The 72,089-nt window shown below is 45.5% G+C and overlaps 1 long non-coding RNA gene across 1 annotated transcript; it reads left to right on the forward strand.

The window, feature by feature from the left end:
- The first annotated feature begins 16,562 nt into the window (after positions 1-16,562).
- LOC311596471 lies at positions 16,563-38,919 on the forward strand. Its single transcript, XR_014778855.1, has 3 exons — positions 16,563-16,770; positions 21,182-21,347; positions 38,201-38,919. It is a non-coding gene; the product is annotated as an uncharacterized lncRNA (long non-coding RNA).
- The last annotated feature ends 33,170 nt before the right edge of the window (positions 38,920-72,089 follow it).

The raw sequence follows: 72,089 nt of genomic DNA on the forward strand, positions 1-72,089 counted from the left end.
GAGACAGAGACAGTCAGAGACAGAGACAGTCAGAGACAGAGACAGTCAGAGACAGAGACAGTCAGAGACAGAGACAGTCAGAGACAGAGACAGTCAGAGACAGAGACAGAGACAGAGACAGTCAGAGACAGAGACAGAGACAGAGACAGAGACAGAGACAGTCAGAGACAGAGACAGAGACAGAGACAGAGACAGAGACAAGGGACAGAGACAAGGGACAGAGACAGCAAGAAAAGAAAACTTAATTATCAGGGAGCCTCAGGTGGCAAGGGTAAAAACCTGACTGGGTCTCTGTTTACCTTAAACAGATTTGATTTGTAATCTGATTCAATTAGTTAGAAATCAAATCCATCTTGAGGCCAAAATACCATGAATGTAAATATTCTCTTTGAGGTAGAAAAGCGCTCAGTGAAAAGGCGCCTTCCGGGGTCCTCTTGCATAGCTGTATGTCAGGAATGCTCTGCTGTCTTTCCAGGCCACAGATAGCCTTGCTCTCGCAGTTCCAGGCCCACCTCCATTGTCACTTTAATCACAATTGAAAGGGGTCATTTCCTTAGTGACACAAGGTACTCACAGTTGGATACTTACAGATAATATGATAAATGAGGCCCTGGTCATATCTCGGCAGTTACTCCTGTAGGTTCACAGCTGTTATCTCGGCAGAGGTTAAAGAAAAAGTGAAGCAGGCCTATTTTCTTATAAGCCGTCCTGTCATCAAGGACCCTCTGCAAGCACGCTGGAACAGATCTTGCTGAAGACATCACCTCCTGTGAGGCAAAAACAAATGAAGCTGCAGTGGGGACGAGGCAGTCTCCTTCTCTGCCTGGGAAAACTACCTGGTTCCTTCACTGCCACCTGCAGCAAAGCAGCGAGGTAGAGGCTGGATCTGCATGAATTTTCAGTGGGAGAAATGGTCTGCACACAAAATCCAGGTCATTTTTTTCTTTCATTTTTGAGATTATAATATAATCACGTCATTTTCCCTTTCCCTTTTCCCCCCCTAAACCCTCTTGTACATCATTCTTTGCTTTATTTCAAATTCACGGCTTCTTTTTCATCAGTTATTACTGCATGCAAATAGGTATGTGTACACGTACATACATATTCCTAAATACAACCTGCTCGGTCTGTATGACGTCGCTCACATGTGTGTTCTCAGAGCCGGCCATATGGCACTGGATAACCAACTGCAGTGCTCTTCCCTGGGAAGGAATTCCTTCGTTGCCTGAAGGTCTTTATGTAGGCTTGAGGCCACAGGGCTTCTCTCCCATACATTTTAGCTTGTTTATTGCTGTCGTCTTTGTTGAGCATGCATTTAGGCAGTCTCACTGGTGAGACTTGGTGGGCACAGCTTATGATATTTCTAGAAGACACACAGGAGACCCCCTGATCCTCTGGCCCTCCCAGTCCTTGGACTCCTCTTCTGCAATGTTCCCTGAGCCTCAGATGGAGTAGGGTTTGTGTCCCTTTCGGACTGGGCTCCGTGACTCTGCATTTGGCTTGGCTGTTGTTTTCGACAATGGTCTCTCTCTGTTGTGAATAAAAGGCTCCTGGATGAGGGATGAGGTCTACGTTTATCTGTGTGTGTGAGGACAAATACTTAGAGTGTAGTTATGGATTGTGCCAGGTTGGTACAGTGCAGCTGTAGGGTTCTCTCTCCTCCAAGACCCACAACTAACCCTGCACTGAGTAGTGTGCATGGGGTTTGAGTCCAAGTACAGAGCTGTTGGTTACTTCCAAGGTGCACATGCTACTATTGCAGCCTTGTCACGCATGCTGGTCGTCGGTGCGTCTCACAGACATCACAGCTAGGGAGTGCTGTTTGCTCCCATTTTCCTTTGGGAGCATGCATGGCACCCTCTACTACATGAGAGCTCGAGGAAGGGGCTGTGAGGTCAGCTGTAGCTCACAGGTCTCTGGCCCGTGCATCTGGAGTGCACAGTGGTTTCAGCAGTAAGGACTTACCTTCCACCTCTTACACCAGGGGAAATAGCAGTAGGCTGTTCGTTGACCAACAACTCAGAAGAGACTTTCTCATTCTTGGTTTTTGTTAGGTGACCTTCGGCTCTTTGAGGGAGCATTGCCAACCCTGGTGAGAAATTTTAACTTAAATTATATAGTATATTTATACATACACACTGTGCTATAGACTTACAGGTGCTATAGGGTTTTGTTTTGTTTTATATTATTAGTTGATAGTGTGACTCCTTATGACTGGTTTTTTTGTTTTTGTTTTTTGTTTGTTTGTTTGTTTTGTTTTACTAATTGAGAGTATGATTCTTTACAACTCTTTCAGAGATCTTTACTGGTATTCTGCTGTCCTTCTTCTCCTGTATTGACCATCCTCCCCTCCCAAAGCAGCCCTCCCCCTTTTCGCGTTTCCATGATTAGATCACCACGTGTACCCGGTTACTCTCCTCCCTACTGCTCCCCACTCTCCTCTCATGTCTTCAAGTTGAATATTGGGAGCTCAGAGCCTCTGCTGAGGGAACACGTGGCATTTGTCTTTCTTGGTAGGGCTTACCTCAATGTTCCACCCATTTAACTGTAGAAGAACCCAAGTCCTTTGTTCAGAACTAGCGCATATCTTCCTGAGGGGCTATTCCACATGCTCCCCACACACAGCTGAACCGTGACACTGGCCCACCACTCATGACAAAGCTGCTTTGGTAGAGGAGAACTTGAGGGGGGCAGTGTAGAGTCCCCCTGGACCTGCTCACTTAGGGCCCCAGTATCTTACCTTCCAACATCTCTTCTTGGGTCTCTGAGCCTTTCATCTGGGTGAGGGGACAGGAAGCCACATTCAGAGCTGGTTTTTCCCTCCTTGGGTGCACACTGATGTGTGAGAGAATAGTTGCTGATTTTAAGTATAGACAGAGACTCTAAGACCGTGTTTCTTCTAGATGGCAGGCTGCTGGGCAGTGGGGCTCTGAGAGTTGGGGGAGTGTAGGAGAAGTTCTTAGCCTGTTCCGTGGTTCAGAAAGTTCTTGAACTTGTCACCCGCCTGCCTCAGCTTCTGAAGGAACTGGGATTATAGATATACATTGTCCAGCTGCCTACCTTTCTTTGTTTACAAGGGTTGAGGGGGATAATGTTTAAGTCTCTTGTTTGAGGTCTCTATTCAAAGACTGGACCTGCAGACCTGCTGTCTTCTAGAATGTTCTACAGGTTAGGTTTGTGGAACTGTCTCTTTTTGCTCTTCTGTCCTATGACTTTCCCTTAAGTAGAAATTAGATTTAAAGCTCGGCTACTTTCACAGGTTTTAGAGTGTTTGGTAGGAGGCTGTGTGTGCTTACAGTACATCATCATCCAAAGGCAAATACTACTTGGTGCTTATGCTGCCATTTAACCAGTTAGAACTGGATATAAAATGTGCTTGGTGGCTCATGTGTGGAAAGCTTGATCCCAAATGGCGGTACTAAACATAAGGTCTGAAATCTCTTATGGCTGACTAGCTCATCAGTGACTACACAGCTGAGTTAGCTGGCGAGAGGCTACTGGAGGAAATGGGTTCCTGGAGGGATGCCCTGAAAGGTGGACCTTGCCTCGTCATAATCCTCCCCATTTCTTTTCTCTCCTCCTGTCTCTCTCTCTCTCCCTTCTTCTAGTTGCCCAGAGGTGAACAGCTAGCTGTTCTTCATCACATGTTCTGCCATGATGGTTCAGTCTCACCTTCACCCTGGCACAGTGGCACCTACCAACCGTGGAACCATAAACTAAAGCAGATCTTCTGCCTTTCCAGTTGTTTTCTCACCCCACCCCGCCCCTGCCACTGTGTGTGTGTGTGTGTGTGTGTGTGTGTGTGTGTGTGTGTGTGCAAGCATAAAATTAATTCAGAACTAGAGTTCTGTGGTTTTCCTTATATACTGCATTATTTCTGTGACTCAAAGGTAATGGTTGTGATGGCCTTTGGGACATAAAAGAATGGAAGGTGGCTCTTGTCCTCCAGGCTAATACCACTTATGCAGGCAGTAGTTAATTATCATTGATAATTTGGGCTCTGAAACACCATTGTGCCCACTAGGACAATGCCTTCAACAATGCAAGATGATGAGGTCAGTGGGGCCTAACCCAAGTCCAGTGTTCAACTGCAAAATGAGAGGGTGTGTGTGGCCTGAGACGCTCCCTAAGCTGTACTCCTCACACCTGGTACACTGAAACTGTGCAGAAACACTGAAAGCTCAAAAATAAAATATGAGAAAACAATGACACCAAGTACAGCCCCTCTTTGAGCATGAGACATAGGATTAGATTTACTTGGCCCCCATGTTTACACTAAAAGTAAAGCTAATTGGTCTGACACTCCACAGTTGGCAGGTGTACATGCTGATATCAAGCCCAACAAAACATCCTACTTGTTTTCAACTCATCAGGCATTTTGGAATATACTAGCATGAGCCAAGGCTTTCCTTATTCTGTGGTCAGCAGGAAAGGCCACAACTGGGTTCTATTCAGCAAAGACCTGGGGCTTGCTTCCGAGCCAAAATTCAATACTAGCCTTCTCCTTTGTTCCCGGGTAGGTCCCGTTTCACAGCACCCTTTCAACACTCAAGAATCATATGGAATTCATGTCCTGACTGCTCAGCAAGCCTCGTTTGATTGGCTTGCTCCCTGGAGGCCCAATCAAGACTGATTTCAGAAACACATCCCTGTCTGTGATGCATGTTAGAAAAGAGAAACCAGTACAATTTATGGAATTACGTAAGCAAGCAAACAACGGCATTCTTGCAATGGTTTGTTCCTGCTGCCACCCACCTTTAAAACTCAGATCGCACCAGAATATGTCTGTGAAGAGCCACCCTTTGCCAGGAAGCCTCCGGGGACAGTCTGGCACCCTCCCTGAAGAAAGCGGAAGGATCAATACGAAGGCTCTCATCCGAGACAATGACCCAGATGCTGGCTTTGCTCCTGATGAAGTGGCGCTGATTGCTTTTTGCACAAATCTTTCATCATCATTAGCAAGCTCCAGGTTCCCTCTCCAGACAAGGGAGTAAAAAACACCGTGCTTAGCAAAGGAAGCTAAGGGAGCACAGCCCAGCTGACAATCAGAAGGTACCAAAAGGCAGCCAACACAGGACAACAAAGACAATAATGTCTGAGGACCAGCAATGAACTTAGTTGGTGTTGACCTCCATTGCACCTGTGTCCTCGTCATGCACTGGATGCAGTGGCAACACTTCATCTCATTATTCAATCTCTAGCTAAGGCTTTTTTTTTTTTTGGAGGTGGGGGGGAGAAGAATCTTCCAGCCTGTTTTGTATTTTCAGATGGTAAATAAATGAGTCTGATCTAGAAAACCAAGGCATACAGCAGCCCTACCAAGTGTTTATAGTAATAATAATAACAATAAATAATAATATTCATCTTTCTACTTTGGGTGAACATTCAAAATAAAAGTCCAAGTTATTTGACAGAATGCCACGCCTCAGATGATAAACGGACCCTGTGTCTGCAATAGTCCACAGGACACGTCCTTCAGTTACTTGGGAACTGGAGTTTGTGAGTTATTTGCCCGCCCTTTCCTCTCCCTCCTGGCAGAACATCTCACGACTCTCTGGAGCGAGAGGCCCCATGTACCGCAGTGTTCCTTCTCCCCACGGTCAACAGGAATGATTTTCCCCTGGCAAACAGTTTACTCTGCAAATGAGTTTAAATGATTCATAGAGCGCCAAAAAATAGCATCTTGAGATTTATTCTTAAACACGCTGCTTTATAAACTCGGTTCACACATATGGTGTTTCCCAGGCAAACAGTCAAAGGCGTGGAGATGCAGGCGTCTGTCTCAGAGATGGAACTGGTGAGTATAAGCATAGGAGCCATAACCTCTGCTAACTGTGGGAAGGAAGACCAACGCTGGCCTCACCTCACCAGGACAGAGCAACCAATGCTGGCCTCACCTCACCAGGACAGAGCGACCAACACTGGCCTCACCTCACCGGGACAGAGCGACCAACACTGGCCTCACCTCACCAGGACAGAGCGACCAACGCTGGCCTCACCTCACCAGGACAGAGCGACCAACGCTGGCCTCACCTCACCAGGACAGAGCGACCAACGCTGGCCTCACCTCACCAGGACAGAGCGACCAACGCTGGCCTCACCTCACCAGGACAGAGCGACCAACGCTGGCCTCACCTCACCAGGACAGAGCGACCAATGCTGGCCTCACCTCACTGGGACAGAGCAACCAATGGTGGCCTTACCAGAACAAGGTGACCAACACTAGCCTCATTTCTCTGGAACTGAGTGACCAATGCTGGCCTAGAGCGACCAACACTTGTCTCACTGGGACAGAGTGACCAACGCTGGCCTCACCTCTCTGGTACAAAGTGACCAATGCTGGCCTCATTTCTTTGGGACAGAGTGACCAACGCTGGTCTCTGGGACAAGCAGGCTGGGGCTCTCACAGGATCTGGAAATTGGAGTTGACAGAATCGGTGGCAAGGGAAGAAAAAAGTGAGAAAAGAGGGGAACTGAAGGAGCCCTTAAGGTCATCGTTCACTCCCCAAACAGAAGGAGCCATTTTCACAGCACTGGGCCAGGCGCAGGCCTTCCCTCGTGTACCAGGAAGGTGCTGTAAGACTGAGCTACATCTGCAGTCCCTGCTTTGGGTGTTGAACAACAACAACAACAACAAAAATACAAGTTGTTTTCTTTTGCAACCCATTTCTGATAAACTTATAGGGAGGGTAAGAGTCACAAATCACCTGGTGCAAACCCAGAAAATGGGGCTTATGGGGCTGAGCAGATGGCAGAGCTCTGGAAACTAAGACATTTAAGTAACTTCAAGCTGAGAGTCAGACATCCCCGGAAGGAAACGTGATGGGGGAAGAGTCACAGAGTGCAAAGGGACAAAGGGTTATCCAGAGGTGAAACAGGGAGAAATCTGGATGTAGGGCTGAGACTGCTGCACTCGTCTCAGGCCTCTTCCTCATGGGAGGCCAAGCAAGCTGAATTCAGGTCACCTAAGCCATACCCTGATGGTGCCTTAGGGACCCTCATCTGCTCTTGCTACGTTGACTGTCCAGCTCCGGTGAGGTGAACAAGGGTTCTCCATCCCATGTGTCAGCCATGATGCACTGGGCTGTCTTAAGAACCAGGATCAAGCAACTATGGCTGAAAATGAATCTTGCCCTTTATGGTAACATCTTCTGCACTTTGTGCAGTGACAGGAAATAGCCACACCTCCCCCGATCCGCCACGTCACTCTTCTCACAGCCAACAAGTTTCTACGGTCTTTTGAGTGACCCTGGGAGCATGCTAGGAAATGACTTGCTTCAGACTGTTCTGGACTGGCCTCCTACCCTCAGTCAGATCTCCGTTCCCTGAGGGCTCTCACAAGGATCCTCTTCGTTCCCTGAGGACCCTCGCAAGGTTCTTTACAATAAATCGTCTTGTCTATACCCAGTTTAGGATCCAAGAAATGAGTGGCAAGTTCAGAGACATCCCCAGGCTTTGGAGCTTTAAGAAACTGAATTATTACTCGAAGCCAGGGCAAAAGCGCACAACTTCTCTGTGTCCAGGCACAAGGACTGTTTCTAAACCTACAGTGAAGAGGACAGAGAGGAAAGGCAGATGTAGCAAGAGCCTGCCTGGCTCCTCTCCATGTAGGGGCCGAGATGGGTGAGGTACAGCTGTGAGCGGATCTCTGTCGGCTCTCTTGGCCCGATCCAGGAAACAGGGAACAAGAGCATATCGTTTGGAGCAATAAGATGAGATAGAAACACCCACTTCTGCATCTCATCACTGTGTGTTCCGCATGCACCATTTATTTAAAAATGCCTCATAACACCCATAAGATGCAGACATCCTTGTTAAGCCTCTGAAGAAATGGATGAAGAACGGATTTCTGTAAGGAAACTTACCCATGATGTCTGCGGCAAGCTAAGAGGTAGACCCAGCCCCTCTGTATCCTGGGCCTGAGGTTGTCTCTGGTGGTCTCTTTAACTGGGCAGGTGCCTCCCAGTGGGTGAGAGTGGGGTTTTTAGGGTGCTGTCTCCCTGAAGGACCAAATGTGATGGGCTGTCATCCCGTGAACTGGGTTCACAAAGGCAGGGACTCCGCTGCACCCACAGGGTCCCTCGTTCCCTAGATGTGCAATGATGCTCAGGTGCTCCCTAGAGCGCCATGGTGCTCAGGTCTGACCCATGGTGAGGAGAGACAGGGATTCTGGTGGAGAGTGAAGATCACAAAGAACTCCCTCATGAGGCTGGAGAGATGGCTCAGTGGTTAAGGGCACCATCTGCTCTTCCAGAGGTTCTGCGTTTAATTCCCAGCAACCACATGGTGGCTCAAAGCCATCTATAATGAGATCTGGTGCCCTCTTCTGGCCTGCAGGCCTAATGCAGGCAGAACATTGTATACATAATAAATAAATAAATCTTAAGAAAAAAGAAAAAAGCTCCCTCATCTACTTCTTGTAGGGACGGAAGAGTCGAAAGAAGCAGAAAGCTACAGGCCTGCCGCAGGCGACAGGGGAAACTGGCCTCAAGGAGGACAAAGCTGTAGTCATCCTGGAGGAAGAAGTTCTGGCCACTCTGAGCCTGGAGGATGACCACAGTTAATAATGCATTGTATATTCCAAAATACTTCTAAAGCACTTTGAATGTTCTTACCACAAAGACATGATGGATGTCTGTGGTGGATGCTAACGAGTGAGATCACTGCGCAGTGTATTGAAACATCATACTGAACTTGATAAATGTGAACAGTTATTATGTGTCAATTTTTTTTAAAGGAGGAGCAGGAAAGAAAAAAAGCAAGCAACTACAGAGAGCATTATCTCTGAGCTCCTCAGCCAGAGGGCAGTTTGTGCCCGCCAGTGTGTCTCTGCGCCATCACCCGTGCACTGGAAAAGCTTAAATCAAAACCAAGATCAGAAATGTGCTTTCTCGAAGAATTCTTCACATGGTGTGTGTTGGGGGGCGGGCGGAGGAGGGGGGTGCTATTAATATGGAAATGAAGAGAGAGCTTAATCATGTTTGACTGTTTGCTGGAAAGAAAGCAAACAGGTGGGTACGCTAAGTGTCATCAGATTTGTTAAATGGGGTCGGGATTACAGGCTGATGGATTTCTTGCTGCTCGTTATCCCTATTGAACGGTTGGAATAAATTCAATGCGGAGATAGGCCAGGGTGTGGCTGTCAGAGCCCAGGGACCTGGAGCAGTGATCCTGAGTGGCATCGGGCCTTGACAGCAACCTGAAGGCTGTCTCCCAGGCCTGCTGACTATAACCCAGGGGCCTGAGTCCAGCCTTATCTGACGCAGGTTGGAATACAAGGCTCAGGAAAGAAGGTTAAAAGCAAGATCAAGTGCTGACTTGCTTTCTCTCTGTGTCGCTGATTTCTGCTTACGCGGCCTCCCCTGCATGCACCGTGTCCATTTAGTCTTCCACAGCTCCAGGGCAAAAGGCAAGGAGCCTAGCATATGGGTGGAAAACAGGCACAGCGATGTGAGAGGATTCTCTTGGGGGCTAAACAGAACCAAAGACCCCTTGGCTGCACCTCAGGTCATGGGGTCCATTGAATTCTTGGCTCAGTTCCTCAGCCTCTATGTTACTTGTAGACTTCTGCCACTATAAAAGTTTAACCCAGTGTCCTTCCCTGGGAAAGCCATGGCCTCAAGGTGATTTCAGAAAACAAGTTCCTCTTATTATTAATTAACTGATCTTTTTGTGATGTATGCATTGTGTGGCTATCATGATGCTGCTGGGAAGGTCACAGTGAACAAGAGGAAAAGCTCTGACTTCGTAGAGTGTACAGTGAGAGCTGTGATGCATGTCTTAGAGGAAGTGGGTAGTGCTGCTTGCCTGAAACCTCACAAGTGACAGAGGCAGGTGAATCGTGAGTTCAAGATCAGCCTGGACTACACTGATGGCCAGGCCAGCTGAGTAACAACAATAAGAATTTGTCCCAAGTAAAATCTAAGTTAACAAACAGATAAAGTGCATCACATGGGACTAACCCAGAGACACTGGTTAAGGGGATTCTGATATAAAGGTCTGGGGTGATGCCATTGATGACACTGCATTGATGCTGGCAGCGCCAGTCATACTGCTGCCCCAGGGAGCACCTTTTGTGGGTGCTGAAGGTTCAGCCAAGGCAGAAAGAAACCAAGAGCTTTTCAGTGACACCAACCAACAGGTTAAGGCTGGTTGGGTGATCTGAAGACATGGGATAAGTAGGGATACTTATTTCAAAGGTGCCGGATAGGAAGTGGATATCTGAAAGAAAGGAAGGCTGTGTCTAAAGCTGGAATGGAAATTAGGCATGCCAAGTTAAATGTGGAAAGGACAGCTCAGGGCCTGCGGTCTACATGTGCCAGGTCCTATGAGCAAGAAGGAAGCTGAAAATCTTTCAGGATTATGCATTCACTGTAGCTCAGGAAGGATGCCAAGGTGGGGCAAAGTGGGGGAGGACTGAACAGGACCCGAGGGATGTGGCAAAGGAGTTAGGTTGACAGCTAGGGTATGGTGGAGGTATGGGGAAAACTTGAAGCAGGAAACCAATTGATAGCATGTGCATTTTTTTCATAGTTCACGTAGGCCATCACAAGAAGAATGGATTGAGCAAAGTCCGACTTCAATTGTAGAGAATTAGAAGGTTTTGTTCTGATAGCGATAGTGAGAAAGGTGGCTTGAACTTGGTGTGGTCACAGAACTAGTGGGAAATACTTAGATTTATTATAAATACCAGATGGTCCATGTGCAGGGACTGAGTGAAGACAAGGCAGTGCAGATGCAGGGACAGAGCAGAGGACAGACAGAGCAGGTGCAGGGACAGAGCAGAGGACAGACAGCGCAGGTGCAGGGACAGAGCAGAGGACAGACAGCGCAGGTGCAGGGACAGAGCAGAGGACAGACAGCGCAGATGCAGGGACAGAGCAGAGAACAGTGCAGGTGCAGGGACAGAGCAGAGGACAGACAGAGCAGGTGCAGGGACAAAGCAGAGGACAGACAGCGCAGGTGCAGGGACAGAGCAGAGGACAGACAGCGCAGATGCAGGGACAGAGCAGAGAACAGTGCAGGTGCAGGGACAGAGCAGAGGACAGACAGCGCAGATGCAGGGACAGAGCAGAGAACAGTGCAGGTGCAGGGACAGAGCAGAGGACAGACAGCGCAGGTGCAGGGACAAAGCAGAGGACAGACAGCGCAGGTGCAGGGACAGAGCAGAGGACAGACAGCGCAGATGCAGGGACAGAGCAGAGAACAGTGCAGGTGCAGGGACAGAGCAGAGGACAGACAGCGCAGGTGCAGGGACAGAGCAGAGGACAGACAGAGCAGGTGCAGGGACAGAGCAGAGGACAGACAGCGCAGGTGCAGGGACAGAGCAGAGGACAGACAGCGCAGGTGCAAGGACAGAGCAGAGGACAGACTATGCAGATGCAGGGACAGAGCAGAGGACAGACAGCGCAGGTGCAGGGACAGAGCAGAGGACAGACAGCGCAGGTGCAGGGACAGAGCAGAGGACAGACTATGCAGATGCAGGGACAAAGCAGAGGACAGACAGTGCAGGTGCAGGGACAGAGCAGAGGACAGACAGCGCAGGTGCAGGGACAAAGCAGAGGACAGACAGAGCAGGTGGAGAGACAGAGCAGAGGACAGACTATGCAGGTGCAGGGACAGAGCAGAGGACAGACAGCACAGGTGCAGGGACAGAGCAGAGGACAGACAGCGCAGGTGCAGGGACAGAGCAGAGGACAGGCAGCGCAGGTGCAGGGACAGAGCAGAGGACAGACAGCACAGGTGTAGGGACAGAGCAGAGGACAGACAGAGCAGGTGCAGGGACAGGGCAGAAAACAGTGCAGGTGCAGGGTCAGAGCAGAGGACAGACAGCTGAAATGCAGGGACAGAGCAGAGGACAGACAGTGCAGGTGCAGGGGCTGAATAATGGTAGAAAGGCATATGGTCAGAAACTTCATGAATTCTGTCATTTTAAAACCCCATGGTGGTAAATAGCATCAATCATTGTGAACCTGCATTTGTGCCAAAATTTGGAGCCATGGAAGTTTGCTCCAAATATCAGGGACATGAGACTTCTGGGATGTATCTAAAATGGTTCACTTGCATTCTACTTGAAACACAAACCAGTGATACCATGATTTCAAGCCCAGAAAAGGACACATTCTAGCAAAGATACCTGCTTATCTACTCCAAAGTATCTTCTGGGTATATTCCAAGGAGTGGGATAGCTGGGTCTTGAGGAAGCCCTATTCCCATTTTTCTGAGAAAACGCCAGATAGCTTTCCAAAGTGGTTGTACTAGTTTGCATAAAAATATGGAACGCTTCACAAATTTGCGTGTCATCCTTGCTCAGGGGCCATGCTAATCTTCTCTGTATCGTTCCAATTTTAGTATATGTGCTGCCGAAGCGAGCACCAAAGTATCTTCAATGACTGAGCGTTGGCTGATGAAACAGAATCCACGTTATCTCTTGCAAAACTTATATCCAAACGGTTCCAGCTCTGGAACAATGCACTCTTCATACCAGGCCACGTAGAAAGAGATGGCTTCGCCACACTTGGCATAGAAGATAAGAGACTGTGGGCTCAAAGCTCTCTAGCGCCTTGTTTGCAACATAGCACCTCTTTTTAGAGTCTTAACCCTTTGACCTTGGAAGCTGGAGGAGGAGGGCTATGCTGAGCAGAGAGTGCAATGCCAGGCTGCCGCAGCATCTGAGATTTCACACCGCAGCTTCTGCACGAAGGGGAGTGGGTTTTATTTTTCTGAAAGGCCACAAGGAGAGCCAGCGCCCATCACCTCTGCACCTCAGTAGGGGCTCTGAGGATTCTGCGGAGGCAAGGCTACAATGGGTATTTTTCTGCTCTAATGCCCACCTTCTCAGATTCACCGAACATAAGAATCCTATTGGAAACAACACAAATGTATTCAGAAATGTCGGACCCCATGTAGTTTGTTTCCCTTTCATTTCACAGTGTTTTCTCTTTTCACTTATGAGGTCATAATGTTATGGATCTAAGCAGAGCAGCAATTCCACTTGCAAATAGGAAACTGACACTTTATAGTTCAAACCCTTTTATTTTCCAGTTTGAACATAGAAATCCCTTTTTAGGAAACAATATGAAATGCCATGAGCCATTTGCTGCCTGGACGCTGAGACACTTTGTATAAGAGCTTGGAGAAGAGATTTAAAAAAAAAAAAAAAAGATTATCTCCAGCTGGGACCGCCAAAGGAGACCAGGAAATGCCAAAGTGGCGGCAGGTGACAGTTTGGGCAGGAGCAAGGAGATTTGACAACAGGCATTTGGCAGCAGATCTGTACAGGTTTACAGCTAATAGGCTGGCTCAGTCAAAGAGAAAGACCAGCAGACACAGAAGCCCTCACGAAGGCTGGTGATATAAGGAGGGCCGAATGAGCTTGGTGAAATGATTTTCATGTCAAGTGCACCGGGATTGTAGTCAAGAGGTCGAGGGGCATGAGGAAGACCACAGTATCAAGGAAGTCCAGGACAGAGGGCTGGGGTGCTGAGAAACAAGGGGGCAAACAGTCCCTTGGCTCAAAGAGAGGCTGTACTAAATCCCTCTCTCTGAGTGCCTGAGCTCTCCTTGTGGCCACGTGTGTTGGGTGCAGAGGCAGAGGGGAGGTGGCCTGGCACAGATAGGGCTCCTGGAACAGAACGGGGCAGGGCAGAGCTGGGGAGAATCATGGCAGATGCTTCTTTCAGCATGATGCAGAGAAGGGCTGGTGAAGCGGGCTCTAAAGAGACAGAACGGAAGGGCAGCATCACCGTCTCTGCTTGCTTTTGTTTTGTTTTGTTTTGTTTTTCACTACACAGTGGGGATAAAAGCATTTCGTGTACCGTGGAAGCTATACTCTGAAGTTTGAATGTAGATATCTCTTCTAAGCTAGTGATAACAAGGCGCAGCTTTCTCTGGGTGCCGGTTAGTGGCAGCAGCGGCGAGTCCCAGTTATGTGGATGGTAAAGAAGAAGAAAGCGTATTGTGGTGGTACTGGGCTGCTGGCCAAGATGGCCACCAGGTTAGGTGGGTTCAATGGATCAAGCTGACCTAACCAAAATTAGGAGTTTTCTTTCAGGTGTTCTGACTGGTAGAAGACACATAATCTCTGAAGACATGCTGCCGCCATCACAGATGACACGCCACACAAGATGTCTCATCTCTATCCCAATGCCAATCTCAAGGGGCAAAGCCTGGGGCAAAGCCTGCCACGACTGCTTTCACCTGGGACAAAGCCTCCAGTCCTTCTATACATCCTCCTTTTGTTTTTTAAAAAGTAATTAAGGGCTACATACACAAAGGGTCATGGGTTCGGGCCCCACGTTAAGCGCCACTTATTGTTTTTAAATTATCTGTATTATTATCAGTAGGCCCAGCTAGTGATCTGTTAAGACACTGACACTTGTTATATTTTAAAATGGCCTTAGTTAACCTGGGGCAGGGCAGACATTAATCCTCTAAACTGTTTTTCATAGTGAGGCAGGAATGGGATCCCTGCCCCAATCCCATGCCATCTGCTTCTAATAACTTCTATCAAGCTACCTCCCATCCATAATCCCAAATACTTGCTAATGTTCTTCATCTGGGCTGCCATGTGCTTTTCCTCCAGCTAACCCATGGCGGTCTCCTTCTCTTCTCGAGACCCTGCCCTGGGGTCTTTCTCCTTCCCTCGTGGTGATCTTTCTTCTTCTTCCCTCCCAGGATTCCTCTCTCTCCTCTTTCTGGAACCTTAGCCACACCTCTAGCTCCTCTGCCCTGCCCAGGTGGGATGGCTTTTTAGTAATTAGCATCAAAACACCTCACACCATCCCCCAACACCATCAGTGTGCGTATCTGAGATGAAGAGCCAAGAATTCTGGGTTCTGAAGGCCAAGGAGAATAGCAGAGTGCAGCCTACTCCAGGAGGAAGAGGCAGGGGCTGGGGAGGAGAGGGACGGGGAGGGGGAAGGGGAGGGAGGAGGAGGGGAGAGGGAAGAGCAGAGAGAGAGAGAGAGAGAGAGAGAGAGAGAGAGAGAGAGAGAGAGAATATTATTTCTTGGTTCTATCTGGGCCTCAGCCCATTGCACAGTACCACCCACTACTGCCAGTCTTCCCTAGACACACCCTCATGGGCACACCCAGAAGAAATATGTCTGCCATTCTTCTAGATGCCCCTCAGTGTGTCAGTGGATCATCCTTTGTTACGCATTCTGGAGAAGAAGTGTGCTCCATCTGGAAGGTGTCCTGGTGTAGCAGTGTCCATTTCTAGATACTGTGCCTGAGTGATTCCTGGAACACACAGCTGTGTGTGGAGTGTCATTTGTGATGGCGGCAGCATTTCTTCAGAGATTACGTCTGTTCTACCAGTCAGAACACCAGAAGGAAAATTCCTAATTTTGGTTAGGTCAACCTGATCCAAGAATTCTCGCAGGTAAGTATTTCTGGCCACAGGATAGGATCACAGTCAGAGGCTGAGAGGAGAGGAAGTGAGGAGAAGAGGGGGAGAGGGAGGGGGACGGGAGAAGGAGAGAGGCAGAGAGGAAGGGGGAGAGAGAGAGATTTTTATTTTTGATATAAAAGGTCATTATGTATCCCAAGCTATTCATGAACTTGAGATCTTCTGGCCACAGCATCTCATGAGCTGGGATTATAGTCAGGTGCTTCTGCTCCACCAGAAAATTCCTCTGTAAAGGACTGAAGGGGCCTAGAACTTGGGGCTTAAAATAGAAAGTAAAGGGTTACAGTACAGGTAAATGAAATGACGTTTTTGGGACCATTCATTACTTTCCGGAATTTGAGAGGACCCAAGTATAATATGCAAATATGATTTTTTTTTTCTTTATTTTAAAACAATTTAAGCCAGAGTTTATTTTTGGATAGCAACACAATTCATAAACTAAATGATTTTTAGACAGAACAAAAAGGAACCATTCAGGTTATAAAACCTCTTCCTCCAGTACATTTTTAAGTTTTTTTTTAAACATTTATTTATCTTATGTGTGCCAGTGTTTCTCTCCATGTATGTGTGCATCTCACCTGTGTCTGGGGCACCTGAACCCCTGGGACTGAGGCCACAGGTGGCTGTGAGCTGCCGTGTCGGTGCTGGGAATCAAAGCCAGGGCCCATGGAAGAGCATCCGGTGATCTTAGTCATGGACACTTCGCTCCAGCACCCACAGAACAAACATTTTCAGCTATTAACTATACATACAAACACACAACTATAGAGATGCATGAACACTCACACACATACACACACACACACACACACACACACACACACACACACGTATTAATGTTTTAATTAAAATAGAGCTGTTTGTTACTGGCTCCCTTCTTTTTCTCCCTCCAGGGCCTCTCAGCTACCATCCCTTGAATCCTTCCCATGCCTCCCACTTTCAGATTGACAGCCTCTTTTTCTTTGATTACTACTGTTACATACATGTACTTGTATGTATGCACATGTACAAATGCTACTAAACAGGAAGGGGCAACATAGCTACTGCTATAAACCTAGTCATCATCCCAGGGCCGGTGAGGTCATAGGCCCCTTTGAAAGAATCTACTACACCACTCTAGAACCTTCTGCGGGCTCCAGGACTGGCCTTCAGGCCTTAGGTTGGGTCTCCCACCCAGGACTATGAGTGACTCCCAGAAACTCCTCGGCTTCCTAATCAACATCTACTGTGTTGCTCATGCTAGATCCTGCATCCTGTGCAAGCGCGTCCCTTGGGGAAGACCTGCCATGCCTCCTGCCATGCCTATGCCTCTGGCCTTACCCTGAGACTCCTTGACTGGGCTGAGCTCCTGGGCTTTGGTACGTGCTAAAAACCTTAACTCACCATCTCTCATCCCTCTGCTCACCCTCTACCGATTATAACACAAAGCACAGGTCGGGTCCATCGCTGTAAGCTGAGCAGACTGATAGGGCCTAGTGTCCCCTAACAAGGCATCAAGGCTTGGACAATGTCTTGTTTATCTTCCGTTGTGTTTCTTCCTTCCTCCCTGCTCGGACTCACTGAACGTGGTTGAGGCCCTGGAGCTGGTTGGCTGCTGAAGGCACAATGCTCGTCTCTCCCTGTACAGAGACATCAGATATGGAGACACAGTGTACTCTCACCAGTGGTCACTGTTAGACTCTATGAAGGATCCACGCCTGTCTCTACTGTGTGACCTTTTCATGGGTGGAGTGAAGTATATCACCTTTATGGTCAGCTGGCCTCTGGTGAAATCCAAGATTACCAGTTTCCTGGTTACAAGGTTGAAAGGGTCACTTGATTTCTGTCCAAGGCTCAGTTTCCTCGTCTATCAGAGTATTAGCTGTCTTGTGTTCATAGATGTGTGTTTCCTTATATTCACACTGCCTGGGGTTGTGAGTCCATGAGTTAATGGCTGTTTGTTGTTGTTTTTTCTTTGTTTAGGGTTTTTGCTATTGTTTTTACCAAATTTAGGGAAATTTCATTCTGTACTTGAGCTGATGCATTAATATCTCCTTCTGGGATCTTGATGATGTAGATATTTAAGACCATTTTATTCTTGTCCACAAACTTTAAATACTGAGAGAAATAATAAATAAGTGGGTAAATATTAAATATGTATGTGATCCCACTGTGGGCTTCTCATGAGGACCACAGATGGGTGGGAGGAAGTTGGTGTGGAGCCAGTGACTTTCCCCATCACTGCCCAAAACTGACCACATGCTTCCCAGACAGACCTGGAGAAAGTGTGTGTGTGTATGTGCGTGTGTGTGTGTGTGTGTGTGTGTGTGTGTGTGTGTGTGTGTGTGTGTGTATGCTCATGCGCACATTCATGCATGTCTTCCCTCTGCAAGAGGACAAAGTACAGCACGAAGGAGAACCGGGTGTTCACTGTAGACTTTGTGTGCCTGTGTGTAATCATGTTCGCGTGTATGTTGGTGCACATGTGTGCCCAGGGAGGCTCTAGGCTGACATTGTGTATTTTCCTCCATCAGTCTCTTCCGTGTCCCCTTATTACTCAGGCAGAGTCTTTCAGTGAACCTGAGGTAGCTCTTCGGTCTCAACGGCAAGCCAGCCGACTCTGCTTGTGGACCACATTGGGAATGTAGGTGCCTGAGCTCCTGGGATCTGAGTTTGGGTCCTTTAGGATTGTGTGCCAAACACTTGTATGGACTAAGGCATCTCCCAGCCTTTCTGGGGATTTTTTTTTTTTAAAGATTCATTTGTTACGTATACAGTGTTCTGTTTGCATGTACACCTGCAGGCCAGAAGAGGGCACCAGATCTCATTGTAGATGGTGGTGAGCCACCATGTGGTTGCTGGGAATTGAACTCAGGACCTCTGGAAGAGCAGACGGTGCTCTTAACCACTGAGCCATCTCTCTAGCCCCTTTCTGGGGAATTTTAAAGTCAAATTAGAAATGTTTGAGGATTTCAACAGGCTATATGTTTTCTTTTGAGATGAGGTCTCATGTAGCCCAGGCCAGCTTGCATCTCACCAGTTAAGAAGGTGATCTTCAATTTCCAAACCTCCTGACATCACAGGTGTGTGCCACGCCCTGTTTGTAGAGTGAGATGCTAGGGGTAAAGGCTCAAGTCTTTGTACATTCCAGGCAGGCACTCTGCTGACTGAGCTGCAAGCTCAGCCCGTGAGCCTCACAATCCTTCCAGCAAAGGTAGTAATGCTATTCAGACAGGAGGGGCACCAGGCATCCCTCAAAGGAACCTTAACTAAAGCAAGAACAGACTATTTAACTGGGCAACAAACATCAATAAATAGTTAATATTTACCAATTCCAAATAAAAATAATTCAATGAAAAGTTAGTGCACCGTTTGACTTGATCCGTTATTTACTATTTGCCCTAATTTTTTAAAATATAAATCAGAAAAAAATAAAATGAGTCAGTCTAAACCTGTCTCCTGAGAGTGAAGTCTATAATTGTTTGCTCTGTTCTTCCAAATAATATCTGATCATATGACACCAAAAGTTGTTGAGGGATGATCATCTTCCTGTGGGTGTAAGAAAATCTGTTTTCTGTGTTGGTCTGTGTGAGGTCCTAACTATCTGGGTGGGAGGATTTTGCAGCAGTCTTATCTTCTGTGATCTAAGATGAATGAAATAAGGTGTGTACATCACTAGGACTCATGGCTGTGGCAGACCAGCTGGCCAGACAGCCTCCGGGACCGCCTGCCCCTGGCCTCCTAGTTGCGGGTTGTGACCACATGCTACCATGCTTAGCCTTCTACACCAGCACTGGGGATCACACTCACCTTGTGTGGCAAGCGTGTTACTGTCCTGCCTGTCTCCTTAGCGTGTCTACGGCTCTCTTGCTTTTTGTTCAGTTGGGTGTTGGTGCAGTGCCTGTAGGCTTCAGATCTGTGTGCTGTTGCGTGCTGTAGGTCTTGTGTTATCCCTTGCGCTCTTGCTTTTTTCATTTTTTCATTCTTAGAAAACCAAACACTGCAGAGCCACACACACTGCCACTTTTGCAAGAGAAGCAAAGAGATTTTGCTGTCCGCATGGGTTTGTAAAGTATGATGTATGCTGTCCCAGAGCCATTGAAATTGTTCACCCCTAGTGTACTGAGCCGAAATGTAAAACCATCATCCTTATCCTTACACATATAAACACATGTGTGGGGATTCTTAAAAGCAACAACTGGGTTAGTCAAAAAGGCCAGACGTGAGATCCCTGGAGCCTACTAAATCTCCCACAAGATGGCCCTGCCACCTATTACATCCTGACTTGCTGAAACAAAGAAAGGGATGTGATTACTGTTTTTCAGCTAGTAATTTAAAATCAGACAGTGACAAATCAATTCTCCAAGCACATATTTCCATTCAAGAAAGTGGAAAAAATAATTCAGAGAATCCTGTATTGCCAGCCTCAGAAGTTAAAACATGATAATAAATTTCTGAGGGTCAAGGACTTTTTTTCAACCTCTTTTCAAACACTTGTCACATGGAGACTGGTGACAGACTGGATGGCACTGCCAATAGGTACCATGAGACAAAGAAGATGGTGTGGCTGCAGTTTAGCAGAGTCTAAGAGTGTGATTGAAAGGGCTCCAGGATCACTGTGGGACTCAACACTTCTATGATGGAGGTCTCTAGAGTCTTGCTTTTAATTCTCTGGTCCCGAGAGCAGCATCTGCTTCTCTCAGTCTGATCTTGAGAGGGTGAGAAACCCAAAGGATGGGTGTGGCTTGGGAAAGCCTGTGGAGAGCTGCCCAAAGCTGAGGACCCACTCAAGGAGGAGGGGGGTTGGAGAGCTGCCCAGAGATGAGGGCCCTGTCTTGTCCACTCATGGTGGGAGGGGGGTCTGGGGAGAGCTTTTCAAAGCTGAGGACCCTGTCTCACCCACTCATGGGCGCTGGGGAGAGCTTTCCAAAGTTGAGGGCCCTATCTCTCCTATTCACAGGGGGCTGGGGAGAGCAGCCCAGAGCTGAGGACCCTGTCTTGCCCACTCAGGGGGCGCAGGGGAGAGCTGCCCAAAGGCGAGGACCCTGTCTCGCCACTCATGGGGCAGGCACTGAGTATAGTGGCTAAGCCTTCACGTTCAGAGCACACACCCACAACACACACTGCAGCTGTAGTTAGCAGCTGTCCCTCATTTCAATTTCCCTCTAGGATAAAATATGGTAACTGTGTGAAGCATTCTGTATACACTGAAGATATGCATTGTAGCACATGGAAAAGCAATCATTCTGTCTCCTTAGTGGTTTGTTGATATAAAATAAGATACTAACTTGATGTGAAATAATTCATTTTGAGTCATACGCGAGTGGCCAAGGCTTGGGTTCAAGTTACCATGAATGCTGCATTCTGGATGGAAGAAGCTAACTGGAATTTTACAGTTGAAGAGCAAGGAATGACACAGACAAATAGGCTTAACAGACATTTCAGGGGGGCACCAGGCAGTCAGGCCACAGGAGAGCGCCGACATCTTTTCTATGTGTCCCAGCTATCATCCTGCAGTATCCTTAGCTGTAGCGTTGGTAGATGCTGGATGTCTGCTAAGCTTAATGACGCGTGCTGGGGGGAGTTACCTAATACGCGCAAGAATACTAGATTGGATGAAAGGTTAAAAGTAAATGACTGAAGACAGACCATAATAGTGCTGACTAACCATACACTGCTCAGCCTGTGATCAGAATGCTCTGCTCGACCAGGCCAAATGATCAGCTAAACCTTGCACATGCAGCTTTTTTTTTTTTTTTAAGAATTTCAGCTTCATGTTTTCTTTTACAGTTCTACATGATTGACGTTGACGCATGTTGACTGGATGGACGATATATGAAGGCCCACCCAAGCACTGCTGGGACTAAGAACGTCACTGGAAGGCCCTGATTTACCCACATCTCCGTCTGAATCCCTGGCTCTGCACAGGCTGGGCTCTGGACCTGTGAAGACCATGGTGAGGAGCCTTCACGAATCCCAGAAACAAAAAGAGGAATGAAAGTTGTCCCGTAAAATATATCAGCATGCAGAGGCTCTCTACAGGAAATGACCACAGCTTTCTTTTCTAGAAATGGAACCAACGTTTTCACTAGCATATCTTATTCAGTAGTGGCAGACTTTTGCACCTAGGTGTGAGAGATCCATGTGTCTCAGCATAGCCAGAGAGATCATGGCCTCTTTGGCCCTGTCTCCTCCTATGCCCTCTTTAGAGAGATCAAATAGGCAGAGCTTAACCAGTTCAGCAGAGTCGTGTTGAGCTTTGGGGAGAACAGACTTGCATATTGGTGCAGGGGTTTTCAGTGTTGTGTGGACACACGGCACTAGCGGAGCAGTCCTGGTGTGGATCAGAAGCCGTTCCAGGATCTGTGTATCTGGGATACACTGCCTTCTCACAGGTTCATCGATGCAGAAGGCATTGATCGAACCCTCCTGTGTTTCAGACACTGGAGCTAAAAAGGCAGATGAAACAGGTTCTATAAGGAAGGGCCTAGGATAATTCTGGAAACAGATAAACAAAGCCAAATATATTATGCACACACAACTCAGAGAGGGTGATTCTGCATAAGGGATTAGAACTCATCTCTGCGGCCAGGCTGCTCTGAACTGAACTCTGCAAAGGTGAGCAGTCTCTGGGCAGTGAGTGGTGAAAAGGAACAGTCAGACATACGGAAGTACGGTTGCGTGCTGTAATTTGGCCACCAACATGCTCTACAGTGGACAGTGGTCTTATAATGGACCTGAGGCACTCCTGTCTTTTACCATGTAGCTACTCATTTCTATAACACATGCCTGAGGTAACTTTCAACTTTTAGAAAGAGAGGGTTTGTGTTAGCTCAGAGACTTAGAGGCTTCAGTGCAGGGTTGGCTTGTCCTGTTGCCCTTGAGCTGAGCACATCATGGTGGAAGTACTTGGTGGGGCAAAGACCCTCACCCTGTGAGATTTAGAAAGTGGCAGAATGGAGACTGTGGCTCTAATAGACCTGTCAGGGCTGGCTTGCCAGCAGACAGACAGCCTCCCCACAGGCCACACCTCCTCAATACCCCCCCCACCCCCGCCCAGTGCCTAGGACCAGTCCCTGGGGATTTAAGATCAAAACTGTGTTCCCTAGAGATGTAGTGTTGCCTCTTCCTCACAGGCCAGTGGTGATGCTGGCTTCATGCCTGGTGCATGAAAGCATCGCCCGTACAGTTATGGACAATAAGTGACACTTCATGATGATGACAAGCAATGATGGCATTACTGCCTTTTCTATTTTTACCATTATTTCAGACTGTGCCTCTCATGACAAAAACAAAGCGTATGGTAAGAGAACATGTTGCGTTTTCTCTGACTGGAATGGCGCGCCCCTTCCACCTCCCACTGCGAGACTCTTCTGTGTACGTTCTTGTCCTCTTTTGCTGAGTGTTCTCGGACGCAGGAATAAGTCTCTCATTTGACCGATACCACTAGATTCCTCCTCTTCTCTGTTCTTTCAGAAAATGTATCCATTGGCTGCCTTGCTATCCAGGGAAATAAATGCCCTTTGTATAGATATAATATTTGTAAACCGTCATGTGTTTCCTTGAAAAATTATATCATGGGCTGATTAAGTTCCCTGAGGTGCTGACCCAGGAAGGAGGATCTGATCTCCTCACTTGAGACCTAAGTGTATTTATCTCAGTGTCATCCAAACTCCCCTGCCTTGGGCACTCTGATTCTGTGACAGTAGAAAAGAAAACCTATTATGAAGAAACAGCAACAACAACAACAACCACCTCTGCTCCTTTGACCAACTAAAATGCAGCTTTTTCTGTGATACAAAAGCCTTCAGTGGGACTAGCAAGCAGGAAGCTAATTTGTGGAGAGGAGTCTGCCCAGCAGTCAATACAGTTTTGACAGAGCATCTTTGAGTTTTGCTGGATGTTGTAAGCATCATGTTGATGTTTTGTATGTATCTATTACTTCTCTCTGCTATTTGCACTTATTCAAAACCAAAAGTGTGTCTATAGTATGTCTTTCTCTGGACCATATATAACTCACAAAGATATTTTTATTGTTTTCTGTTTTCTATTGTTTTGTGTTTCCATGCTTTTCCTGGAAACTTATAAGGCCTAATAGCCTAACAGTGTGTATGCAGGAAATATTAATCTATTATATTATACACATGTATAGTTTTGATTCAGCTATCTTTCAGTGAAATGATAAATTTTTTTCAATGTTGCTATGTCTCATGGCATTAAGAAAGCTAATAAATTAAATGGAATAAGTAAGTATAAAAAGAAATTGTAGAAAAATCCAAAGTTCCGGGTGGTATAGCAGCATCATAAACTAAAATATTTTACAGATGAGTTATGATTTCTTAGCCATAAGTTGAAAATAAAAATCTAAGGTGGCTTAAAAGATATGAAAGAGGGTCATTCTTAACTGTAGTCAAATTAGAGATGACCAAGTTTATGTCATCACTGTCCTTAGCCTCAAGAATGTGTTCCCCAGATGTTGATTGTTCTAATTAGGCCATACCCTCTGGTACATCTTAGGGACCCCTTCTTGGGGGTCACCAGTGGATATGAGGTCATAGTTACAGAGCTACACAGCATGTTTAGATAAACTTGCCCACAGAGTATGTACTCTGGCAATTTTTATTAATTTCAAATTTTCACATATACATTTATATTATTACACATATATACAATAGATTACCTATAGCAAGAAGAACCATGACACAATCAGGAATTATATAAATGTTTCATTCTTAGTGTTTTTGGCTATTTGTATTTGATAGCCTTGAGGAAAATATCTTTCCTATCTTGGTGCATCTAAATTTCTGAATATAAATCAATCTCCATCACATCTTGTCATTATCAACTTAGAACATCTATCTAGACCTAAAAACATCTTAGCCCCTAAACAACTAAACTTCATTGTAAAACTAAGCTACCTGGTCTTCAACCCCATCAGAGACTTAAGAAGGAATAAACTTGATTGCCTGAGTATTCTGGGAGTGCAGGTTAGTAGCTTCCCAAATGAGACGATGACAGAGACAGTTTGCTACCTGAATAGTCACCTGAAACTCTCTATAATGTTGGAGCATCTTCTTCAGCCTTCTGGCCCAATGTATCTGTCAGATACATTGGCAAAATCTGGCAATTTTTACTACTGAGCTGTTGTTGAGTGGCGCTGTAGTGTGAGCGCCCAAATAGGATCAAGTTCATGCAATCCATGCAACACACACAACCTATGCAACCCATGCAACCCATGCAACCCATGCGACCCATGCAACCCATGCAGCCCATGCAGCCCATGCAACCCATGCGACCCATGCGACTCATGCAGCCCACGCGACCCATGCGACCCACATGACCCATGCAACCCACGTGACCCATGCAACCCATGCAATCCATGCGACTCATACAGCCCACGCGACCCACGTGACCCATGCAACCCACGCAACCCATGCAACCCATGCGATTTATGCGACCCATGTGACCCATGCGACCCATGCGACCCATGCATGGCCTCCACCTTCCCAAACTGTGAGCTAAATAAACCTATCTCTTAAAATCCTGGGCTTTTGTTATTGTGATGAAAACCTGGCTGATATAAGGAGGCTGTGTGTGTCAGATAAAGGGCCTCAGTGTCCATGGTGCTTGTCTCATTGAGTTAGGAGCAGGGCAGGCAGCTCTGTCTGTAGCTCTCACATGAGAAATAAGGAAGAGGATGGATAAAGGTGAGACCCAGGAGATGTTTATCCCAAACTGTAAGGCTTTTAGAAACCTTGGGAAGGACACATCAGGGGGTGGAAAGTAACTTCTGAGGGGTCAAGAATACCTCATAAGTCTTCTCTAGAGTTAGTTATAAGAACAGTAAAGCAGATGTGTTAGATGAAGTAACTTCATTCCACAGTATTTCTGGCACTGCTCTAAGGAAATTACACCATTAAAACCAAAAGTTGCAGCCAATCACAGGCAAGAAAGACAGAATTTACAACTTGTGTTCCCAGATACCCACACACAGCCAAAGCCTCCAATGAACTTCCTACCATAAATTGCTTCTGAGCAATTCACTTGCGGTAATTCTTAAGTGTAGTCAGCGGGGCAAGAGAAACTAGGAACTAGGAAAACAAGTAGTTGCCAATCAGAGGAGAAGCCTCAAATCTAGGGCCCAACCATTATTTTTTCTGCAGAGGACAGAAGGACCATGGGAGCCAGTTTGGGTCAGACAGTGAGTCTGGATCAGCCCGGCCACTCAGATGGGCACTTTCCTAGTCTGCTTCTCTCAGGGACAGCAGAAAGCGCTACAGCTCCAGCAGTCACTAGGCTGTGCTCAGAATCAGCAGCACAAGCCATAAACCTGTTACTGAGCCTGAAATTAACCAGGAAAGCAATGAGCAAGCCATGGTTTTGACCAAATAAACCGCTGGGTTTGTGCATCGCAATTCAATCTCCAACAATTTCCGTGCTGTCATCGTCAGGCAGGGCAAACTCTAATAGTCTAAACGAGATGAATCTGTGGGTTATGACTGTCCATAATTCTTGTGGAAAAAAAATTAGATATGGACTGACTGAGTTAATATGAATCTGAGACACAAATGAGCATTTTTTATAAAGACAAAAGCAAGTGGAGGTTGCTAATCAGTTATCAGTTAAATAAAATCCCAAATCTATAAAAGCGACTCTGTAGATTACGTGGCAGGAAATTTCTTTCCATAACATTAGGCTATAAAAGACGTCGTCCATCCTAACTGTGTGCTCTACTCTGCACCTCCTGTATCCTGGCCAGGGCAACTCCAACTGTCAAATCTTCATTTTTAAAATTTTACTTTTAATTTGTATATTCACTTTACTTCCCGATCATAGTCTTCTCCTTCCTCTCCTCCCGGTCCCTCTCTCTTCCCCTCTTCCCCCGCTCCCCCTACCTTTGCCCTCAGAAAAGGGGATCACCCCTTTCTACCAAACACCCCCAGAACATCCAGTCACATGAGGCCTCATCCACTGAGTCCAGGCAAGGCAGCCCGGTTAGGGCAAAGTGTTCAAAGCAAACAACAGAGTCCATGTCGCCGGAACTGTAGGCTGCTCACAGATTCACTTCACCCCTTTCTTACAAGTGTGATCTCCAAGACTGTAACTGAGGAATGCAGACAAGTGCTCCCCCCACCCCCAGTGCTGTGGTTTCTTCCTCAATGAGGTAAAAATGCCAGTCTGGTTCACCAAAGCCTGGCTGGCTGAGAGGGTGACTTTGGTCATATTGATGCCTGAAGGACCAAGTCTTCCAGAATCCCCACCACTATAAAGATAGACCAGAAAACCCACTGGGCACCAGTTCCCAGTATTGGGGCATCATCATGAACCCCCCCCCCAACTTCCTATTTATGCTGTCTCTATTTGAGTTAAGTGTGGCTCCATCGTCCCTTGCACTATAAAAGAGAGGAAGCCAATTCCAAGTGCAGGAAACAGAAGGATGGCAGCTTTGTCTCTGTTTGCGCTATCCCGGCATAGGAAACATGGCTCAGTTCACCTAGCTCATGAGGACGTCTGTCTGTTCTCATTGACAGGGAAGCGGAAATGAATATGATCTGACGGTGACTGCGATTTGGTGTCCATTTCCAAAAGTGCATGAAGTCCAGTGGGGCATCATCTGGTAGGATGTGGATGTTAGCCTTCATTAAAGCTACTAGGTCAGTTGATAGCAACGCATGAGACAGTTGCTGTGCCAAGGGGCCCTTGCCTCAGCACTGACAACATTTCTGTATGAGTCCATATTTAGACTGAGTAAGAAAGATGGTGCTGACGCCCATCAATCCCAGGAGCTATTTATCCACTCTTAAATAATAATTAACTTCCTGCTCCAAAGTCCTGTGCCAGCGTATCACGGACCTGTTGCTTTGTTCCAGTGTGCAGGTTTCTGAGCTATCGCTCTGAATTCAACAACTATTTCAGTGTGTTCAGTCTTTGATACTGTCTACTGATTTTAGAATTTTGAGAACTGAACTTCCCAGGGGGCCTGGATTATGTTAATGTCATTGTAGGTTATTAATTGCCTTGGCAGTGAACCAAGCTGGCTAGCTTGATTCCATTAAAAAACGATTCTTCCAGCCAAGCCATTGATAAGACACCTTTATAATTATACTGAGTAGCAATTGTTATAATCCAATAGTTTCATGTTATGTTCATTATCTATTTATATATAACAATGATTACTGCAAATTCACAGCTTAATATGATGCGTGGTCATTGTCTCAGAGTCCGTGGGTCAGGCATCTGAGAGGAGCATGCGCTCTGTGCTCTGGGGCCTCTTGCAAAGCCCTAACCATGGTTGTAGGCAACACTGGGCACTCAGAGGAAGCTCCTGGTGCGAGTCTGCTTGCAAGCGCCCCTGGCTCCTGGCTCCTGGCTCCTGGCCTGTTATCTGAAGGCTTCGGTTTCTTGCTGGCTGTGGATCAGAGGACCCCACTTGGTTCTCTGCTTTGTGGACATTTACTTTATCAACCAGAAAGAGGGTTGAGAGTGTCAGGAGAAGTCAAGGTGGAAACTACAACGTTAGGAACATAGTCACAAAGGTGAGGTCACTATGTTCTTTACCATAAAGTGAGTCCCAAGCCAATCTTCTGCCCTAGGAGGAGCTCCTTGGTCATTTTCACCAGCAGAGGAAGAGGACTGTAGAGTTCCCTTAGCGCCCAGTCACCATGACGATATACAGAAGGAACAAAGGAAAGCTCCTCTCTGAAGGTTAGGTCTAAGGCACAGCAAGATGGCTCCGTGGGTAAAGATGTTTGCCACCACCACGTCTGAGTTTGATTATCTGGAACCACATGGTAAAAGAAGGGGACCGACTCCCGCAAGTCGTCCCACTGACCGCCACATGAGTGGCTGCGGATGCACACTTACACAGGAAACAATGAAAAATAAGATAGCTATGTTTAGCAGTTTTAGATTAAAAAAAAAAAAAGACCAAATAATTGGGATAAAATTCAAAATCATGTTGCATTATTACAAGTAAGTATAATGCGACAAAGTGGGCTTGTGCGAATAAAGTGGGAAGCTTGCTGAGTTGGAAAGCCCATTTTCACTTGTGAACTTAACCTGCAGAACTGAGCAACTCGGCATGCAGCAAGCAGGTGAAACGCCATAGTCCAGGGGGCTGCATGAATGCTCAACACTATGGGCAGAGCTAGCACGCCTGAGTTGAGCTGACTTCTGAAGGCTGGCACACCACGTGACCTGGCATCCAGCTCTGCCTGTCTCGTTCTAGTTGTCATCATCGTCATCATCTTCATCATCGTCATCATCGTCGTCGTCGTTGTTTCTTCATCTTTCAGCTAATTGGCAAACTTATAGTCTCATTCCAAGCATTCACAGTTGGATGAGTGATCACTTGGATTCGCTGTTCTCTTAGTCCCCGGCTGGTGGTGAGAACAGCTAGCGATGCTGACGTCCTCTGAGGGCTGGCACGTCCTCTCCCTGGTGGGCGCTGCTGTTCTCAAACAGAAGTAACCGCCCTGCTGGGGTGTACATCTAGAAAGTACAACTCATTTCTCCGATAGTAAATATCACATTGAGATAAAGCTGGAAAGCAAAAATTTAATAAAATAAAGAGATGTCAGCCCCCCTTTCTGGAGATATTTGAGAACATTGAGCATTTCATAAGCACAGCTCAGGAATATCTAGAAGACTGATAGGCACCCCGCAACTCCAAGATTTCCCTCGGTGATCGTAACCACAGCGTTCATTGCTTGCAGAACGGGCTATTACACCGTGTCTGCCTCCTCAGACTCTTTTCCTCTCGCTTACTTTATAGTTTTAACTCTGGTTTTGCTTTTGGCACAATGGAGAGAAGGTAAATGGGGTCGTAGGCAGCTGGGGTCAATTGAAGTCAACTGCAGCTAAATATGTATGGAGGTTATAGGAGCAGAGCTTCATTTGCTGTTTAAAAAAAATCTCGTTTCGCACACTTGCTGCCCACAGGCATATTTCAATAGGCGCCTTAGCTGGCTGCCGTTCGCTTGCTTGGCATCACAGCTGCGCTTCTTCCTGACCTCAGTCGCAGGTCTGTCTTTCTCCTCTGTCTTTCTCCCCTATCCTGACCTTTCTCCTCTGTCCTCCAAAGACAGGTTCAGATTATGCCTAAAATCTACACGTAGTGTTTAAGACACAGCAGATGTTAACTGAACTGCTTCGTAAGTGCCAAGGTCTCATCGGCTTCTTAAATTCTCCAGGATTTCTGAACACTTCATTTAAAAGAAGAGGAGAGTGGGGCTTACCCAGAGGGACCGCGTTGGAGTCTTACCAGTGTCTGTCCCACCACAAGAAGACAGAGGCAGGGACCAGAGTGTCCGACTAACTCACACAGCAGAAACTTCCATTTTCTTTGTGCAAATGAGACGTTAATGATCTGTAGACCGTGTTAAATAGAGATGACTGTGGAAACAGCGGGCTGAGTTTCTGTGCTCACACTTAGCTCTCTTCCACAGGAAGGCCACATTTCAGCAATAAGGTGACTCCCACTCAGGAAAGAAGAAACTGGAGAAGGCATTGCGCACACTGACATAACTCAAGCCTGGAGTGGGTAGAAAGGAAAGTAAGACATCATGACAGAGCTCTTGCTGTGCTGCCCAGTTTCTCAGCAGTGTGTTCTTTAATCTCTGAGTTTGGACTTATCTGTGGGGCCCTATTTCCCCAGAAGAAAATCAGAACTCTCACATTTTTCTGTTTATCTAGCAGACCTCATTAAAACATGCAAGCAAGAGAACCTTTAGTCTATCTGTCCATCAAGAGCATTGCATATCTATGTTCTACATAGTAGATAATGTTTTATCTCTAAATGTTGATTTTCCATACGCTTCTCTATGGATGGCTTTCTGGGAGAGAATTGTGCGCCTCTGTCCGACTAACGGTATCAGGGCCTTTGCTTTGGCCAATGAAGTGTAAGCAGAAACCATCTGTTCTCCTTAGTGAGCAGACCCTTAACACTATTTCCTGGCTATAACATGCTCCAACATGCTCTCCTTCCTCTTCCCCTCCCTCTTCCCATGAAATAATGGGAGAGTGGCTATAGTGTGGGCAGGCGAGCATGCGGCCGACTCACACTAAGCATGTAACAGCGTAAGCCAGAAATAAAACTGTCAACTGTTGTGACTCTGAGGATTTCTCTCTCCTCACCCCTCCCCCTCCCCTCCCCTCCCCTCCCCTCCCTCCCTTTCTTTCTCTCCATCTCTCTCTCTCTCTCTCTCTATATATATATATATATATATATATATGTGTGTGTGTGTGTGTGTGTGTGTGTGTGTGTGTGTGTGTGTCTTCAGGTGGTGCGTGCATATATGATAGGCACATACCTATGGGGACCAGATGTCAACCTTAGTTGTCATTCTTCGGCAGCCATCTGTTCGTGATATCTGCTATTTGTTTGTTTTTAACAATTTATGCATGTGTGCCGTATATGCCAACTACTCTGAACCCTGTCTCTCTACCAACCTGGTTACTTGTTTTCCCCTTTTTCGGTCCAGTCAACCTCTATTTCAAGTTGATATCTATTTCTTCTTCTGTTTTGTGAGCCACTAGATTAACCAGGGTCACCTGTGTGGCCACCTGTGTTTGTAGCTGTCCTTTGGAGAACGATGGCTTCTCAGTGGGTACACAACTGAAGCCAGTGGTTCCCTCTTTCCCAGACTCTGTAAGTCGACAGTTGTTGAGAGGCTCCCAGGCTCTTCTCTGATTAATTGCTGACTGGGCAGTTTTTTGAGTGGGCCCAATGTCATTAATTACAATTGTTTTGAGTTAATGATTTCAATATTTATATAGACTCTAGAGAATGCCATTTCGTGGCCCGTCACTCTCTCTTCTACGTACCTCCTGGCCCCTCTTTCATAATGTTCTCTGAGTCTTGGAGGGGGTTGTTTAGGGCTGGGCCCCCAACCACTGCTTGTTTTCTGCATCTCAGCAGACATGAGTCTCTGCTTTCACCACTGCTCGTTGAGGGGGAGCCTTCTCTGATTAAACCTGGAGACTACTTTTATGTATAAGAATAGGTATTTAGAAGGCAGGCTGTTCAATAGCATTATTTAACCATCAGAAATGCACTCCTCATATGGGCCAACTACCTCCCCAGACTCAGTGTTAGCCAGGCTCTCTGTATTGGCATTGGCTCCTCACTGCCGTTTCCCATGGAGTGAGTCCTGAATCCAAAGAGCACATATCTTGCTTTGTATGTGGCTGCGTTGCACCCCCTTTATCCCTGTCAATCTATCCCCCATTCTACACCCTCATCTCTCCAGCCTCCCCTGCCTCCCTCTTGCCCAAACCTTACCATCCACAGTGTTCTCTTCACACTCTTCTGCTATCTTCTATCTGCTCTCCTTTAAGGCAAGCCCCTTCCAGGGATACTCCATGTTAGACACCCCAAGTTAAAGAGATGAAGCTAGGATCTCCATGTGAAAGAAAGGATGCAGTGTCTGTCCTGTGGAGTCTGAGGCACCTCGTTCAGAATAACGAATTCCACCCATTTCCCTTTTATAGTTTCACTTTCTTCTTGGCTGAATAGCAGTCCTTTGTGCATATGTTCTGCATCTTCGGTATGCATTCATCATTGAAGGGCATGTGCGCTGCATCCACTTCCTTGCCATTGTGAAAAGGGCATCAGCGAGCACAGCTGTGTGGGCATTCCTGCCGCAAGGTAAAGATCCCTTTGATTATGTGCCCAGGAGAGATAGCTGGATCACATGGTGATTTTAACTAGCGCTCTCTCGCGCTCTCTCTCTCTCTCTCTCTCTCTCTCTCTCTCTCTCTCTCTCTCTCTCTCTCTCTCTCTCTCTCTCCCTCTCCCTCTCCTTCTCCCTCTCCCTTTCCCTCTCCCCTCCCTCCCTGCCTCCCTCCTTCTTTCTTTCTCTCTCTCCTTCTCTCCCTCCCTCCCTCTATCCCTCCCTCTCTCTCTCTCTCTCTCTCTCTCTCTTTCTCTCCCTCCCCCATTGCTCTCTCTCAAATAAACCTTCAGGCTGATTTCCAAAGTGTCAGCACTAGTCCACAACAGAGCATAGCAGTGCCCCCTTCTTCCCACCCACGCCAGAGTTTGCTGTTGGTGTTGGTCTTGACAATGACCAAGCCGATTGGGGTGAAATAGAATGCCAGCGTGGCATTAATCTGCGTTTCCCCGATGGCTGAGGATGTTGGACTTGTTTTAAAGTGTTTCCTGCTGATTTGTATCTTTTTCTTTTGAGAACCTTCTCTCACTTCTGTAGGCCACTTTTTAATTAGATTCTTTTCTTGGTGTTTGCGTTTCTGTATGTCCTTCATCTTCGTGTGTTCTCTCTCTGTTGGATGTATAGCTGGCAAAGGGTTTTGCCCGTTCTGTGGGCTGGTGTGAGGGAACTTTTTCGTTCATTAGACTCCATTTGTCCATTGGTGGTCTTGTTTGCCGTCTATTCAGGAAATCATCATCTATGCTGAAGCAGACACTCTACTTTTTCTCTAGCAACTTTATGTTATCAGAACCTATGGTGAGCTCTCTGATCCACTGTTCCATTTGGAATTGAGTTCTTCTGTGTGTTAATACCCAAGTTTCCCTGTGCTGTTTGATGAAAATGATGTTGTTTTTCTGACATCTATTTTGCTCATCTCACTGAAAAGTCTATTAGTTATAGTTGCATGGGTTTATATGCAGATTTTCTACTTTATCCTACTGAACTTTCTGTTTTTGTGCTGGACCATAGGGCTTTTATCATCATGTGTACTAGTTACTTTTCTGTGGCTGTGATAAAAAACGCCGTGACCAAGGCAACTTATAGAAGGAAAGGTTTATTTGGGCTGGCAGTGGCAGAGGGATGAAAAGCCGTCACCATCACACAGGAAGCTCGGCAGCCCAGCAGGATGATGGCTAGAGCAGGAAGCTGAGAGCTCACAGCATAAAGACAAGCAGGAGGGAGGAGGCAAACTGGGAATGACGCATGGCTCTGAACACTAAAGCCAGCCTCCAAGGGACATGTTTTTTTAATTTATCCAATTTACCTCCTGATCACAGCCCCCTCCCTCCTCTCCTCCTCTTTCCCTCACCCTCCCCCCATTCCAATCTCCCTTCATCTCCCTGCTTCTTCCTTCTCTCCCACTATGCCCCTCACCTAGCCCCACTAACTGACTGTATCCTATCAAGTCTCATCAGAACTGCCTGCATCCTCTTCCTCTGTGGCCTGGTAAGGAGCCCCACTAGGAGGAAGTGATTGAAGAGCAGCCAACAGATCCCATGGCAGAGACAGCATAAGCTCCCCTTACTAGGGGACCCACGTGGAGGCTGAGCTGCCCATCGGCTACATCTGAGCAGGGGGGGGGGGGGAGGCTCAGGTCCTCTCCGTGCATGGTCCCTGTTTGGCATATCAGTCTCTGCAGGCCGCTCTGGGCCTGGATTCGTTGGCTCTGTTGGTCCTCCTGTGGAGCTCCTGTCCCTTCTGGTCCTTTTAATTCTTCCAGTCTTCCACACAGCTCCCTGCACTCCGCCCAAAGCTTGGCTGTGAGTCTCAGCATCTGCTTCCATCCCCTGCTGGGTGGATTCTTCACAGGACATCTGTCACCGGCTCCTGTCCTGTTCCCTCTCTTCAACCACTTCCAGTCTCTATTCTGTCTGCCATTCTGACTGAGAATTAAGCATCCTTTCTGGGGTCCTCCTTGTTACTTAGCCTCTTTAAGTCTGAGAAGTGTAGAATGGTTATTCGGTATTGAATTATGGCTAACGTCTGCTTATAAGTGAGTATATATCATATATGTCCTTCTGGGTCTAGGTTACCTCACTCAGGATGATCTTTTCCAGATCCATCCATTTGCCTGCAAATTCCATGATATCTTTGTTTTTGATAGCTGAGTAGTACTCCATTGTGTAAATGTACCACAGTTTCTTTAGCCATTCTTCAGTTGAGGGACATCTGGATTGTTTCCATTTTCTGGCTATTACAAATAACACTGCTATGAACATAGTTAAGCAAACATCCTTGTTGTATGGGGGAGCATCTTTTGGGTATATGCCCAGGAGAGGTATAACTGGGTCTTGAGGTAGAGCTGTTCACAATTTTCTAAGGAAGCAGCAGAATGATTTCCAAAGTGGTTGTACTAGTTTGTACTCCCACCAGCGATGGAGGAGTGTTCCCCTTTCTCCACATCCTCATCAGCATGTGCTGTCACTTGAGTTTTTGATGTTAGCCATTCTGATTGGTGTAATATGGATTCTCAGAGTCATTTTTATTTTTATTTCCCTGATGACTAAGGATGTTGGGCATTTCTTTAAGTGTTTCTCAGCCATTCAATATTCTTCTGTTGAGAATTCTCTGCTTAGCTTTGTACCCCATGTTTTAATTGGATTATTTGGTTTGTTGGTATGTAATTTCTTGAGTTCTTTGTGTATATATGGATATTATCCCTCTGTTCCAATGTAGGGTTAGTGAAGATTTTTTTCCCCCAGTTTATGGGCTGTTGCTTTGTTTTAGTTAGTGATGAAGACTTTTTTTTCAATTGCAGTTTCTTCTTTCCAAATAACCCTAGCTTGTGTCAAGTTGAAAAAAACAAAAAGTCAAACAGACAAAACAGCCAGCATGCTTTGCTAATTAGTCTTACCTTGCATGTGATATTGCAGACTAATCAAAAATTATTAATTAGTGCATTTTATATTTATCTGAATTTATATTTTGATTAAATAGTTTGTATTCCTACTTAATTCTGTTTATTTTTTAAAGATTTATTTATTATTTATACAGTACTCATACCAGAAGAAGGCCCATATTGCATTATAGATGGTTATGAACCACCCTGTGGTTTAATTGAACTTAGGACCTTTGGAAGAACAGACAGTGTTCTTAACCTCTGAGCCATCTCTCCAGCCCCTATTTTACCTAAGTAATTATTTGTATAGGTTTATCTTCTATTTATTGTCCATAGACTGATTTAGTAAAGTTTGTTGTCAGAGGGTGATAGGAAGATATGAAAGATCTATGAACATGGTAACATTTCTTTGAGCTTCAGTTTTTCCACCTGTAAGAAAACAAGTCTCACTCTATCATTTGTAAATAAAATCTGACTTTATGGCTCTATGGTGCCGTGCTAATATAAACTAATATTATCATCAAATAGCCCAGAAGGAACTAGTGCTCAAACACTAGACTGTAAAGGCTGGCAAGTCAACTGGATCTAATTTGTCTACGTTTGCCGACAGATTTATAACTAGTGGGGAAACATGGCTCTCAAAGACAAGGCACCCAATAATAGTGACGTGTTTCTGTCCTTCAAATTTGTTAAAGGTTAAGGACTTCTTTCATGGTAGTCCCAAAGCCTTGGGCAAGGATACACTAGAACCACTTTCAATCTCCTATCAAATGATCTATGAAAATTCATTTCAGTAACTTCCCTAATAAAGTCAGCAAATCAATGACAGCTTCAGTCAACCAATCAGCAACATTCTCACTCAATGATCAACCAATCCTACGCATTCCCACTAGTCATCGTCCACCAATCCTGAAGTGTTGTCTTTCTTCAAGTTCCTTATAAAATCAGTGAATTACTTTGTCCACATAGTCTGTGATTCTGCTGTAGATCTGTGTAGATCTGTTGACTTGTGATCCTTCCTTTACTAACACAGACTTCTCGGGGCTTCCTTGAGCTCTTGTCTGAGATTTCCTCATGATTACATGAAATTCTATTTTTCTTACCGATAGTCAATCTGTTAAAAATGTAACCAAGTGTAATTTATTGTCCCAGTTTTGACCTAGAAAAACAAAGCCAGAGTTAGAAGAATTTGAAAATTTGAGAGAGCAGCATGACATTCAGAATTTGCTAATTGTCTTTAAAAAGAAAGGAACAACTTCGCTTCATAGTGAAAGCAGCACACAGAGGGGTGTGTGGAGAAAGGCAGGTGAGAGACAGTGCAGAAATTTAAAAGACTGTTTGGGTTCCTCAGTATCTGTAAGTTCTTCAGCCTGGCCTTTGGATGTGCTAGTGTTTTTATGCTGTTTTAACTTCTAAAATGATTTCCTCTTGTTTGTGCCTCACTGTGCAGTAGTGAGTGACATTTTGGGGAGCATCAAGCTATCCTACTTCTGCAGTATAAATGAAGCAGGGGACAGAAGGACCCGACATTCAGAGAGCTTCTCCTGAGAGCCAAACCCCTGGGGGAATGACAAGGAAGTGAAAATTCAAGGGGAACCTTGAAGTGATGTGCATTTAAATAGCTATGAAATGATTTCCACTTTTCAAATTAACAAGTTAAATATGATGTTCCCAGTAAGCAAATGTGTTAGGAAACGGTCACTCTTGTGTTTCCCTGGTGCAAATGTAAAATAATTGGTTTTCTGATGGACAATTTTGTAGTGGGGTATGTGGAGGGGGGGAGCTCAAAAGATGTATAGAATCCATGGCGGTAAAATTCCCTGTAGGGCTGTACTCTAAGGAAATAATAGCAAAGATGCATAATGTATATGGGGGGGATGTTCTCACCTCTGATGATGACAGAGAGGACGAACTCACGGTGTTAACTGGGCTGAGATCTGGTTCATAGAATCGGTGTGATTTTTCATATCTCCCTTTAATGTATATCTGCTTCTAAGTTCCTGAGAACCTGGTTTGTGTTTGTGATAAAGGAGAAGATGCCCATCGGCTCACTGGTGCCTGTGAGCATCAGCTGTGCCTTGCAGATGCACCAAGTTCAAGCCTACCAAACAACAAGGTGTAGTCAGCACACTGCTGTGCTGGTCACTTCCATTTGTCCATTTGATGCTAGAATCTCCCAGAAGAGCAGCCTTGGGGCATGCCTGTGAGAAATCATCTAGATTAGCTAAACTGAGGTGTGTAGACTGACCTTGGACAGTGTTGGATAAGAAGGGTAATCATGTTAAACACAAGATGTCACCGCTCTGCTTCCTGACTGCAGAGACCCTCCTCAAGCTCCCGTCACTGTGACTCACTGACCATGAAAAGCCAAACACACACTTCCCTTTTTATATTGATTTATGTCAAGTGTTTTGTCACAGCAATGGGAAAATTGATGAAACACATGAAGCACACAGATCCTCCCGTATAATTTAAACCATCTCTAAATTACTTATAATACAATGTACATTCCATGTAACAGCTGCCACATTTTGTTGTTTGATGAATAGTGGTGGGAAAAAAATTCCAGTGCAGTATGTAGTTTTTCTCCAACTATATTCTATCTGTGGTCAGATGAGTCCCCAGGTGCAGAATTCACAAATGATCATAATGAAGAGGAAAGGAAGGCTTTGGGGTTGGCTCAGTCAGTGTAATGGTTTGGATAAAAATGGCCACCTGTAAGCCCATAGGGAGTGGTACTATTAGGAGGTGTGGCCTTGGTGGAGTAGTTATGGACTTGTTGGAGTAAGCATGTCACTGGAGGGCAGGCTTTGAGGTCTCAGAGGCGCAAGCCAATCCCAGTGTGGCATTCTTTTCCTACTGCCTGTGGATCCAGATGTAGAACTCTCAGCTCTTTCTTTAGCGTCATGTTTGCCTTCACGCTGCCATGCTTCCCACCATGATGATACTGGGCTAAACCTCTGAACTGTGAGCCAGCCCCAATTAAATGTTTTATAAGAGGTACCGTGGCCAGGGCAATAAAACCCCAGCTAAGACAGTCAGTAAAGTGCTTAAGTTTGATTTCTAGAACTCAGAAAAATGCCAGGTGTATTTATTTGTGCATGAACTACTTGTAATCCCAGTCCTGTGAAGACAGAGACAGGAGAGACTCTGGGGCTTGGTGGTCAACCAGGTTAGCCTAGTTGCTGAGCTGCAAGTCAATGAAAAACCTTATCTCAAAAGTCAAGGTGGATAATGGCATCTAAATGTGTCTTTCAGCCGCCAAATGGACCAACCCTCCAATCTGACATGTGCTGCTGCCCTCTCTGCTGCTGGTTCCTGTTGCTGCGTTCGCTATTGGTGGATGCTGGGGATACAATGACAATGAAGACTGGACTTTGCCCATAGGAACCAGATGCCCCTAATCAGCAGGCAGGAGTCCAAAGAGGTTCATGACCCCTCTCCCCTTTAACCTTCTTTCTCATCTACCTAGTGTTGGGGTGGGGAAGGGTGGTAGACATAAGAACCCAATAAAGTAGCCCCAAAAGTTAGTTTTTTAAAAGAGAGAGATTTAAAAGAGAGACAGACAGTGAAATAGCTCAGCAAGTACGGGTACTTTCCCTGAAAGCCTGGCAACCTGAGTTCTGTCCCCAGAACCTACGGTTCTGCCTTTGGTGCTGTCTGATGCTAAGCATCCTATAAGGCTGGGAATGCAGGTCAGGTGGGAGAGGACAGCTGCTGTAGGGGCAGAAAGGAGAGGGAGCTGGAATCAGGCTGTCGATTCCCCACTGGGCCTCCCTGTGCCTGGTGCTTAAGACACACAGTTCCACCCTACACATACCCTCCAGGAAACTCATGTGAAAGAGAAAACATTTTGCTTTACCTCCTGCCCCTTTCTTCTTTTTCTTTACCTTCTATTGATTCTTTGTGAATTTTGCATCACGCATCCAACCCCATTCACCGTCCCATCCCTAATATTTGCCCTCTGCGCTTGCAATCTCCCCCACCAAAGAAAACAAACAAACAAGCAAGCAACAATAAACAGCATCTCTCCATGAAAGCCTCAGTGTGTCACTGCATGTCACACAGTGTGTGTACCCTTCTGTCCAAACAGCTTTACTTGCAAATGTTCGTTGCAACGAGTAACTGATCTGGTCCGAGGCTTCTGACTTACGCTACCCTATCAATACTGGATCCTCAGTGAGACTTCTTTGGGATAATACTGTTGTTGCCCTGTGTCATGGAGGTCCTGAAGCTCTGGATCTACAGGACAAGCCCCTTTCATGTGCTGCAGTAGGTCGTAGATGCAGTGGCTGTTGGGGTCGGCCAACTCAGAGCCCTGGATTTGTGCCTGAACAGAAGCTGACTTGGGCATCCCACCGGCTCTCCTATAACTGCGTCACCAGGGCGAGCTCTCCTGCTTTGCCCAGGGGAGGGGCAGGGACAACTCTCCCACTCTCCCACCCTCGGGAACTGGCTTTCCCATGCCAACGCCACCAGAGGCAGTCCTGACGTACTGCCCAGGTGTGGTGTGAAGGGGCTCTTCCAAGTGCTGCAGCCAATTAACCTGCTTCTTTCTTTAGAGATCAATCTGAGACCTTTTGCCCGTTGCTCCACCAACCCAGGTCACCTCTGTACTTGTTTAACTTGCTTTCCAGTTCTGTGATTTTCTCTGGTGCTGCTTGCTTGGCTGCGTCTTGTCCCAGGGACTCATTAAGCTACACGTGCCAACCAGACTTAAGGAAGCATGCAGCTGCAGAGGCCCATTGATATTTCGTGGTAAACAAATGTCCGCATTTTAAACACTCAGCTGTTTGAAACGTGCTGAATGCAGAAATCACTGGTGAGCCACAATGTATTAAATGCCTCTAATTAAATGTCTCTATATTATGATGCTGTTTGTGATATTTCGTTGCAAAATTTATAACCGAGTCTTCTAGAGCATAAAGCCCTGCTCGTTTTATTTCTTTCCATTGGAACTGAGGGAGACAAGCACAGAAGCAATTTGAGAAATGAGTGTAAAAGGAAAACCTTGCCCATTTGGACTCTCCTAGCCCCTCTGTGACCTTTAGTCAATGATTTCTCCGCCACCTCATACACCGCCTCACATAGCTCATCTGTTAGAGGCTAGAGAGGGAAGAGTAACTACACATGAGGCACAGTCCCAGCAGATGGCAGGTTCCGGGTAACTGTTCTTGTTTTCTCCTAATGGAGACTTTTTAAAATACAAATTGTGAGGTGAGACATAAAAAACTGAACTCTCACCAGGAACATGGTACACACCTGTGGTCCCAGCACTTGGGAGGCAGAGGCAGGCAGATCTCTGTGCGTTCCAGGCCAGCCTTGTCTACAAAGCAAGTGCAGGACAGCCAGGGCTACACAGAGAGACCATGTCTCAAAAAAATTAACCAAAACAACAATAACAACAGCAACTCAATTCTCCTTTGTTTAACCTAAAATGAGCAGCTGGGAGAAACTCCCCTGTTCCATTTCTAGAAATAAATTTTAATTTTCTCATTAAATGAATCTTCATGAATTTGACAAGGTCTAGTGCTAATATTGATCTACTTGAGATTTAGAAATCTTTTTTCTATAAACTATTTCCCTCTCTTGTGCATTCTGGATTTGGCTGTATCCTCACCAAAAATCCATGTGAAATGTCAAGTTCTTGGTCATTTCAATAAATGATTAAGTGGTATTTTTAACTTGATCTTAAATAAAGTAAGTATTTGCTTTCTACCTTGATAATCTTGTAATATCTTACTAAAGCATAATTTTATGATGAAAGTTTGACAGTCCCTTAAACATATTTAGCTATTCATCTTTTTTGTAAATGGCTGCATTGAAAAAAGTCTCTATAACCCAGAAATCATGGGTGATTCATATTCAGAATATTTTATTTCTCTTTGTCACGTGTAGGTATTTGTGACACATGTACATGCTTGTATATATGTGGGCCTGTGTGTGGGAATGGGTATGTAAGCATGTCTGCATACATGTTTGCATGTGTAGGGGAATGTGTATGCATTGGTGTAGATGCATATATGTGTGTGGAAATGGATTTGTATGGGTGCACATGCATGTTTGTACACATACTTGTATGTGTGTGGGAATGTGTATTTATGGTGTACATGCATGTATGTGTGCCTGTGTTTGGAGGCCCAAGGGTGACATTGGCAATCACCACACAGTATTCTTCTGTCTTATTTTTGAGGCAGGGTCTCTCTGTTAGGCTTTGCTGTTAAGGCTAGTTAGCCAGCTGGTCTCTCTCCCAAAGCGGGATTCTGACACGTTTCTGTGCCAGTTTGGCACTTAAGTGGCTGTTGGGCTTCTGAAGCCCAGGCCTCACTCATGTGGAAGTGCCTTAACTGTGGTGTTGTCCCCACATTCTGGAATATTCCAGAGTCTAACACATGGCTGCTGACTGATACTCAAACACAAACCTGCACACTCTGTGTTCCAACTCATGAAGCCAAATTCAATCTTACAGATGTTTTTAAAAATATAATAACTGCAAAATGTTTTCTAAAGAGTGATAACAATGACCGTGCCCTGGTTTTGACATTCCAGATTAATTTCAGGTTGGAAGGCAAAAGTTTTTATTTTCACTGAGGAAATTGTTTCTGTACGTCACGTTAATCTTCCTGGGGATACTTGGATGTACAGTTTCCCAGGCATCAAGCAGAATCAGAGTCCCTGGCAGTCCGTGGGCCCCTTGCATTGCCATCTTTTGTCTCCACAATAACACTGTCAGCCTTGCTTTGTAGATGAGGAAGCAGAGAATTGTGATTCTCACACTCTGACTTTGCCAAACCTATTATTTCCAAGTGAAAATTATCATTTACCCAGATTGCTCCTCTGCCATTCTGGATCCAAAAGTAACCACTTACAAGATCAGGGGGAAAGAAAGAATCAGAAAAATAAGAAAATGGACAGAGAGCTGGAGGGAGGCCCGCTGTGCCGTCCCACCAATATCAGTTCCACCTGCTGTTTGCACAGGGCACCCAGGGCCTGTGAGCACCAGAGAGCTTTCCAGGAAGTCTAGTCTCATGCCTGGCCATGGAGGAGCTTGTTCCCACCATGGCTTATCTCTGTTGCCTTCTGAGGCTCTGGGTGGATGACTTCACCCTTTGTAGTAAATGTCATTTGAGCGCTGCCTTCTGTGTAAGTCGGATACTTCTCTGGGTGGCCAGTGGCAACAACATTGTACTGATCTTGTTTTGAATGATCCCACTGAAATGAGAACCCTGTGTAACAGATGCGGTCCCGGGTCCTTGTCCGTGACGTGGTCAATATTTATAGCCAACACCTTTGTTTTGATGATTAGCCTTGTGCTGTGACTGCACTTGTAGGCAGTGAACGGTTTCTCCAAGGCGTTTCTTTTCTTTCTTTTTTTAAAAAATAATTTGTATTAATTTATTCATATTACTTCTCAATTGTTATCCCATCCCTTATATCCTCCCATTCCTCCCTCCCTCCCATTTTCCCCTTACTCCCCTCCCCTATGACTGTTCCTGAGGGGGACTTCCTCCCCTGTATATGCTCATAGGGTATCAAGTCTCTTCTTGGTAGTCTGCTATCCTTCCTCTGAGTGCTGCCAGGCCTCCCCATCCAGGGAACGTGGTCAAATATGGGGCACTAGAGTTCCAGTGAAAGTCAGACCCCACTCTCCACTCAGCTGTGAAGAATGTCCTGTCCATTGGATAGATCTGGGTAGGGATTTACTGCACGTATTGTCCTTGGCTGGTGCCATAGTTTGCACAGGACCCCTGAACCCAGATCTGCCCATCATAATGTTCTTCTTATAGGTTTCTAGGACCCTCTGGATCCTTCTTTTTCCCCATTCTCCTATGTTTCTGCCACTTTGGAAATCTATCTGATGCTATCTCAGAAAACTGAGAATAAGGCTTCCTCAAGACCGAGCTATTCCACTCCTTGGAATATACCCAGAAGATGCTCCAGCACACAACAAGAACATTTGCTCAACCATGTTCATAGCAGCCTTATTCATAATAGCCAGAACATGGAAACAGTCTAAGTGTCCCTCAGTAGAAGAATGGATAAAGAAACTGTGATACATTTACTCTATGGACTACTACTCAGCTATTCAAAACAAGGAGTTCCCGAAATTTGTGGACAAATGGATTGAACTAGAAATGATCATAATGAGTGTGTTAACCCAGAAGCAGAAAGAGTCAATGGTATGTACTCACTTATATCTGGACATTAGCCCAAGGGGGCAGGTCCCATGAAAGTCTTCACTCACCAGGAAAGTGGGTCAGAGGGGAGGACATCCTATTGGGACTCTAGGTGAGAAAAGCGTTTATTTTCAAAAGATGCATTTGTGCTGAATGGTGTCATCACATCTTTATAGAGAGAAGGCAGTTGTTAACAAGAGCCCAGCACTGATGGCATGGAGGGGGAGAATGAGCTAAAATTGGTCTTTTTTTTTTTTTATAAGGGAAAGAGGGAACGTTTACAGGGCAAGACTGTCAGGCAGGCACACGCTTTGTAATCACAAAAATCTGGGTTCAAATCCTGACTTTACATTGTGCAAAACGAGGGCATTAAAGATTTCTTATCCCATGGCACATACTACATTAGGCATCTAGGATAAGGGAAAAAATCAGAAACAGTTTCTACGAGCTCGTGTAATGTCTTAGACTTACGACAGCTAAGAACAGTGACACTAACCTACATTGACTGCGAGGGCGCTCAGGAGACAGATGTAAAGAAAAGCAGAAGGGAGGGGCTGGAGGGCTTGATGGTTAAGCACGTGTCCTACACATGTGGAGACCCAGTTCTGAAAGCTGAGAGAGCATGGCAGCTCTCCCGAAATCCTGTGGCAGGAACTGAAGGCAGGGAACTAGACTAGCTGAGTAGGAAAGTTCTAGATTCAGGGAGAAACCCTGATGCAAAACGTAAGGTGGAGAGTGATGGATAAAGACACCTGATATCAACCCCAGGCTTCTACATGCTTATGCGTGGACATGTACATGCATTCACACACAAGGGAGCATTCATATATGCAAGCACACCACACGCAAGCACACCGCACACAAACATATCACACACAAATACACACTTCTCTGTCACACACTCACACCTCTCTCGCTCTCTCTCTCTCTCCCCTACACACACACACACACACACACACACACACACACACATCAGAGAGATGGGAGAGAAGTTTTTCAAGATTATTCTTTTATACTTTTCTTGTTGGGTTGTAATGAGAATACCCAAGCAGCAGGACTTCTATAAACAGTTACCATGCTTCTGATGACAAAGATGACATTGCACTTAGGCTGAACAGGTCAAACATCAAGGGATTTGGCAGTGGGAGGGAGAGCTGCCCAGCTTTCTGCTCTGAGACAGGAGTAGGTGCCACACTGCCCCCCAGACAGAAGAGGACGCCACACTGCCCCCCAAGCTCGGCCATGCTAGTCTGTGCTCACTGTGGGGTCCCATCAGACGATGGGATTTTCATGGTGCTCCAGGTTCTGCCCACGCTTAACATACCGTAACTGTTCTATATGTGCTTGTGGAGGACAATGCATGAGAGAGAGAGAGAGAGAGAGAGAGAGAGAGAGAGAGAGAGAGAGAGAGGAGATGAAAGGGGAAAGCCAAATAGGTGACATCTTCATGGACTCAGCATGACTGCTCTCCAACCTCCATTATATGCCTCACTTGTCACCTTTGGTGACCAGCCAGCACCCCATGGCCCACTTATCTCTAACTAGACACATGTCACCATCTTGGGCCTGATTTTCTCTCATCCTGCCTTTCCTCTCCTTCTCAGAGTGTGGAAATGTCACCAGTGTCACAGATGGAACTATGTAAACTTCTAATCTATTCCAGTCAAGTAAAGATGGAAAGTTCATCTGCACACAATGGACCAAAACACACACACACACACACACACACACACACACACACACACACACACACTTGCACACAAACATATGCACACACGTGCGCATGCACACATGTGCACACATATGCACATGCACACACACATGCACGCACTCTCATGCACATGCACACACACATGCACATGCACACACACATGCACACACTTTTGTGCACAAGAGCACAAACACAATCTACTGCTAAAAATAGTTACAATGACTTCAGCACATTTCTTTTTCAATTGGAGAAGAGATAAACTAAGAAGATAATGTTCTTTTTAAATTTTTCTCCCAGTGGAGAAAAAGGGGTTAAAACTTTTGATTCCTGGAAAAATCATGGACCAAAGTAACAGGCAGAATCTCCAGCCTGCAGGAAGAGAGAAGGAGGAAGACACTGTGCCACCGTGGTGTCTTGCTGAGATGCTCAGAACTGCAGGTGGGAGAGACACCTGAAGGCAAAGGGGCACAGAAGGTCACTTTTTCTTCAGTGAAGAATTTATTTTAAACTGTTATATAAAGGCACCAAATAGCCAAATTTTCTCTCTGACCCACAGCTAGGCAACTGCGCCAGCCCACACCCTGACTAAAATTCAGAAGCTTCTTCTCAGAAGAACTCAGACCAAAGATGCATGTGGGCAGCAAGCGGAACCAGGGAAGCATCAGGAAAAATAAACAGAGACAGCGTCCTGGGCTGTGACTCCCCACACCACGTTCCTTCCACCTCACAGTGGTCAGGCTCAAGCAGCAGAGTCACATCAAAGAAAATACAGGAACACCCTCAGGTGCTGATGCAGGACTCCCTCAGGACAGGGCAGAGCCTGGTCACCTTGCAGCTCATCCCGTTAGTTAGCAATTCTCAACTATGTCAATTATGTGAATACACCTGTTTTTAAAGAAACCACCTTGCATGAATCCAAGACAAAAAAAAAAAAAAAGATTGTTAAAGGGAAAATGCACCCTAAGGGAGCTCTAGCATTTGGGTTTGCAACATCAAAGCAGGGCAATATTCAGTGTGCTTCCTGCCATCCTAAGGCCCATTCTCCACTCACCAGGACAGGTGACAGTCACACCCAGAAATGGAACAGCAAAGAAAACCAGAGCTGTCTTCTTTGACAGATTTGGAGGCCGGGTGTTGGGACACTTGCGGTGTTTCCCTAGCTGTGTCTTCAGAAATGTGACTCCCAGCAGAAGTCAAGTGTCCGGGTTCTCATGTCGGCATCAGTGAAGAACGGCCATCTGTCACCCTCTGGCTTTTCCTCCACCTTGAGTCTCAGTCTGCCCCCTCACAACCCAGCCTCTACCTGTGAATAGTTATAAATTTTGACATATAAATGAGGAGGCTGGAGTAGATGGGACTACACTCTGCCTCCATCCAAACTACCTGGTAACACAGGGCAGCTATTTACCTCTCTGAGTCTTAATTCCTTTTACCCTAAGAAGGAGGAGGAGGAGGATGAGGAGGAGGAGGAGGAGGAGGAGGAAGAAGAAGAAGAAGAAGAAGAAGAAGAAGAAGAAGAAGAAGAAGAAGAAGAAGAAGAAGAAGAAGTGCTGCTTTTCACATAGTATAGAGGTGAGAATTAACTAGTCAAGGGATGTAGGATGCTGGCCACAGAGCCTGGCTTGTGGCCTCTACTTCCTTTTGTGGCCAGGTGCAAGAAGAAAAAGAGGAAGGGCCAGTGGAGCCTCCTCAGAAGAAAGGCCACAACAATCTATTGAATCCTCTAAGGAGGAGCAATGCGGCTTTGAAAAGACCTGTTGAAGAGTAATGTGGGCAGGCATATGGAGGAGACAGGATCAGCCCTTCAGGGACTGTAGCAGGGACACGTAGCAGGGACCCTTAGTGCTCTCATCAAAGTCTGTGTACATACCCTCACATGCATGTGCTGCCCTGAACACGCATATGCTCACACACACTCATGAACTCCCACACAGATGAATTTGCACATACATGAGCTCTTACACTCTCAGTTGCACATGCTCCCCTGTTGGAGCACACTTCCATTAAGGTCTCAGTCCACCTTGTCTGGATAGCTTTCCAAGCTTCCTGCAAAATGGAGGCCTCCCTTTGTCACAGGGCCTTCTTCTCCTCTGCATGACCTTATCTGGAGAGTGTCTCTAGACACAGAGGCCTTACCAAATTTGGAGTATGGCCCTGCACTGTGCTCTGACCAATCAGCACTTCCTGCCCATATGATAATTAGGTACTGTGCTCTGACCAATCAGTACTTGCTGCCCATATGATAATTAGGTCCCATGTTCTGACCAACCAGCCCTTCCTGCCCATATGATAATTAGGCACTGTGCTCTGACCAATCAGCCCTTCCTGCTTGGAACCCTAAGAACCTTTACATACCTCACCCCTGAAACAACCCTCTTAGGCACCTGAGCTACACTTCTAACCAATGCCATAATTTCAAAGTGTATCTTTTTACTTCCTCAGCCTTGAACTGCGAATTTATCAAAATTTCACATATCCAGTCTCGCCCAGTCCCCCAGCCCTTCAGCTTGCTCATCTAAACCCCAAAGTAAAAGGAAGCCCAACAGCTGAGCAGGGAGGGCAGGACCTGTATATGTGCACACTCACCAGCTTTGCCCACAGACTTCATGTCAGGCCGTTTCTCTCAGGGAGGATGGTATTCCTGATTCTCTGTGATATTCCTTAATGGAGTATATTTTTAAAATAAAAAGAAGAATGAGCTTATTGATTGACTAATGGACTAAGCTGTAGCAAGTACTCTGGAAATATAAGTGATATTTGTCATCAAAAGCAGCCACCCAGAAGTGGTGTGTGGACCAAAACCATTGGCAAAGTGCATGGCTGCTCAGGAGGCAGAGTCTGGGGTAGCGGGTGAATAACAACATCTCAGCATTTACTGCAGCAGGCTTATTGTTGAAATTCCACCCTTAGAACTCCCTGGGGGTTTTGTTTTCTTTTGTTTTCATTTACAGTGTTAACTGTGATGGCGCCCAATGGCAGGCTGAGGTGCTTTGCGTGAAAATGCCCACCATGGGCTCACGTGTGTGAACATGTGCTCCCCAGTTGCTGGAACTATCTGGGGAGGCTTTGAAGACGTGTTCTTGTTTCTTTTGTTTTGTTTTTGTTTTTGTTTTTCCAAGACAGGGTTTCTCTGGCTGTCCTGGACTCACTTTGTAGACCCAGCTGGCCTCAGACTCATAAAAATCCACCTGCATCTGCCTCTCGGGATTTAAGGTATGCACCACCACACCTAGCCTGAAGACATGTTCTTGTTACAGGAAGTACGTCACTGTAGGTGGCTTTGGGAGTTAAAGACTAAGACCGTTTTCTGCTTGCTTTCTCTTCTTCCTATTTGAAGTTAAAGATGTGAGCTCTCAGCTTGGGCTCCAGCCACCCTGCCTGCTGCCTACACTATCCCCACAATTGTGACCTCTGACCCACTGTGAGTCCAAGTAAACCCTTTCTTCCCTAAGCTGCCTTTGTCATTATGTTTAGCCACAGAAAGAGAAAAGTAACCAATACACAGGCCCCGGGCTGGATGGAGGGTACAGGAAGCAAGGCAAGTCTGTTTCCAGTCCTGGAATTGGGTAGAGACAGGAAGACAGAGGACTAACAATATGGAGGGCTAGGTTAGGAAGTGCCAGGAGAGTCAGATGCCAGCATCCTGCACAGTGTGAGCGTGAGTTGGGCCCACCTGAAGGAGTTATGGTACCCAGGCACCTTACCCTACTGGGCAGAGGGTTCTGGAATGGAGACATTCTTGTACAATAGAGTGATGTCATCAAATCTGTGTGGAGGAAACTGTAAATCAGTATGAAAAGAAATAGATTAGGCTCTGTGACCCATCTTGTCGCTCTAACAGTATAAGCAGCCTTAGAAGGGGTTTGAAGGACTCTGAACATTTACATGCAGAGTTGTGGGAAACACCTGCAGACAGGGGGATGGGAGGTATAGGGTAGGGGGAGAAAATGGGCCTAATTAGGGAAGCATCAAGTAATAACTGCCTTCCTTCCATCCAGCCAGCTCTGATAATAGGAAATGGGGAAAGTTGGATAAATTCATTCATTTTATTTTGTGATTTTGCAGGGTTAATCCTGGGTACTCTCCTTTGCTACACAAGTATACTACCACTTACACACACACACACACACACACACACACACACACACACACACACACACAGAGGGAACTGTTCTTATGTGAACTCGGGACTCGTATTTCATCAATAACAGAGTTCAGCTGGAAGGTGTGGCTTGGGGACACTTCCAGTGCTTGTGCTGGCTAGTCTTATGTCACCGTGACACTAGCATTCTGAAAGAAGGAATGCCAACTGAGAAAATGCCCCATCATATTGGCTGTAGGCAAACCTGTAGGGCATTTCCTTCCTTAATGATTGGTATGGCAGGGCCCATATCACTGCGTGGTGCTGCCCCTGTGCAGGTGGTCCTAGGTGCTGTAACAAAGGAAACTGAGCAAGCCATGAAGAGCCAGCCACGAAAAGCCAGCCATGAAGAGCCAGCCATGAAGAGCCAGCCATGAAGAGCCAGCCATGAAGAACCAGCCATGAAGAACGAGCCGCTAAGCAGCGCTCCTCCATGGCCTCTTCTCCAGGTCCTGCTTCCAAGCTGAGACCCTTGAGCTCCTGCCCTGACTTCCCTAGGTGATGCACTCCACGCCGGAACATGAAATAAACACTTTCCTCTCCAAGTTGCTTTTGGTCACAGTGTTTATCACAACAACAAGAGCCATAGCTAAGCCAGAGCCCTGGGATTAGGACTGTTAATTAATTTTCAACAACTGTTATTTATTTATCTATCTATCTATCTATTTATTTATTTATTAGCATTTGTGTGTATGTGTGAGAGAGAGAGAGAGGAGAGGGAGGGAAGGAGGAGGAAAAGAGAGGAGAGAGACAGAAAGAGAGGGAGGGAGGGAGGGAGAGAAAGAGAGAGAGAGAGAGAGAGAGAGAGAGAGAGAGGGAGAGTTGAGTTGAATTTACTTATACAAATGCCGGGGTTCTGTTTCTTATTTAATTTTTGTTTGTTGGATTTTTTTGATGTGAGGTCTCATGTAGCTGACTTTCAATATGTAACTGAGGCTGATCCCCTCCACATCCTCCTGTCTCCACTTCCCAAATGTTGGGATTATGAGCACGTGTCTTTGCCTATAGAAGCTATGTTGGGATTATGAGCATGTGTCTTTGCCTATAGAAGCTATGTTGAAAAGAATAGAGTTTGTCAACTAATGCTCAGTCAACCTCTGTTTGAGTCTGCAGAGTGTTGGTTTCCCTGGGAAATAGACCTAGTTTAATGTGGTAGACAAACAAGGAAGTGTACGACCATTTAAGCCCTCCCAACCCCCGTGCAATGGGCTCATACTGGGCTCTGGGGACAGAGAGTAAGCAAGGGGAACATAGTCTGAAACGTGGTGGCCCTCTGACTCTCCGTGAAGGAAATAGAAAGATTGGGTTTAATAACTAGGTAAGCAGATAGATGGAACGGCACTGTGAAGGGAAAGTCAGGGGAGGGACAAGGAAACAAAAGGACACTTTGACACCTACTTCATGAAGAGGGCAAGGGAGACAACAGCAGGGAGCCTGAGGAGCCTGAGGAGCCTGAGGAGCCTGAGGAGCCTGAGGAGGCTGAGGAGCCTGAGGAGCCTGAGGAGGCTGAGGAGCCTGAGGAGCCTGAGGAGGCTGAGGAGGCTGAGGAGCCTGAGGAGGCTGAGGAGCCTGAGGAGCCTGAGGAGGCTGAGGAGCCTGAGGAGGCTGAGGAGCCTGAGGAGCCTGAGGAGGCTGAGGAGCCTGAGAAGTGGGGCACTGTGGACCAACAAGGGGAGCAAAAGGGACAGTGGTTGGGGTAGAGAGTAACCACATGCAAACAGCCTGCTAATCACTGCCAAGTGTGACTTAGCCAGGCATGTAGAAGGATGGTGGAAGCGGGAAGCTATCCAAACAGTGGGGCGTGTGAAGCAACTGTTTACCCAGAAGAGTGAGCCTGCACCAAGGGGTGGGGTGCTTTGCTCCCTGATGTCAGTTGGCGGTGGCCAGGATCAGCTGTGGACACTTCTTCAGCACATCTTTGAACACTCAGCAATTAGCACAAAGACTGTTTCTCCCGGTGTGCAGACAACTTTCACTCTGGCCATTGCAATTCGGGAAAAGCAAACAAATGAAAATGCTGAGAATTAATGCCTAGCGAGCCAATCAATAATCTATCACTGGCACACAGAGAGAACAAAATACTCTCGGTGTGGGGGTAATATGCGCAGGAAATCTGGATAAATGACAAGCCAGCCCTTTTATTTTTCCTAGTATTAATGACCTTGCATTGCAACTTAGTTTTAATTTTATCTCAGAAATGAAAGAGTTTTGTAGCTATCCCATTTTCCTTCATAGTAGAGAGGGGAAACCTCCAAGCTCTGGGTCCAGATTGCTTACCCCTCTGGAAAGGCTCCTGAGCTGCCAGGAGGCAGGACCTTCCAAGGGAGTAAGTAGAGCAGAAAAGGCTCTGGAGGCCCAGACTTCACTCTGCATCTGAGACCGAGAAGAAGAGAGGGAATAAAAACACGCTCCGGTTAACGATAGAAATGAGCAAATTCTGACCTTCTGCAATTCTACTCAATATTTCTCTCACTTGGAAAATGTCCAGACACAGCCAGACTCCCACCTGGACTCCTTAGCTGGCTGCAAGTGCTCTCTGTCTGAAGAAATGTGTTCTTCGCTCCCTCATATCTGAGCCATCACTTTTTTCAAGGCCTATGGCCTTAATTTGCAACCAGGTCACAGTAAACATTGCTCCTCTCAGGCCTATTTTTGACCATGCAGTATAGAAAATTTTACTTTCACTCAGATGTGACCACAAAATTGGCAATTAAACAGCATTCTATAGGGGCTATAAGGAAATCATGTGAAGAAAAATCTTAACGTATTTCTTCTAAAATGCTTCTTCTGGTCACCCAACACAATGTTGGTTTCTCTGTCGCCTTAAGATGGTAGCACATGCCCACCCATCGCCTGTCGCTCTGATGGGCAGGGTGGTGCTTCTCATTTGTAACGGGTTTCTTTAGGATAAAGCAGTCTCATTGGGCGGAGAAGACTCAGCCTTCCTTGGAAAAGGTTCTCTGAACTCCTCCCATCTCAAATCGCAAACCCCAGAGGACATAAGTAAGGAGCTGTGTGCAGTCGCCCCCTCACGCCGTCTAACATTGGAATAACGAAGCACTCTGTGCCTCTCTGACTGAAGGCTGACATTCTGCCCTTGATGGATAAGTCACTTGCCATAGAAGGAAATGAAGAAATAGTTTTCAGAGTTGCTATTGATCTGGCATTGCATTAACTGTCTGCTGAGCCAAGCTATTTATTGACTAAGTGCTTGCTGGCCACTTCCAATTAGCTCAGCTCTCCCTAGTAGATTTTAGGGTGGGGTGAAAAGACAACAAAATGGAATTCTCGAAACTGTCATGGTGCTATCTGTGTGACCCCTAAAAGTCTTTCTTATTTTTTAATCACACTTTAATGTCTGAGTTTGGATTTTATTCGTAATGGGAGAATAATATGAAACTATCCCTTGAGACCAACTGGTCAACCACATCGTGCAATGCCTCTTCCTTATACAGAATCAAGTAGCAGAAAGCACATGGACAGAATCAAATAGCAAAACAGGACGTGGACAGGCCACCCCTATTTCTATGTATAAATTGACAAATCGCGCCCCACTTTTATTTCTTACAGGAGGTGGGAACTGGAGCCAGGACCTTGTGTTGCTAGGCAAATACTCTACTACTGGTCCATGCCTCCAGACCTTCACACTTCCCCACAGATACTAACTTAGTTTAAATAACACATTATTGGAAGCCACTCCTTTATTTATAGTCACTCTTTGAAGCAATATAGAATCACAAAAGAAACTAAGGAGCCACCCATTTTTGCCCAAATCCTACGTGTGCTTTTTCTATGAACTGATCCAAGCCACGCCCCTAGGCAGAGGTCAAGAAACAGCATTACAGAACCCGAGTGCAAAGATTTCCCCCGTGAGGATAACTAAAATGTAGACTAGCTCCCCCATTTTCATCTTCATATAAATGGCATATCACAGTGTGTGTGCTTTCATTCCCAGATTTCTTAGTATTCAGTCAAGGACAGATGTGGCGGTCAGGTAAGTGCAGGATTACATGTGGAATATATGTACATACATGTATCTACATGTAAATAAATACATATATATATAGAGAGAGAGAGACAGAGACAGAGAGAGAGAGACAGAGAGACAGAGAGAAGGAGAGAGAGAGAGAGAGAGAGAGAGAGAGAGAGAGAGAGAGAGAGAGAACTGGTTTGGCAGGCAGTTGTAAAAACCAAAGCCCCAACCTTGATCCTTTATTAAGAGGCCTCAGCAGGCATACCCAACTAGTATAGACAATGCAGGACAGTAAGTTTTATGTAGAAAGTGCACACAAAATTGGTTTAGGAGCACCTTCAAAAGGCTGTGTGAGCCCCAGTCCTCCAGAATAATAGTAAACACTCACATGATTTCAGGTTTGACACAAATACGCTTGTGTCTGCAGCATCACAGTGACTCCTTCCTTAGAAACTTTGCAAAAATGTTCTAAGCTTCTTAAATTCCCTGCAGCCTAGGGCTGCTATATAAATATTCACAGGATTTTTCCAAGGCAAAAAATATATATATATATATATATATTTGCTTCTTTTCTTGGCTTCTCATGAGCAAACCGGTGAGAGACTTGACTGCAGTGAGATGCAAAGCACAATCATATTTTATTTGAACATCAATTTTAAAAGCAACTCTTCATCATTTCTAGAACTGGTAATCAAGGATGCAGAATATTAATGAGGCAACATCAGCTACTTTAGCTTTTGTGGTGGGGACTTGCTTCTCTTCCTGAAAATAAAAATAGCCCGTGTAAAAATGAGTTTTTTCTCCTATTGTATCATGAGAGTCAAGATTACTTTTTCTATCAATTAAATCGTGCCTTCTTATTATAATAGAAGGAAATTTTTCCCCTCTTGCCTGAAAAATGGCGAGGTCAGGGGGAAGAGATCTATGGATACACTTCCACACTGTGAGCGGGTGAAACTGTGTGGATCTGAGGCAAAACCAAAAAGGAAATGGAAGACCCAACACCAACATAGTTTCAGCGCCCATCTGAGTATCAGTGACCAGCGTGGGACACAAAGAATTTGCCAGAAGACCGTTGATTTGTTCAGCCGTCCTTTGCAAAGCTTGGCTGTCGGTTAGCTGTGCATCAAGTACAGACCAGAAGCCCTTTACCAAAAGAACAAGGTTAGAAGCAGCGCCTACGTGTAGCCACTGCGATGCTCATAAACAGGCTCCGTGTTTGGAGATGGCTGCTTTTGGAGTTCTCCAGCCTGTAAGCTCTCTCCCGACAGATGATCCCAGGACTTTAGGTACAAAGTTTCTCAGCTGAAGCTGCATGGAGGAGGCGAGGTCTGGGCTCTTCTGAGCTGGTAGGAGCCGTTGCTTTGGGTGGGTGTTATCAGTACTGGGAAATGCAAATATAAAACAAAATGAATACAAGATGAGCGGGTGTTGAGCCTTACCTGTTCACCGGAGAGAGCCCCGTCCTGTGAGAACCCTGGTGTTCTAAGAGCCCACACGTGGCAGCTCACCGATTCTAGCACTGCTGATGCGGGCAATGGTTTTCACGCAGGGAAGCGATATGACCACCACAACAAGCAGAGCAAACGATTCAGAGTGGTGACTTAGGGCAGCGTCAATAGTCCTGACGTCTCAAGCGTCTCCCTGTGTAACTTTGCTAGGACGTCTCAAATTCCACAGTCAGCATCACTCTTTGGTCCCCAAAGGGCTTTGCTAAAATGGCAAGGTAAGATGGGAAAGCCTCGGATTGCGCTCTTGGATGTGCAAGCAGGTTGGCATAGTGAGTAGAACAGTGGGTGTGGTCAAGGGCGGGGTCTAGTCCTGATGGCACTGGGTGTGGTCAAAGGCGGGGTCTAGTCCTGAAGGCACTGGGTGTGGTCAAGGGTGGAGTCTAGTCCTGAAGGCACTGGGTGTGTTCAAGGGCGGAGTCTAGTCCTGAAGGCACTGGGTGTGGTCAAGGGCGGGGTCTAGTCCTGATGACATTGAGTGTGGTCAAGGGCGGGGTCTAGTCCTGATGGGTGACCATTCACTTACACAAGTCACGTCTTGCTTTTGAGCCTCATCTAATTGTACACTCAATGATACCACCTCTTTCATATCTACCTATAATACTACAAATCACCCCTATGTTAATAATCCCTCTCAATCTGGACCAAGATATCAGGCCTGTTGGTTATCCTGTGGTATCAATTGTGTCCTGTGGGGAAGAGACAAGAGTCAATATGGCAGCAAAGATGGACACCCATTCATTTTCTCAAACAATACCTTCTGTAATTCACAATTGCTTGAACACAATGGGACTGTTCTCTGAGGATTTTGCAAGGACCAGCAGTGTTGCTATGGCTTCCCAGGGGTTCTTGAGAACCTGCCATCCATAAGAATAATGTAATAACTCTCAACAGCAAACTGCATAACCTAGGAAGGGTGACATGAAAATTGTAAGATGCAACCTTCACTTATAACGACAACCAAACAGCAAGATATGAAAAAGACCCAACGCATCCCTGCTTACAGTGAGTTAGCTAAAATCATTTTCGTATAGAAACTCAGGCATGGATTTTTGCATCTCTTTCCTACCAGTCCATCACAGCACCTCTTCTAGATGCAGGGACTGCACGCTGATGTTTTTATTGTCCTCCTGAGTGTCCTAAAACTTACAGACAGCCTAGTTACTGCAGATCAGAATTTCTCCTAGTCAGCAGTAATTGGACAAGGGAGCTGTTCTAATTTCACACCACTCTTTATAATCGTACCCCAACTCACGATAGGCCCAGACAACACGTAAAACTGAGCATTGGAAGACATTTAACAAGCCTGCCGGTGCAGACCCAGGTTCTGAAGGGACGTTCCCTACACACGTCCCGCCGGTGCCGACCCAGGGTCTGAAGGGACGTTCCTTACGCACATGCCACCGCCCTACTCCATCAGTCCGTCCTAGAGAAGCATAAAATGTGTCAAATTTTTTATACCTCGAAATTAATTTTTTTTAAAAAAGAGACTCCAATTTAGCTCAAGGCTTTTATTTTTACTGCAGCAGAAGTTTCCCAGGCTTGAAATTTTTTAACCCATTTTAGTTGTGTGGGGGGCATCTGACAGCAGCTGACAGGAATATGGCTCTGAGAGCAGTTGTCACTAGAGCCCAGGGTGAGAAATGGGGACATTAAAGGTAAACTGTTAGGGTACAGATGGAGCTCTCACACACCAGCTCTTTCAGAAGAGACAGACAGGAATACACATGGGCTGATGGAATAACGTGGGTTGCCATAGAAAAATATGCCTTCGTTTATCTGCTTATCTTTATGCTTTTCTCTTCACTATAAGTTCTAAGTTTGTAAAACTACAAACATTTTTTAAAATGTTGTCTGTAATCAGGCATGTAAAAGAAACAACCACAGTAATTATTTCATGTTGGTTCTCCAGAGATTTTCTGCTGTGTTTGTGTGTGCATGTGCGTGTATGTATCTGTGCATATCAGTGTGCTGTGTGCCTGTGTGTGTGTGTGTGTGTGTGTGTGTGTGTGTGTGTGTGTGTGTTGTGTACTATACTCTCATCCTAGAATATTCACTGGCTTTTTCTCTAGAGTCACTGCAAATGCTCAAACCATAGATCAATGATTCTCAACCTTCCTGATGCTGAGACCCTATAATGCAGTTTCTTATGTTATGATGACCCCCAACAATAAAATTATGTTGTAGGTACTTCATAACTGTAATCTGCTGCTGCTGCGATCATAATATAAATATATGATAAGCAGCATATCTGCTATGCAACCACCATGGGGCCGTGACCACGAACACGGATGCTCAAGTTTTTATACAAAAAGTCCTAGTGTTGTGTATAATATGCACATATGGCTTCCTTACATATTAAAGCATCTCTAGATTGCTTGTAATACTTAATAAAATATAAAGTCATGTAAATGGCTTTTGCACTATATTGTTTAAGAGTTTAGAAGAAAAAGATGTGTACATATTTAATGCAGATGAAATTTCATCTTCAAAGTACTTCAGTTCATAGTTGGTTGACTCCAGTGACATGTAACTTGTGGATCAACTTACTGATGACCATCTGACTTTTCACGTATGTGTGTTTGCATGTGTGCATGCATGTGCACATATATGTGTAAACATATGTACACTGTGCATGTGTACTTACAGATACATACACTGATTACGAGTCACTCCTCTTCCTAGATATCCCAGATGTCTTTTCATGTTAGATCCTGCATTGCCTGGGACTTTCTTTTAAGGACCAGTCAGAACAAACACACCCTTCTTTGGAATAACAACTGCTCTGTGAATCATTATGGCGTCTTTGTGAGAGAATAACGGATCAGCAGTGTTCCTGCTCACAGATAGGCACAGATACAGAGAGGATTCTTGACACCTCCGGACCTAAGGACCCAATAACACCACACAGACAGCAATGTCTGAGATCTTATACTTAGAATTTTTTGAAGTGGGGGGGGGGGGCGTTCTGAGGAGTTCAGGCAGGTTCCTATATGCAGCTGTGGCTGGCCTAGAACGTGTGAACTGAGGTGGCTTCAGACTTGCAGCAGTTCTCCTGCTTCTGCCTCGCTGGTGATGCACTGCCGGCATGGACCACACTGAGCCACGCTCTTGTGGTAAGTCTCCTCCTCAGCCACTTTCAGCCCATTCTTCTCTCTAGAAAGAGGTTGCAAGGACCTCTATTGAGAAGCTGGCCTGCGCTAGCCGTGCATTGACTTTGCAGATGAAAAGGACACACATATGATTGTTACACTACATGATGCTCAGTCACCCCTCCAAGAGTAAAACTAACCCACTGCGCTGTCTGTGTTCTGTTTGCCAGAAGACTCTTGAAGAGATTGTGTCCATGCATTTTTCTTTAAGAAAAGCGAGCTCCTGAAAATGATGCTAAATGATGGAAGACATTAGACGAATTCCATTCCCTGAACAGTAAGAACAGTTATCCTTCCAGAGAGAAGAAATTTGAGAAGGGACAATTGGGGCTATTTCCAGGACAAAAGGCTGGAGGCCCCAGCAATCGGGGTCCCCACTTTCACATCTCTGTTTGAAACACCCATGGTCCTGTATGCGATAAATGCCCATGATGCTTCTGCAACCCCACTCAGTTCCCCCTTGGCCTCTCCAGATGTGATCTCCACCTCCCTGAGCCCACATCTGGTGCCGTCCTCTCCTGACTTGTCCTTCATTCCTGTTGTGGTCCAGTCCATTTCTTCCTCACAGCCCCCATCGCTGGCCCAGCCTGTCCTGTCACAGTTCCTTGGAGATCCACAAGCTTGATGTTCTAGCTAGAGCTAGTTCCTGTCCTTTGTTTCTATCTATTTATCATCTGTTTGTCTGTCTGTCTGCCCATATCTATTATCTATCTATCATCTATCTATTTATCTGATTATGCCCCCTCCCAAGCAAGCTCTGCGCTGTGTGTTATCCTTGGCCTTGCCTTTTAGACTTTGAGCTGGGCTTGTCTTATCCAGATCCCCCATATGGCTCATCTATGTCACCTACACTATAGACCACCTGTTTCCAGAAACCCACTGCTAGAACCCCAACCACATCCCTTCCCTTTAAACCACGGTGGTGGAGCTATCACAGTTCCTTCTCAGAGGGGGTCAAGGTTCAGAGGCATCGCACGTTAGTCCTTCTCTCTAGAGGCTCGGTCTATCGCAGAGTGGGGAGGTGAGTGAAGGAGCCATTCATATCCTGTGGAATGAACACAGGAAAATATGCTGGGATAAAAAGAGGCAACAAACTCGTCTATAGGACAATGTAGCTAAGAAGGGAGACATCATATTTCAGTGCTGCCTGAAGGAACAGTAGAGTGCAGCTGGTGACAGAGGGGCCCCTGCAGATTTCCTGTCCCCAGCATGAGTTTGATGGCTTCTCCGCTGCACTTCTGCAGCATCATTCATTCATGACTGCTGTGGTCCCCTAGGCACAGACTTCCTCCTTCAGTGTGTCTAGCCCTCAGAAGTCATAAATAGTTTGCCCTCCCCTGCATGGGCTCAGCATATTTATATATATTGTCCCTTGAGTCAGATCCTGAACTAAGAGCTAATGTGGAAACAAAGAATAAAAAGACCTAATTTTTATCCCAGGGAAACCATGACCTATTCTACTGACCAGAAATCTCTCACCATGGGATGTTACCTTTTAAAAATTATTGTAAGATTTTGATTGGCACACGCCAACTGTACATCTCACTGGATTCCCTGTCATACTTTGTTACATACATGCTGGATGTGCTAACCAAATTCAGCCTTAGTTTATTCAGCCTCCCCTCCCAACACGCTTCCTACTGGTTAGTAATCAATAGTCTACATGCAAGGGATGTGAAAGAAAATGCTCTTACGCTTGAGAGAGATGTGGGGTTTTTCTTTCAATGCCTGGGTCATTTCACTTATCATAATGACCTGTAATTCTATGCCTTTTCCTGCCGATAAAACAGTAGTAATTATCTATTATTGAACAATACTCCACTGTGTACACAGAGCATATTGTTTGTCTCCAATCCTCCGTGCTTGAGGATCTGAGTGCATGGCATAGCTTAGCCATGTGCAGAGTGCCGTGACACAGGGCGGGAGCTGGGTATCTCTGCCTTACTAAGCTCATCTACTTTGCATATATACCAAGAGATTGGGTATGTGGATCACAGGAGGATATAATTTCAGGTGTTGGAGGAAGATCTGTATTGCTTTTCATAATAGTTGTTTACTAGTTAATAATTATTTCCATTGCATGAGAGTTCCTTCCTCTCGAAGCCATCACAGACATTTGTTATTATTTATATTGACTGAGAAGCATCTTTGTGCGTATGGTGCTTGGGATAAAATCAGGATCTCTGAGTGTGCTGAGAGCTAGTTTCACCCGGCGAACACCCGGCCCCCCCCCCCCCGGCTTCATTGATGTCTTTATATCTCTGTGTAGCTTTAGTTTACATTTCTCTGATAGTTAGGGACACTGAGAGATTTTTCATATAAGTATCATGGATATTTTCCCTGTTGGGAAGTACTATTTTGATATTCAAATTTTGAATCTGTTACATTTTTTGGATTTCTCTAAAAATGTTTGCGATCTTCACATGTTCTGGATATTAATGCATTGCTGGGAACAATTGGTGGGAAGTCCCTCCCTCCTTTCCTGGCATCTGTCTGTTATGTTGACAGTTTTGTTTTGTTTTGTTTTGTTTCTTTTCTGTTTGTATTTGATGCAGTTCTGTATCGCTGGGTTGCTGTGATGTGGGTTAGTTGGATGTTGTTATTAATGTCACGCATCCCAGTGGGCTCCACAGGCGTCTTCCTGCTTCCTGTTCCTCGGTTTTGTCGTACTTCCTGCTGTGGCTTCTGTGATGATTACTTGGGAATTTCTCATTTTACCTCAGATTATTCAATTACTGTATTCTTCCTCTAACTCAGTTCTAAGTGTTTTAGGGCAAGAGACCTCTTCTTTGTCTGTACTGCTCAAAATTCCCAACAAAGTGCTCAGTGACTATTTAGCCTAGAGCACTTTAGGGGCTCCAGGTATTTGAAATGAAAGTTGCTAGCCTAAGACCCTGTAAGTGTTTGTGTGGGAAAGGAACATGGAGCCAGCAGACACCCACTACACAGCTTTGTATGTTGATACGTTTTCACGTAAAGCAGACAGATGAAGGACTGTTGGTCATTGGAACTGTATTTCCTCCCCAGCACCTTCACCACCAGTTGTTCATAGAGAAAAGTCTATTGCCTTCCTTGGGTATATTTTTCCTGTCATTCATGAACCCTGGAGTTTCTGGTGATCAGACCTGGACTCATTAGTACCAGTTACCCCCAAATTCAATAAGTTATTTTTGTCATTAAAGTGAAGCCATGGTCATTTAACTTAAGGCCTCAAATCACTTGGCTCTCATCTATACAGAAATTATATCCATGTGAAGAAAATATTTCCTTCTGTATTAGTTTAAAAGTGGCCAGAAAATGTTCTATCCAGAACTGGTTCCTGGGCTCTGTTATTCCTTCCTAAACATGCAAAAAGTGACCCAGATTTAACAGACATTTTATGTCCGAATGATGTAAGAAAAGAAGTGGAAACTATTTCCTTTTTATAGATAAAATTTTAAATTCCATAGCATTCATAAAATATCTCTCTGGAAGTTTACACCTTGTGTGTGATTGAAGATTTCTAATGAGCTGACATTTTAAATTACATTAAATAAAACAAATAAAAACCAGTTCAAACTTCTGGGAAATCTTTCTTGTGTCAGATTTGAGAGAGCCTTACAGGCAGAGCCTCAAGAATGTGTATCTTAATTACAATTCCAGTCATGGTCTTATTCATGGAAAAGTTATCAGTGCAAGGAGATATGGAAAAATGTCCCATTGTGTACAAAGACAGATATACGCAGATATAGTTAACCCATGTTGAAACAAAACCAAAAGCCTCACAGTTACTGGGACATACTGCCCAATTTCCCTCCTGACTGTCTCTTCTTTAATAATCAGCCTCAGGAAACATTTGAAAGCAGTCCTGGGAGCGCAAGTGGCCACAGCTTAGATTTGCACTTCAGAAATGGCTTCCCTTCAGTGGAAAATGGTATACTTTTTGTTTGATTTTTTATATTTTATTAATTATTCATATTACATCTCAATTGTTATCCCATCCCTTGTATCCTCCCTCCCTCCCGCATTCCCCCTACTCCCCTCCCCTATGACTGTGACTGAGGAGGACCTCCTCCTCCTGTATATGATCATAGGGTATAAACTCTCTTCTTGGTAGCCTGCTATCCTTCCTCTGAGTGCCACCAGGCCTCCCCATCCAGGGAACGTGGCACAGTTCATGTGAAAATCAGTCCCCACTCTCCACTCAACTGTGGAGAATGTCCTGTCCATTGGCTAGATCTGGGTAGGGGTTTGAAGTTTACTGCACATATTGTCCTTGGCTGGTGCCATAGTTTGAGCAGGACCCCTGGGCCCAGATCTGCCCATCATAATGTTCTTCTTGTAGGTTTCTAGGACCCACTGGATCCTTCTATTTCCCCATTCTCCCTTGCTTCTCTCACCTAGAGTCCCAATAGGATGTCCTCCCCTCTGTCCCACTTGAAAATGGCATTTTAAGAAAGCAGAATTGCTGTAAAAGAAGCTCCTGTTTCAGTATTTATAACACAATTGAAAAAAATTAAAAACCCAGTGGCCCTTATTCAAAAGATAACTTCCTCACAAATAAATAAATAAATAAATAAATTCAAGGTATCATCTTTATTTCATTACTAACAGGGTCATTCCTGCCGTGGTTGTTAAAACTCAACTCCCATTATCTGCACAGATCAGAATGCAGAGCCCCACACGCTGACGGTTTTGACAATGTTATGCCACTGATAAAATGCAAGTCATATGTGCTCACATCCTGGTCATAGGCTACCAGAGCCTTCACAATTTGAGAGGTGAAATTCGTTTCTTTTCAAGACTCTGTGGCACAGAGCTGTATTTCCCTGCTATCGGGATCCCGATCAGCAGCGTGGTGTTTCCAATTGCTTGGTAACACATCTGCAACCCTGAGTGCAGCTGATAGCATGGAGCAAGGTTAATTGGATTGATAACATGGCAATATCCAAATGGCTGCATATTTTAGCATTTCATTTACTGGAAGTTTGAAAGCGTTCTTCGTTCCCTACCTCATTTCTGATTAGAACCTATCAATCCCCAAGTTTTAGTGTTTGTTTGACCTTGTGGTTCTGACCTCCTCCCTCAGGCATTGGCACTGACCAGGGACTAATTCAGATGACATGGCAGGGCCGGTCTCCTGTTATTTTATGAGGAGGGAGGGGAGAGAGGTAGTACTGGTTGATTTGTTTTTCTGTCATTGTTCAGAAGCATTGTTCCTTTAGTGGCTGGGGAAAGGGCAGGCTTATTTCAAAGCTGACAGACTAGTTGGGGATGTGAGCTGCAGGTGTCCACCAAGCACAGCTGCCATGGGAGAACGGGCAGCCTGTTACAGCAGGCATCTGCTTACCCAGGCTATGGTTGGTGTGGGCACTAAGCACTCACCCCTAATCAGCTGTAATGAGACTCTGGCTCCAAAGTCCAATACTACATCCAGGCTTCCCTAGCCTGGCACAGTACTCTAGCTGCCAATGCCTTCCTAACCCGAGAAGGTGGGCACATTAGCCTGCCTGCCATCCAGCCAGCTTCTGTAGAGGGACTTTCAGCTTCCAAGTTCTCAGCATCAAGAGATATAGAAGGTTCAGAGTCTCCATTAGAGACGTTTCCAAGATAGGGGGCCTTATATTTTATTGTTCCACTTGCTATCAGGAACAGTTTAAAATAGCAGTCTGGCATGCATGGTGTCCTGGAAAAAAAGAGACAGAGTAGGTAGGAATGAATTTTTAAAATTACTATATAAAAAGGTCTAGGTAACGTGTTGAATGCTTTCTCCCAGTGTTTGCTTGAAGGACTACTTGGAAGAAGAGTTCAGAGTGACTATGGCTAATGAGATAATGGTGACACCCATGGCATATCATTTCAGCAATCAAAATGATTGTGTAGGCTGATACATTGTGTAGGATGATACATTGCTTAGGATACAAGTATGGGTTGCTTTTCTTTTTGTTTTTTGTTGTTGTTTTTTGTTTGTTTTTCTTTTTTGTTTTTCCAGAGGGGGGGGGTCTGTCTGTGCAGCCTTGGCTGTCCTGTACTTACTTTGTAGACCAAGCTGGCCTCGAACTCACAGCGATCCACCTGCCTCTTCCTCCCAAGTGCTGGGATTAAAGATGTGTGCCACCACGCCCAGCATTTTTCTTACTGGCTTAAGGAACCTAGTGAAGGAAGGGCTATTTCTGATCACAATTCAAGGGTACAACCCGCCATGGTGGGGAAGTCATAGCAAGAGATCAAGGTGCTGGTCATGTCTGCAATCGGGAAGCAGAGAGCTTACGTTGTTTTTTTTTTCAGGATCCTAGCCCATGGAATAGTGCCGCCATGACATACAAAACGAAGTTGGTTCCTTCCCTACATGCTCACTCCTAGCAACTGTGGGAATTATGCTTTGACCTTTAAATCTTGTAGGTCTTTATTGTTTCCTCTGACCTAAGTTACCCTCACAAGAATCCAAAGAAATTTCAACACCCATGGGTATCTCTCCTCCACCCTTGATGACACAGCGAATCAGGAGGCCTCCCAAGTCACCCAGGCTGGTCCAGGCCAAATGTCTCTAGTTAAGTCCTCTATTTCCCCTAAGGTGGTATACCTGGACAATTAGACCACTTGCCCCTCCAGCCGTGCCAGTGAAAGATTATTCTCCTTCTGTGGATTTTCCAAAACCCCTTCGCTGTCTTCTAACCCAATGGACTCTCTCACTCCATTTCCTTCCTGAAGATGGCTGGTCCCACCCCAACAGCACACTCTAGTGATGAACCTTCCATCCAACATTCAAACATTGTTGCATTAAGCTTTTGGTGCGGTAGATCTATTCACTGGAGCCATTTTCCCGTGGGATGAGCATGGGGAGGTGACGTTATTACCTACAGGGTTTGGTGGCATAGCCATGCTTATTTCTTATAGTAGCTGCAAGGACTTGTGCAGAGAACATGGGAACACTTGATACCAAGGTTGCCATAGTACCTGACGTCAGGCTAGGATGGAAATAACCCCGGGAGTCCTACAGGGGGTATGCAGGAGACGCCTGGTCCTCTGAGCATTGTGGGGTAGTCTATGGTTTAACTCATAACCAGTAGATGTTGCTTATTTCCCTCATCTCTTGCAAACCCCTTTCTTTGAAGTAAAAATTCCACTTGGCACTGAGAATGTCCCATGAGGGGCCAGGAGAACACCGACAGGCTGACTCCGCTCTGATGGACTCCACACATGTCAATGGCTAAGGAAACCATTGTGTAGAAAATCAGAGGTATTGTCTGGAAACCCACTGCTTTGCACACCTGAACATGAATGAAGTGTGTGAGGAACAGAAACACTCAGAAGCTCCCTGGGTTAGCCAGAAGGAAAGCTGTCCCCAGCCATGGGTAGGCAGCAGCTCCCAGGTGCCTGGCCTTCCTTCTCTTCGGAAAATGAGCTGTTTAACTGACAGCATTCATTTCTACACACTGTCTTTGTTAAGGAAAAAGCCTTTCATACTTAGTGGATACTTGTTGACAAATGGATTTTCCCAGTACTCCCCCCTCCCCTGGGGGGCCATTGTAGTGTCAGAGATCCATCTCTGCGACCTGCCCGGCCTCTGAGGAAGGGACATGACCAGAGCTAACTTCCAAACCAAAACCCTGTAAATGTTCCATTTACCATTGGTTCATCCACATCCAGTTATTTGATAATCTACAGACTTCTCTGACCTTTGACCTCAGCATGGTTGTTCTAGTTCCTGTCCTTTCCCTTCACAGCCAAGCCTCTTGGATAAGGGACCTGTGCTTGATCTCTGTCGTTTCTGCCTCACAAACGTTGCACTGGGCTTCTAGCGCATCTCCTGACACTGCCCCCCCCCCCGTGCCCTGCATCAGGACCCTAAAGCTCTTGTCTTTGGCGTCTCTCCAGAGCTCCCAATCCCAGGCATGATCATTTGATGTCATTAATAGCGTCTTCCAAGCCAAACGCTGGTCTTGCTGGGTCCAAGGAAATGTCATGTAGAAAGGGAGATTTGTCACATTTAATGCCAGTATTTGAAAATCAGTCCCAGGAAGAATAAACCCCAACTACTACTACTTCATGACAGCCACGTTTACACCCCAAATTATACGGAGCCTAGGAAAATAAAGTATATATGAGGATCCTTGTAATTTTGAGCAAAACAAAGATTTCTTAGGCCAGAAAAAAAAAATCACTATCAAAGAAGATGTCATCTATCAAAACATGTCAGTTTTTAAATTCTCCCAATGTGAAAACATCATTAAGATCACTCACTGGCAAAGACTCGAAGGAAATGTTTCCAGTAGCCCAAGACTCCCACATAACATGTAGAGAAGTCTCACAACTTACCATAAAAAAGCAAAAATTAAATAAATAAATGAATGAATAAACCAAACAAAACATGAATGACCAGAGACATAGCGAATAATTACACGTAAATGATTCAACATCATCAGTCACCAGGGAAGAGGTCATTATAATCAGAGCAGTAACAATGTGAGCAAGAGGGAGCAACTGGGCAACCTTGGCTAGAGGGATGTGAGAAGGTAAAAGCATTCTGGAGAGCTTCTGGGTGGGTTCTTAGTACACTAAACATAGCAAAAGCAGAAGCAGAACTTACATAAGAAAAGGATATATATGACCATATATGTACATATGAGTTTTTACATATATATTCATATGTAGATTATATACTACATATATAATCATATATATACCTATATGAGTTTTTACATATAAACTCATATATATACTATATTATATATGTATATATATGTGTATATATACACACATATATAAGAATATTCACTCTGCCAACAGAAGCTAAGCAGAACATTGTGGGGAGAGGACCAGGAGCATATGCCCATTTAAAAGAGAAAAGAGACTGGCTTCTCCCCAGAATAAAAGGAGTACTGCACATAACATAGATGACAGTCAGAAATGCAGAGTGAACAAAGGATGAGCAAGTCCTTTGTAATTCCTCTTGCCAGCTCAAAATTAGTTATTACTGCCGTACAGTGATAGGAATAAAGCCGCAGTGCCTCTGGGTGGGACAAAGGGATCGGAAGTGGAGAAGTCAGGATCGTGAAGAACTTTCCAGAATAATGAACATATTTTGTATCTTGATCAAAATGTGAATTCCATTAGTGCAGGTATTTGTTGAAATTCATTGTCCTCGATGGGTAAGAACTGTGAGTTTCCCTGAAAATTATAATTCAATAAGAAGGTTTTTTCCCCAAAAGTAGAACTTCCTCTTTTAGTCCTATTATTTCCTATAAGTCCTCAACCTTGACCTCGCATCTTCCCGATCATGTTCCTCCCAGCTACGGGCTGCCACAGGCCAGCCTTCCTTCCCTGGGCCTTTGCCTTTTCGTTCCGACACTCATGTATTCACTGCAAATACACACACACTCAGCGCACAATAGGATGAAGTCATTTCTCAGCAAGGAAGGGAAATAATCCTCCCAGAACCTGAAGGACCGTGTGTCAGGGGTTCACAAGCTGCCTCTGCCCCCAACTCTGTACTCAAATGGAGGTACAGTAGGACCCATAAACAGCAGACACGGCCTGGCCTGAGGCACCATCGGAGGCCTCTGGCATGAAGGGCTCCGGGAGAGTGATCACAAGGAATTCCATTTTCCCAGGAGCATGTAAGAGCCTCCATCATGGCAAAGTCAGAGACAGGGATCTTGCCACAGTTGTCAGTTAGGGCCAGAAAGCCAACTAGCACTGTAAGAAAAACAGAAGGAGTTTTATGCTCAGACCCGGAACTGTCTAGACTGAATCATACCAGGCCTTCTGTTTTCTTTTCTTTGCATTTTGAAGAAGAGCCCTAACGCAGACCCCAAAAGGGGATGTCATTAGAAACAACTGGAAAATGGGCATTGCCTCTTCAGCAAATGTGTGCTGCTCAGTGGACAGCTCTGGCAGTTTGCGAAGGGGTCAAGCCTTATAAAGGACATGACGAGGGGCTAGCCAAAACATTTCCAGGAAGTGCTATCCAGGCCAAGAGCGTGCATTATTCTGGCTCTTGGTTTTATGGGGGGTTTTTTGTTTTTTTAAACCAAACACACAGAATGGCTCATTCTGGCTGCCTTTGTCACTCTTCTGAAGCAGTTACTTCCTGAAGAGCAGAGGCGCATGTGGGCAGCACTGTTCCTTTCAGCTTACTCCTGAAGCAATGCCTAAGGTTAGCATTTAAAAACAGTACACTCTAGAGAGATGGCTCAGTGGCCAGGAACCCTGGCTGCTCTTCCAGAAGCCCAGCTTCGATTCCCAGCACCTACACAGAAGCTCGCAACCAGCTGCAACAGGGACCCAGTCGTATCCCCCGCTGGCCTCCACAGGCACAAGGTACACACAGTGCACAGGCATGCATTCAGGCAAAATGCCCATATACCTTATATGCACAAATTTAAATTCAAACACATATTTCCCTAGTTGGTATATAGGACAGTCACTAAACCATAGGGAAGTGGAAGTGTTTCTCTAGGTAAATTGTCATGAAGCTTCATCCAAATAAATTATCCTCTGAGTTCAGATGTAGAAAAACCACTCATAACAAAGGGCAAAGGACAAAGAGGCCTTGTGGAAAACACTTAGCTGAATTTGGTCTTGAAGGGTCGCTTGGTCTCTTATGCGGCTGTCGAAGGCACAGCATTGCCTGAGCAGCACAGGCCACTTCAATCCACTGCAGTTGGGCAGCGCGAGGTAGCCTGGCTTGCCTTTTCCAAGAAGATCTCTTATGCTGCTGCTTGGACAATAGTTTCTGCAGCTGCACAGAGGCGCTTCCAACCAAAGCAATGAAGGCTAATTGAAAAGCTGATGTCTAAAAGGCTATATACAGCAAGCCACTAGCCAACATCAAACTAAAGGGAGAGAAACGCAAAGAAATTCCACTAAAATCAGGGACTAGACAAGGCTGCCCACTCACTCTATCTCTCTTCAATATAGTACTTGAAGCCCTGGCTAGAACAACAAGACAACAAACGGGAATGCGCATCAGGAAGGAAGAAGCCAAAGTATCATTAGTTGCAGATGATGTGATAGTGTACATAAGTGACCCCAAAAATCCATCAGAGAACTCCTACAGTTGATAAACACCTTCAGCAAAGTGGCTGGATACAAGATTAATTTTAAAAATCAGCAGCCCTCCTGTGTACAAATAACAAACAGGATGAGAAAGAAATTAGGGGAACTACACCGTTCACAATAGCCACAAATAATAAAAAGTATCTTGGTGTAACTCTAACTAAGCAAATGAAAGACTTCTATGAAGAAAAAAACTTAAAGTCTCTGAAGAAAGAAATTGAAGGGGATATCAGAAGATGGAAAGATCTCCCATGCTCATGGATTGAGAGGATCCACATAGTAAAAATGGCCATCTTAACAAAAGCAATCTACAGATTCAAAATACCTACATAATTCTTTGCAGACCTTGAAAGTTCAATTCTCAACTTCATATGGAAAAACAAAAAATTCAGAATCACTAAAATAATCCTATACAGTGAAAGACCTTCCAGAGGAATCTCCATCCCAGATCTCAAGCTGTACTAGAGAGCAACAGTAACAAAAACAACATGGTGCTGGCATAGAAATGGGCTGGTTGACCAGTGGAAATGTAGTTAAGGCCAGGAAATAAACCCACACACCTACAGACATTTGAATTTTGAAAAAGAAACCAAAACCATACAATGGAAAAAGGACAGCATCTTCAACAGTGTTGGTATAACTTGATGTCTATATGGAGAAAAATGCAAATAGACCCTTATTTATCACCCTGCACAAAACTAAAGCCCAAGTAGATTAAAGATATCAACATGAAAGCACACAACAGTAAATCTGTTAGATGAGTGGGGAAGAGCCTTGAACTCATTGGCACAGAAGACAACTTTCTGAACAGAGCACCAACAGCCCAGGCTCTAAGACCAATTAATAAATGGGACCGCATGAAACTGAAAAGCTTTTGTAATTCAAAGGACACTATCAACAGAACAAAGCGACATCCTACAGATTGGGAAAAGATCTTCACCAACCCTACATCTGACAAAGGGCTAATATCCAAAGTATATAAAGAACTCAAGAAATTAAACACCACCAAACCAAATAACCCAATCAAAAATGGGGTTCAGGGCCCGGCATGGTGGCACACGCCTTTAATCATAGCACTCAGGAGGCAGAGGTAGGTGGATTGCTGTGAGTTTGAGGCCAGCCTGATCCACAAAGTGAGTCTAGGATAGTCAAGGCTACACAGAGAAATCCTGTCTCAAAAAAAAAAAAGGGTGTTCAGAGCTAAACAGAGAGTTCTCAACAGAGGAATATCTCTAATGTCTAAGAAACACTTAATGAAATGCTCAAAGTCCTTAGTCATCAGGGAAATCAAAACAACTCTAAGACTCCATCTTACACCCATCAGAATGGCTAAGTTCAAAAACTCAAGTGACCACACATGCTGGTGAGGATGTAGAGAAAGGGGAACACTCTTCCTTTGCTGGTGGGAGTACAAACTTGTACAACCACTTTGGAAATCAATCTGGCGCTTTCTCAGAAAATTGTGAATAGTGCTACTTCAAGACCCAGCTACCCCACTCCTGAGCATTTACCTGAAAGATGCTCCAACATACAACAAGGACATTTGCTCAACTATTTTCATAGGAGCCTTATTTGTAATAGCCAGAATCTGGAAACAAATTGAGATGTCCCTCAACCAAAGAATGGATAAAGAAACTGTGGTACATTTACACAATGGAATAATACCCAACTATTAAAAACAAGGAGATCTTGAAATTTGCAGGCAAATGATGGAACTAGAAATGATCATCCTGAGTGAGATAACCCAGACCCAGAAAGACATGCATGATATATATTCACTTATAAGTGGATATTAGCCCAACATAGATGCCCTCAGAGTCTGCACTCAACAGGTGATGGGGACAGATGCTGGGACTCATTGCTGGACTCCTGGTGGAGCTCTGAGAATGCTCCAGAAAGAATGGGGGGCTGAAAGGACCCAGAAGCTCTGGAGCCCCACAAGGAGACCATCAAGGCCTGTGGATTGGACGGGGTGGGGTGGGTGGTGGTGCTGCATAAACTGTAGCACCAACCAAGGACAATGCATGCAGTGAATCTAGAGCCTGTTGTTCAGATCTAGCAAATGGACAGTGAATTCTCCAAGGTTGTGGGGAGAGGGGGCACTGCTCCTGACATGAACTTTGGTGCCCCCAATTTGCTCACTTCCCCTTGGTGGGGAGGCTGGGGGACACACAGAGGAAGGGGAAGCAGGCTATCCAGATGAGACCTGATAGGCTGTGATCATATGGTGGGGGAGAAGGTCCCCTTCTGTCAGAGGTGTAGGGGAGGGGAATACGGCAGAAGAGGGAGGGAGGGTGGGAAAGGGAAGATAGACACAGGGGATAACAACTGGGATGTAATATGAGTAAACTATACTAAATTAAAAGATTTAAAAAAGAGAAGCTGAAGTCTAGCCATGTGGGTTTTGCATTAAAAAAACAGTTTCATTATTTGATAGGCTTACACATTTATATAATTAATTTTAACCCTTTCAGCCCCCATTACCTTCTCTCCTCCTTCTGAGTCCTGCTGGGTATATGCATGTGTATGTTTGTACCTCGGTGTGTGAATGTTTGTACAAGAGGGGGGAGTGGGACTCATTGAGTTTAAATACAATGTTCATGAGAATCAACCCATCAATATTTCTTCCTGAAAGGTGAAGGGCTTATCTTACGGAGGGACTTTTGGCAGTTAATGGTGAGTGGGGAAAGAAGTGTCACTTTCTTCAGTGCTGCAACCAATAATGAGTTGCCCGCAGCTCCATGAAACAAGCTCCCGCCCCTGATCATACAAGCAAGCCTACTAACCTCAGCGGCCACTTCTCATGGCCAGTCCTTCAGGCTGTGCCTCTCATGTGTGGAGCTCACGCACAGACACTTAGTAGGCCTCCTTCATGATGCCCCTTCATGTCAACAGCAGTTCATGCACCCACCACTTTACACTGGCTTTTCTCCCTTTACTCTGGTCCCGTATATATTTAACCTTAAATACGCATGGATCTTTGTGAATCATTCTGGTTTTAATTTACGTAATTGGTGTAGCAGTATAACCTTCGTCCTGTACTCTAAGTTGCAATAATCACTGTCTTGTCTTCACGCAGTTGGTTTCTTGGCATTCCAGATGGGTTACCCACCCACCGTTCGTCACCTGACCAAAACAACTGCAAGGTACAAACATAACTCGGAGTCAGGGTTACTAACCTCTGAATTAAGCTCTTAGAAACTAACTTCCTCATCTAAAAATACTGACATTTCTCTTGTGCAGGACCAGGGTGCTAATCAAATGAAAGGGCATGTGTGAGAGGCAGTGCTGAGTAGTTCATGGAGGCAGTGGGAGTGGGGGATGTCAGACCTTCATCCATCTGTGACTTAATGCTGGATTACCTCACACAATGAACTGACCAAACCAAAGCATGCATTTTCCCTAGAATTGTGTCACGGTCTTTGCAGCCACAGCTGCTGCCACC

The sequence above is a fragment of the Acomys minous genome (genome assembly GCF_964271855.1).
Source record: "Acomys minous genome assembly, chromosome: 4".
Classification (NCBI taxonomy): domain Eukaryota; kingdom Metazoa; phylum Chordata; class Mammalia; order Rodentia; family Muridae; genus Acomys; species Acomys minous.